Source organism: Rattus norvegicus, chromosome 16, assembly GCF_021556685.1.
Source record: "Rattus norvegicus strain SHRSP/BbbUtx chromosome 16, alternate assembly SHRSP_T2T, whole genome shotgun sequence".
Lineage (NCBI taxonomy): Eukaryota > Metazoa > Chordata > Mammalia > Rodentia > Muridae > Rattus > Rattus norvegicus.
In genome coordinates this window covers 3,779,128-3,851,216 of record NC_141549.1, presented here as the reverse complement: position 1 = coordinate 3,851,216, position 72,089 = coordinate 3,779,128, and the positions used below count along the sequence as shown (strand labels likewise).

Below are 72,089 nucleotides of genomic sequence, written 5' to 3'. Positions count from 1 at the left end.
TTTGGCTATGGGTCTCTGCGTCTGTTTCCATCAGCTGCTGGGTAAAGCCTCACTGAGAACAACTGGGCTAAGCACTGATCTATGACGTAGCAGAATAGCATTAGTAATTATAGGAATCATTTTCTTGACATTTTTTTTTGCCAGTTGTGTTTGGTTTTATCCTAGGTCTCTGGTCTATCCAGCCTCTGGATGCTGTCCCTCCAGGCAGTGTCCGGGGTAGGCTCCCTCTTGGGCGTGGGTCTTAGCCGGCCAGTCCTTAGTTGTCCAATCCCACAACTTCTGTACCACCTTTACACCAGCATTTTACAGCAGCAGGACAAATTAGAAACCTAAGGTTTTGTGGCTGGCTTGGTGTCCCAATCCCTCCACGGGAAGTCTTGCATGGTTACAGGAGATGGTGGGTTCAGGCTCTATACTCCCCTTTGCTAAGAGTCTTCTTAGCTAGGGTTACCTTTATAGGTTCCTGAGAGTTTCTATTGCACTAGGTTTCTGCCTGGTCCTAGATCTTTTCCCCCACCTCCGATCCCGGTTGTCCCAATGTTTCAGAAATAAAGATTTTGAATCAACATTTATTCATATGAAATGAACAAATTGCAAGAATGTACATGAAAGACTACCCCAAAGAACTATCATGAACATAATGTAGTATTGGTAAGTGGTAAATGGAGGCTGAATGACAGTCTAATGCAACACACTTGAAAGTCTAACAGCAAGCCTAGAAACATTAATGAATAACTCCCTCTAAGAAAAATATTCATCAACTGGGTGACAATAACCTCTGGTGTATATAATATATTAAGAACGTATAAGTCAATTTAACAAGCACCTATCAATCAGATATATTTAATGGCTAAAATATCGACCATATATTTTGTGAACTGATGAATAAGCAGGAAACAGTGATGCTACATCCCATGAGTGAAAGTAAGTACAACTCAAATTCAATAAAAGATTTTTAAAAGTTAAAAATCTACCAAGTCAGTTGTGGTGGTTGCCTATGTGGTGGGTAGAAAGACAGAGGCAGGAGGATCACAAGTTCAATGCCAGCCTTGGCTACACCACCTTAACCAGTCTTTACCAGCCGGAAAACTCTATAAGGTACAGTTACCACACTGGATCATCAGTGGCACAAATGCTATGGGATTAAACAACCATGTTCTAATTGGACTTAAGACCAGCTTCACAAGACAGAATTTAAGCCTGGGAGCACTAACAGGTCAAAACCCTATGCCTATGTAAATCACAGGCCCTAAGAGAGAGTCTATAATTCAATTATCATTATTATCCTGAAATAAATACAGCATTAAACAGTGTCAATTTAAATAAACTCCTAATAACTCATGCCCATAGATTAACACATGCCCAAACCCTCATCAGGGAAGCTTCTTTTTGCAGTAGGGGATAATAAACATGGAGGTCCACAACTGATCAACATGCAGAGACTAAGAGACTGGCAGAGTGATCAGCTACACACACACACACACACACACACACACACACACACACAGAGGCACGCATGCACTCAAGCATGCACACACAAATACGCATACTCCCAAGAGATAGGGATCATCATAGAAGAAAGCTGAGAAGAATTCTAAGGGCCAGAGGCAGTGGATAACTTAACAAAGCATGTATGTGTATATATATATATATATAATCTCCACCAAAACACGGCATTGAAGAAAATAGAGATGCTTAGTCAAAATCATGGCATTAAATCCCAGTGAGATCCTGCTGGGACTCTAACCTCATATTCTCCTCTTTCCTGGTGAAATAAAGAAGAAACATCAAAGAGGTCTTTAAGCATTGTCATCAAGCCTAGACTGCTTCTTAATGTACAATAAACCAGGACTGCAGAGGAAGGAATTTGCTTTCCCACAATACTGTGGGACACGATGGGACACCTTAGTATCCTTGGCATCCATGTTTTGACCTGCTGGCCCTCCATTACTGCAGATATGTGATGCTTCCCCAGCAATGAAAGCTACCAGTGTGCCCTAACATAGAAATTGCTTCTGACCTGTGCAACGAAATCGTCAGAATCCTTTACCATCAAGTCCTCTACCATTTATTGGCTCATAAGCTCTGTGTCTCCTTTGATGATGCTCTCTTAATGTGTTCTTTACCAGCTATGGGGTTCTTGCTGCTAATCTTCAGTCATGTTAAATACGCTCCTGCCTTAGGACCTTTACATTTGATATTCCTTCTGCCTGAGACTCCCCGCATTAGGTATCCGTGGCTAATCCTTTCCCTTCTTCCAGATCTCCTCTCAAAATTCATCTCAATAATCAACCATTTAATACTCTTTAAAGAAGATTGCTGCCCCTCCCCAACCCAGGCCAACATCTGTGGCTATTCCTGTTTGCTGGCTTGGTACTAACCACAGTGTATTACTCTTTGTCATGTCCTCTCCTTACCTTGAGAACACTAGCCTACTTCTTTATAGCAGTGAGGAAGATAGACAACTGGACATGAAACTCAAGAGACAGTTTAGCCAAGAACTTGGAAATGTACTACCCCCTTCTAGCTTTGGAGTGAGAACTGAGCCTGTGGTTACAATTCCCTTAGTAACAAAGCCCCGTTCATGCTCACTGGCTGGACAAGCCAGAACGATAGGTAAGCTGCTAAGACAAGATTTCTGGTTATCTGTCAAACTACACCACTCACTCCAATTCCTCCCTTCGAGTTCTGGAGGCTTTTCTGATTTAGTGAGGGTGGGGGTGCACTCTTTGCTTTCCTCTCTCTCTCCTCTCTCTTCTCCCCCCTCTCTGAGTAGAGGAGTACAACTGTCCATTCAGCAAATATCCATCCATTGCTATTTATGTACCAGACAACACACCATGTGCCAGGAACAGAAGAAGTCAGTTTTTGCCCAAGTGAAGCTCAGTCGGGAACAACAGGAAGGGAAGAGCCAGCCAGCTCAGCATCCTGGTCCAGCCTCAGTCAGAGCCCTGACATACAGCATCCTGCCGGATCCTGACAGGTGTTGGGTTGCTGCCAGGAGTGCACAGGCAGCTCACTGTGCAGATCTGCAATGGTATGCTCTTTATGACTAATCCACAGAGACTTGACACTGTAGCTCTCGTGTCACTTTTACCCCACTCCATGGCTTAAAGTAAGGAAGCAAGGTCCAGAAAGAAATGAAGCATGATCTTGGAATGCCCAAAAGTGGTTGTGCCAGGCACAAGTTCCTCTAGGTGTAGGTCAGGGAAAGGATGGGTACCTCTACTAAGATCTTCTTTGCTTTAGCTTACCTCTGGCTGAAATCAGGCCCCAGTGAGTTTACCCTTGGTGCCAGGTACTCTGGTTAAGTTAGCCGAGTAGACATTACTACTGGAATTTAAGCCCATTTTTCACTAAAGATGGCACTGAAGCCAAACATGTTACCAAGCTTCTATAGGTGATCTGAGTTGGAATTTGAATTCAAACTGAGATTTGTCTGAGTTCAAAATCTTCATATAAAATCTGGAATCCTTCTAACAGCACTCAGCTTTTCCAGTGGGGTTCAAAGACTTCAGAATCATTTCTCCTCTTAAGAGGAGAAATTTAAGGCATCGATGAACCTGAGCGATACTAGCTAGCTGAGAAAACTGACTAAAATAAAGTGGGGTAGAATAACCCAGGACCCAACTTAACTCACAGTGAGTGATAATGTTTGGTAAATCATTGCATTCATATTCATTCATCACTATTCTCTAACTCTGTTTCTGTCTGTTTCTCCATCTCTATCCTTCTCTGTTCCTCTGTGTGTGTGTCTCTCACTGTCTCTTTCTCTGTCTCTGTCTCTCAGTCTTTCTGTCTCTCTGTCTCTCCTCTCTTTCTGTGTCTTTGTCTCTCTGTCTCTCTCAGTCTTTCTGTCTCTCTGTGTGTGTGTCTCTGTCTCTCTCTATCTCTCTCTCTCTTACATATGCATTGTTTCTTACCTTAAACCAACTACCATTCATTCCTGCTAATGATTCTATATGTTACCTGGGAAGCTCAGATGATGTTTTCAGCCTGGGTTTAGCAGGTGACATCTATCTGAGTTTGTCAACACATCTGCAGTCCATTGGCAGGTCATCTAGGGACTGAGTGGTCCAAGGTGACCTTAGTCATACATCTGAGTTAGGCTAGGGTTCAACCCTAGGGACTATCAGAAAGTAAACCTGTACCTATTTATCTGGCAGCAATGATGTCATGAAAGAAAAGGGGAGCACAGGATTCAAGTATACTATATGCATGTATGAAATTGTCATGAAATCCATTCTTTTATACTATTAAGATATTCTAAGAACATACGCTGAGATGAGAGAAAAGACATAAGTGAGAGCTCTGCAGTCCAGCTAAAAAATAGCATTCCATTGATTTTATTCCTGTAGCAGATTTGAGTCACAGTCCAGCTCAGATTCAAGGAGCAGACAGAGAGACAGCCCGAGTGGATGGAGCCAAGAAATCACATCACACCAGGCACATCGCCTCTCTCCTAACAGAACCTACACGCACCCCTCCCCCGTGCTTCCTGAATGCACAGGTCTCCATACCCAAGTTCACCATGACAACCTGTTGGCTGTCCACAATTCCCCCTTTAACTTATACTTCTAGGGACAGTTCATTGGGGTTGGTTTTGGTTTTTTGTTTTTTTTTTTTGTTTTTTTGTTTTTTTATCTTTAAATATGGACCGACCTTCACTACCCTTTCCTAGCAGGGTTCCTCCTGTTGCCCTTTCACTTGGAATTAGTCATTACATATGATATGAGACTCAACCATTATGGATAAGTAAGGCCTGGCTCTCTGAAACAGGCAACACCACAAGGCGTCCCCAAGTGAAATGGTTTTATTGGGAGAACTCTATAGAAGTTCAAACGAGCTAAACCTATGGCTTCTGCCTCACCCAGGCAAGGTCTACCCTTTACCTCCTTTCTGCTGGGAGCCCATGTGCCCACTTCTCCTGCAGACTCCCTATGTCCTCCTCACCCCACCCGAATGTGGCGTGTGTTCCTAATTTGTACTTGCTGTGCCTGCTGGCTGGAGCCAACATTCTACCCTCTCTTTTCCATCCACTGAGATCCATTGTCCCCTAACAACTTGCATTCTCAGATTTTCACACATGCAATCACTCAACAAATATTTGCTGGCCCATCAGGCCCCAGGGATGCATCAGAACTGGAGCTACACCCAGACACTATGCAGGGAGCTGTCACTCTTATGCAAACTCCCCAGCTCCCACATCCCCAGGTCTGCTTGTTCATGAAGGCACATGTGTATGTGACTGTGCATTCGGCACACACCGTGTATGTATGTGCATAGAAACATTTGCATACCTCACACACACATCCTTTTGCAGCACTGACTACATGGGGTTCTAATGGTTTGTTCCTGGGGTTTTTTTTCTTTCCCACGAAGTTCAAAGTTCTTCACACCTCCTTATTCCATTATTATGATTATATCGCTCAGAACTCTCCTGACATTGAAATTCAAATAAACATTGGCTGAAATGACAAATGAGCATGGCCTGGATGGAAAAGGGCTCTTGGACTGTATTTAGCTCATCCATTTCCTTCGTTGTGCAAATGAGAAGTTTACAGCGAGGAAGATAAAAACTACGTCTCATGACTTCTACATTTACAACGATGTACTGGCCCAATCTCAGGGTCAATGTGAGGGTGTGTTCCACATTCTAAATGCAGTTCCTAGCTTTAAGAAACTTTAATTGGCATTTTAGAGAAACTTGACATTTGGAGAGCTGAAAAGGTGGTTCAGCCAGTAAAGACACATGTCACCAAGACTGAAGAACTGAGTTTGATCCCTGAGAACCACATGTTAAGCGGAAACAATTTTCCTCTGACATAATAGTCACACAATCATATTCTCTCTCTCTCTCTCTCTCTCTCTCTCTCTCTCTCTCTCTCTCTCTCCCTCTCTCTCTCTCTCTCTCTCTCTCTCTCTTTCACACACAGATACACACACACACACACACACACACACGTGCCAGGAATATAATAAAAATAAAAACAAGCAACAGAAACCTTTCAAATTAACAAAATGCATTACATCGAAAGGGACCAAGAAACTAGACTATTGAACCAAACAGACCTGACATAAAATCCCAGCACTGTCTGTCCTTGAACAAGTCATTTCTCCCTACCTCTGAGTTTCATCTTCTGTACTTGCACAGTGGAGCCACCCTGGAGATGTATTGGCAAGCTAGAGAAAGAAGACAGCAAGGCAGACATAGGACTTGACACTCAGCACAAAGCACAGACGCGTCAAGCTGTTCCTTAGCTGTTTGTTGAGATCAGAGCCAGTGGGTGCACTGGTGTTTCAAATCTAACCATAATTATATTCAGGAGATCCCCACAGCTGTTATTAGTGACAGAAAACTAGAGGTGAAACTTAGTATCTTCTGGTTAGGGATTTGGAGTGCAGCCTTACTTTTTACCACAGGATTTACCTGTAAGCATGAAAGCATTAGTGGGTGCTAAGCACAAGAAAAGAGACACATTCCAGAGTATGACGGTAAGCCCCACGTCTCTGAGTGACACCAAGGCCATTACTTATACGCAGAGCCTGCTTCTAATGGCCAGAAGATGCTCCTATCCCAAAGCCGGGGGAGTCTACTCAGAAGTCTAGTTTGTTCCAGCATAAAAAAGGAAACATGAAGGTTAGGAGACCATGGGCAAGAATGACTTTAAATAAGACTTTATGGCAACTGCAAGAACCCCTTTTATCTTTTATATCTTCATTTTTATTGTCTGGACTTTTATGAGCTGTGTGCTTGAATTTAACCCAAATCCTGGGTGCCACACTCCGAATCATATGGAACATGTGTTCCTCTGACTCAGGGCATAAGATCCTGTATACTAAACTCTTCCTCCCACCACAAAGACAACACACTTAGCCTGGTCGAGGGTAAAGAAAGAAAAGTTGCCACATCCAGGTCCTATTCTGAGGACCACATACTATGGGGACAAAAGGCAGGCCAGACTCACCAGAAGACCCTTTGACACCATTCTTACTGCCCAAGTTTCTTGTGTTTTCTGGAATAATCTTTAATGCTGGTAAGCACACAGCCTTGGCCTTACCAATATTTCTGTGTGATAAGGTGAGATTCTTTTTCTTGGTTGCCATTACCTTTAATAACCCCTTGTCTGCAGACAGGGGCTCCTCAGCATGTCTGGTATAGACCATCATGCGCCCTGGTGTAGACTGTGATGTAGGCTTCTTATTCTCTTACCTACATGATATGATTTCACAGCATCTCAAAAATCAAGCATATGCCTTTTCAACCTGTTCTCAAGCTTGAAATAAATTCTTCTTTCATAATTCATATTTTCAAAGGACTTGTATGTGGTGGTTATGGTGGTGAGAATAAAACCTGAAGTTTCACATAAGCTAGGCAACCTCTCTACTGCTAAGTTACATCTTCAACTCCAAAGAATATTCTAACAAAGACATTTTTGAACTAATAGGAAGTCAAAGAAGGTGTTGAAACAAAAACAGGGACCCCAAGAATTCTCCTCTTTTTGTGTTTAATTGAGTGACACTTGCTGGGCAAAAGCAGTGACATTCATATTCATATCCTCTCTCTCTTTGTGTGTGTGTGTGTGTGTGTGTGTGTGCATGTGTGTGATATGCATGTATGTGTATGTAGGTGTATATGGTGTACTTGTGTATATGTATATGCATGTATGTATATCCATATGTGTATGTGTGTGCATGTATTGTGTGGTATATGTGTAGTATATGGGTATATGTGTGCATATGTATGTATGCATATATGCATGTGTATGTATGTATATGTATGTGTATATATATGTTTATGTGTGTGCATGTGTAGGTGTATATGTGTATATAAGTGTGTATGCAGGTGTTATGTGTATGTATGTATAGGTGTATATATATGTATGTATATGATGTGTATGTACTGTGTATGTGTGGTTGTATGGTATGTATGTATATATATTTGCATTCATGTAAGAGGTAGAGGAGAACACCTAGAGTTATCTCCATCACCCTTTGTCTTGTCATTTGAGTCAAGTTCTATCACTAAGCCTGGATCTCACCACTTCTGCTGAATGAGTTGGCCAATGAGCTCTAAAAATACTCTAGTCTCTGCCAACTCCCCAGTGCTGGGGTTACAGGCATACAGGGCAGGCTTTTATGTGGGTCCTGGAGATTTGAGCTCAGTTCCTCTTGCTTTCATGTAGCAAGCACTCTTCCTCACTGAGCTGTCTCCATGGTATTCTCTTCTTAAAGGAGTTGGCTCGGGTTGTTCTGCTGTTGTTGTTGTTCTTGTTGTTGCTTTTTTGTGTTTGTCTGTTTATTTGCTTATCTTAGTTAGCCAAATGTTAACTAAAAGCCATTGACTGTGTTTTAGCCTATGTATTTCAGGGCTGTGCTGTCAAAAGCAAAACCCAAAAGCAGTCGTCGGTGTGTAACATGAGAAGCAAGAGGATAGAGAACCTGGGTGATGTCATTGAGAGCAATGGAGGAACATGCAGGATGAACTGAAAGAAATGGTTGGAGATTATCCTGGAAAGGTATGTGAAAGAAAAAGCATGAAAGGAAACAATCTCAATGTCATGCTAAAAACAATAATAATAAAGCAATCCTCCAAACACTGAACAGTACACATAAGCTGCTCAAGCCACCTGGACCCTATGGCCCCAGTTCATCTAACCTTTCAGCGGGTCCTTGCCCATCTCATGCCAAAGACCCATGCCCCGCTGTCACCTGTTGTTCCCAAGCTGCCTGCCTCATTGCCCTGTACAGCTTTGGGTTTTCCAGTTCTCAGGGACGTGAGTTATGTCACCCCCATCCCAATAGTAGAGGTTTTATCTTCTGCTTCTAGTGACTAACAACCTGGCTCTCCTGAGAACCTGTGGGTCTCAATGGGATCCTTGGCTCTAACCCCTCCCACTGGGGAGCTGGTAGAATCACCTGTCATTTGTAAAGGAGGAGGCTGGAAGGGGGATTGTGGAGATCCAGCTGTTTCCCTGCCGCCAGCTGTGTCTTTGTGCGTAAGAAGGAGCTAGGGGCAGTTTTAAGAGGATCCACAGAATCTAAAATTGTAGAAATGTGTATATGTGTGTGTGTGTGTGTGTGTGTGTGTGTGCGCGCGCGCGTGCGTCCTCGCTCATACGTGAAACCATTAAACTCTGTATGTTTTAACCTAGGACAGAATGGAATAATAAGGAAAAAAAAACAGAATAAGGAGACACCAGAATTTTTAAAGACAAACTTTCAAATTTGGGGAGGCTCCCAGAGGTCTACAGAAAACATCTTTGAGCACCCTGGACTTTCCTGACAGCTGACTTAGCCCAGGCAGTAGCTCTTGGGAACAATGGCTGTCCCCTTGGTGACAAGCAGCAGGCTTGCCTCTCCTTCCGTACTACCCTCTTAGGTTATTCCAGAGATGAAATAAAACACACAGACACCCCGCTTTTGGGGGAAGCAGTTGTGCTATGCAGACTAATGACATGTAAACAGCCAAGGAAGTGGGAGTTGGGAAGGATGGGCCTTACTACTTGTAAAATGAATTCCACAAGATAAAAACAGCTGTGTTGATAGGAATGACTTGGAATCAAGCCCTAGGTGAGGAGGTAGTGCCTGGAGACAAGGGGTTATTAGAGGTGACAGCACCAGGGGGGAATATCCCACCTTATCACACAAAAATAATGTCTTTTAAAATACCAAATTAACAACTTGCTTCACAGCTGTTTCACTTACTTAGTAAACAACAGTCCAAAAGCCCACCATGTACCACACAAGCACAATGTGGTCGGCAAGTTGGCCAGGACCACAGGCAGAAGAGAAGCAAAGAACCCAGAGGGAAGCTTCTGATCAGTAGCAGAGACTGCAGCCAGTCCTAGCGTTTCCAGGTATGGGAGGGAGCCATGGCCTGCAATCCTAGCTCTTAGAGGGCAAGGCACAAAGACCAAGATGTCAATGTGAGCGGACACTATCAGACTCTGTCGGAAAACCCAAAATCAGAAAATTTCTCTGCCTTAACCTGTCTTTCCTTTTAGAATGTAAATATTCTCTTTAAATAACACTTTTATTATTGATGACTTGGAAAGCATATGGATTGTAGAAGTAAAAACTGAGGTATATCTAATCAGACTAGTCAAATACAACTACTAGCAACTTTTTGATATTTATCACAGCTGTTAAATGTTTCTTGATTTCGTTTCCTCCTTTCCTTCCTTTGGTAAATACTTGCAACCCACTGGGTACTGGTGGTACATGCCTTTAACCCTAGCACTTGGGAGGAAGAAGCAGTCAGTTCAAGGCCAAATTGATCTACAGAGCAAGTTCCAGGACAGCCAGGGCTACACAGAGAAATATTGTCTCAAAAACCCCAGTAAGCTTCCAGTTTGCATCTTTGTCCTGGAGCTAACCCTGTGCCACAGCTCTCCATACCCAGATCCCACCTAGAAAGAGATGGTCTCCCTGGAGTGCTGACACACCTAAGAACACAGGAGAGACCACCACTACTGCTCCAATACCTGTCCCAAGTGGGACCCAGCTGGAGCCCACAGGACACAGTAACTGTGGAGCAGCTCAGGACAGGATCCTTCCAGTTTCCATCTGCACCCTTGACCTGACCCTGAACCACAGCTCTCGATACCCAAATCCCACCCAGAGGGAGAGAGCTGGTCTCCCAGAAATGCTGACTTACCTAAGAACACAGGCTCACAGGCTCACAGGCTCACAGGCTCACAGGCTCACAGGCTCACAGGCTCACAGGCTCACAGGCTCACAGGCTCACAGGCTCACAGGCTCACAGGTTCACAGGAGAAGCAAGCTATATTCAGAGACAGCAAGACCGGCTAACACCACAGATAACCAGATGACAAAAGGCAAGTACAAGAACATAAGCAACAGAAACCAAGGCTACTTGGCGTCAACAGAACCCAGATCTTCCACTACAGCAATTCCTGGATACCCCAACACAATGGAAAAGCAAGATTCTGATTTAAAATCACATCTCATGGTGATGATAGAGGACTTTAAGAAGGACATAAATAGCCCTGCATGCAGCAGCTCTCTGCTCCCAAACCCCATGGGAGAGAGACCTCACCGCCTGGTCAGGTGGGCACTCTTGAGGCTGCAGAGCGGAAGAGACCACCAACACTGCCCACCCCTGCTCACATCCCTGGCCCAAGAGGAAACTGTATACGGCCTCTGGGTTCCCATAGAGGAGGGCCCAGGAGCAGCAGGTCCACTGCATCTGAGACACCGCCAGAACCTGAAGGGACCTACCGGATAAACAGTTCTCTGCACCCAAATGCCATGGGAGGGAGAGCTAATCCTTCAGAGAGGCAGACACGCCTGGGAAACCAGAAGAGACTGCACTCTGCCCACATCTCTGACGCCAGAGGAAAACACCAAACGCCATCTGGAAACCTGGTGCACGGAAGCTCCCGGAAAGGGCGGCGCAGATCTTCCTGGTAGCTGCCTCCTCGGAGAGCTCATAAGCAACAACCCACGAGCAAACTTGAGCCTCGGGACCACAGGTAAGACCAACTTTTCTGCAGCAAGGGACCTACCTGGTGAACTCAAGACACAGGCCCACAGGAACAGCTGAAGACCTGTAGATAGGAAAAACTACACACCCGAAAGCAGAACACTCTGTCCCCATAACTGGCTGAAAGAAAACAGGAAAACAGGTCTACATCACTCCTGACACACAGGCTTATAGGACAGTCTAGCCACTGTCAGAAATAGCAGAACAAAGTAACACTAGAGATAATCTGATGGCGAGAGGCAAGCACAGGAACCCAAGCAACAGAAACCAAGACTACATGGCATCATCGGAGCCGAATTCTCCCACCAAAGCAAACACGGAATATCCAAACACACCAGAAAAGCAAGATCTAGTTTCAAAATCATATTTGATCATGATGCTGGAGGACTTCAATAAAGATGTGAAGAACTCCCTTAGAGAAACACAGGAAAACATTAATAAACAAGTAGAAGCCTACAGAGAGGAATCACAAAAATCCCTGAAAGAATTCCAGGAAAACACAATCAACCAGTTGAAGGAATTAAAAAAGGGAATAGAAGCAATCAAGAAAGAACACATGGAAACAACCCTGGATATAGAAAACCAAAAGAAGAGACAAGGAGCTGTAGATACGAGCTTCACCAACAGAATACAAGAGATGGAAGAGAGAATCTCAGGAGCAGAAGATTCCATAGAAATCATTGACTCAACTGTCAAAGATAATGTAAAGCGGAAAAAGTTACTGTTCCAAAACATACAGGAAATCCAGGACTCAATAAGAAGATCAAACCTAAGGATAATAGGTATAGAAGAGAGTGAAGACTCCCAGCTCAAACGACCAGTAAATATCTTCAACAAAATCATAGAAGAAAACTTCCCTAACCTAAAAAAAGAGATACCCATAGGCATACAAGAAGCCTACAGAACTCCAATAGATTGGACCAGAAAAGAAACACCTACCGTCACATAATAGTCAAAGCACCAAACGCACAAAATAAAGAGAATATTAAAAGCAGTAAGGGAAAAAGGTCAAGTAACATATAAAGGCAGACCTATCAGAATCACACCAGACTTTTCGCCAGAAACTATGAAAGCCAGAAGATCCTGGACAGATGTCATACAGACCCTAAGAGAACACAAATGCTAGCCCAGGTTACTGTATCCTGCAAAACTCTCAATTAACATAGATGGAGAAACCAAGATATTCCATAACAAAACCAAATTTACACAATATCTTTCTACAAATCCAGCACTACAAAGGATAATAAATGGTAAAGCCCAACATAAGGAGGCAAGCTATACCCTAGAAGAAGCAAGAAACTAATTGTCTTGGCAACAAAACAAAGAGAAGAAAAGCACACAAACATAACCTCATATCCAAATATGAATATAACATGAAGCAATAATCACTATTCCTTAATATCTCTCAACATCAATGGCCGCAACTCCCCAATAAAAAGACATAGATTAACAAACTGGGTACGCCTTGGCAGGGAAGGGAGAGGCAAAGATTAAAACAGAGACTGAAGGAACACCCATTCAGAGCCTGCCCCACATGCTGCCCATACATATACAGCCATCCAATTAGACAAGATGGATGAAGCAAAGAAGTGCAGACCGACAGGAGCCAGATGTAGATCGCTCCTGAGAGACACAGCCAGAATACAGCAAATACAGAGGCGAATGCCAGCAGCAAACCACTGAACTGAGAATAGGACCCCCATTGAAGGAATCAGAGAAAGAACTGGAAGAGCTTGAAGGGGCTCGAGACCCCATATGTACAACAATGTCAAGCAACCAGAGCTTCCAGGGACTAAGCCACTACCTAAAGACTATAAATGGACTGACCCTGGACTCTGTCCTCATAGGTAGCAATGAATATCCTAGTAAGAGCACCAGTGGAAGGGGAAGCCCTGGGTCCTGCTAAGACTGAACCCCCAGTGAACTAGACTATGGGGGGGAGGGTGGCAATGGGGGGAGGGTTCGGAGGGGAACACCCATAAGGAAGGGGAGGGGGGAGGGGGATGTTTGCCCGGAAACCGGGAAAGGGAATAACACTCGAAATGTATATAAGAAATACTCAAGTTACTCAAGTTAATAAAAAAAAAAAAATGGGTATGCAACGAGGACCCTGCATTCTGCTGCCTACAGGAAACACACCTCAGAGACAAAGACAGACACTACCTCAGAGTGAAAGGCTGGAAAACAATTTTCCAAGCAAATGGTCGGAAGAAGCAAGCTGGAGTAGCCATTCTAATATCAAATAAAATCAATTTTCAACTAAAAGTCATCAAAAAAGATAAGGAAGGACACTTCATATTCATCAAAGGAAAAATCCACCAAGATGAACTCTCAATCCGAAATATCTATGCCCCAAATACAAGGGCACCTACATACGTAAAAGAAACTTTACTAAAGCTCAAAACACACATTGCACCTCACACAATAATAGTAGGAGATTTCAACACCCCACTCTCATCAAAGGACAGATCATGGAAACAGAAATTAAACAGAGACGTAGACAGACTAAGAGAAGTCATGAGCCAAATGGATTTAACAGATATTTATAGAACATTCTATCCTAAAGCAAAAGGATATACCTTCTTCTCAGCTCCTCATGGTACTTTCTCCAACATTGACCATAAAATTGGTCAAAAAACGGGCCTCAACAGGTACAAAAAGATAGAAATAATCCCATGTGTGCTATCAGACCACCACGGCCTAAAACTGATCTTCAATAACAATAAGGGAAGAATGCCCACATATACGTGGAAATTGAACAATGCTCTACTCAATGATAACCTGGTCAAGGAAGAAATAAAGAAAGAAATTAAAGACTTTTTAGAATTTAATGAAAATGAACGTACAATATACCCAAACGTATGGGACACAATGAAAGCTGTGCTAAGAGGAAAACTCATAGCGCTGAGTGCCTGCAGAAAGAAACAGGAAAGAGCATATGTCAGCAGCTTGACAGCACACCTAAAAGCTCTAGAACAAAAAGAAGCAAATACACCCAGGAGGAGTAGAAGGCAGGAAATAATCAAACTCAGAGCTGAAATCAACCAAGTAGAAACAAAAAGGACCATAGAAAGAATCAACAGAACCAAAAGTTGGTTCTTTGAGAAAATCAACAAGATAGATAAACCCTTAGCCAGACTAACGAGAGGACACAGAGAGTGCGTCCAAATTAACAAAATCAGAAATGAAAAGGGAGACATAACTACAGATTCAGAGGAAATTCAAAAAATCATCAGATCTTACTATAAAAGCCTATATTCAACAAAACTTGAAAATCTGCAGGAAATGGACAATTTCCTAGTCAGATACCAGGTACCGAAGTTAAATCAGCAACAGATAAACCAGTTAAACAACCCCATAACTCCTAAGGAAATAGAAGCAGTCATTAAAGGTCTCCCAACCAAAAAGAGCCCAGGTCCAGACGGGTTTAGTGCAGAATTCTATCAGACCTTCATAGAAGACCTCATACCAATATTATCCAAACTATTCCACAAAATTGAAACAGATGGAGCACTACCGAATTCCTTCTATGAAGCCACAATTACTCTTATACCTAAACCACACAAAGACCCAACAAAGAAAGAGAACTTCAGACCAATTTCCCTTATGAATATCGACGCAAAAATACTCAATAAAATTCTGGCAAACCGAATCCAAGAGCACATCAAAACAACCATCCACCATGATCAAGTAGGCTTCATCCCAGGCATGAAGGGATGGTTTAATATACGGAAAACCATCAACGTGATCCATCATATAAACAAACTGAAAGAACAGAACCACATGATCATTTCATTAGATGCTGAGAAAGCATTTGACAAAATTCAACACCCCTTCATGATAAAAGTCCTGGAAAGAATAGGAATTCAAGGCCCATACCTAAACATAGTAAAAGCCATAAACAGCAAACCAGTTGCTAACATTAAACTAAATGGAGAGAAACTTGAAGCAATCCCACTAAAATCAGGGACTAGACAAGGCTGCCCACTCTCTCCCTACTTATTCAATATAGTTCTTGAAGTTCTAGCCAGAGCAATCAGACAACATAAGGAGATCAAGGGGATACAGATCGGAAAAGAAGAAGTCAAAATATCACTATTTGCAGATGATATGATAGTATATTTAAGTGATCCCAAAAGTTCCACCAGAGAACTACTAAAGCTGATAAACAACTTCAGCAAAGTGGCTGGGTATAAAATTAACTCAAATAAATCAGTAGCCTTCCTCTACACAAAACAGAAACAAGCCGAGAAAGAAATTAGGGAAACGACACCCTTCATAATAGACCCAAATAATATAAAGTACCTCGGTGTGACTTTAACCAAGCAAGTAAAAGATCTGTACAATAAGAACTTCAAGACTCTGAAGAAAGAAATTGAAGAAGACCTCAGAAGATGGAAAGATCTCCCATGCTCATGGATTGGCAGGATTAATATAGTAAAAATGGCCATTTTACCAAAAGCAATCTACAGATTCAATGCAATCCCCATCAAAATACCAATCCAATTCTTCAAAGAGTTAGACAGAACAATTTGCAAATTCATCTGGAATAACAAAAAACCCAGGATAGCTAAAACTATCCTCAACAATAAAAGGACTTCAGGGAGAATCACTATCCCTGAACTCAAGCAGTATTACAGAGCAATAGTGATAAAAACTGTATGGTACTGGTACAGAAACAGACAGATAGACCAATGGAACAGAATTGAAGACCCAGAAATGAACCCACACACCTATGGGCACTTGATTTTTGACAAAGGAGCCAAAACCATCCAATGGAAAAAAGCATTTTCAGCAAATGGTGCTGGTTCAACTGGAGGTCAACATGTAGAAGAATGCAGATCGATCCATGCTTATCACCCTGTACAAAACTTAAGTCCAAGTGGATCAAGGACCTCCACATCAAACCAGATACACTCAAACTAACAGAAGAAAACTAGGGCAGCATCTTGAACACATGGGCACTGGAAAAAATTTCCTGAACAAAACACCAATGGCTTATGCTCTAAGATCAAGAATCGACAAATGGGATCTCATGAGACTGCAAAACTTCTGTAAGGCAAAGGACACTGTGGTTAGGACAAAACGGCAACCAACAGATTGGGAAAAGATCTTTACCAATCCTACAACAGATAGAGGCCTTATATCCAAAATATACAAAGAACTCAAGAAGTTAGACCTCAGGGAGACAAATAACCCTATTAAAAAATGGGGTTCAGAGCTAAACAAAGAACTCACAGCTGAGGAATGCCAAATGGCTGAGAAACACCTAAAGAAATGTTCAACATCTTTAGTCATAAGGGAAATGCAAATCAAAACAACCCTGAGATTTCACCTCACACTAGTGAGAATGGCTAAGATCAAAAACTCAGGTGACAGCAGATGCTGGCGAGGATGCAGAGAAAGAGGAACACTCCTCCATTGTTGGTGGGATTGCAGACTGGTACAACCATTCTGGAAATCAGTCTGGAGGTTCCTCAGAAAATTAGACATTGAACTGCCTGAGGATCCAGCTATACCTCTCTTGGGCATATACCCAAAAGATGCCCCAACATATAAAAAAAGACACGTGCTCCACTATGTTCATCGCAGCCTTATTTATAATAGCCAGAAGCTGGAAAGAATCCAGATCCCCTTCAACAGAGGAATGGATACAGAAAATGTGGTACATCTACACAATGGAATATTACTCAGCTATCAAAAACAATGACTTTATGAAATTCGTAGGCAAATGGTTGGGACTGGAAAATATCATCCTGAGTGAGGTAACCCAATCACAGAAAAACACACATGGTATGCACTCATTGATAAGTGGCTATTAGCCCAAATGCTTGAATCACCCTAGATACCTAGAACAAATGAAACTCAAGACGGACGATCAAAATGTGAATGCTTCACTCCTTCTTTAAAAGGGAACAAGAATACCCTTGGCAGGGAATAGAGAGGCAAAGATTAAAACAGACACAGAAGGAACACCCATTCAGAGCCTGCCCCACATGTGGCCCATACATATACAGCCATCCAATTAGACAAGATGGATGAAGCAAAGAAGTGCAGGCCGACAGGAGCCAGATGTAGATCGCTCCTGAGAGACACAGCCAGAATACAGCAAATACAGAGGCGAATGCCAGCAGCAAACCACTGAACTGAGAATAGGACCCCCATTGAAGGAATCAGAGAAAGAACTGGAAGAGCTTGAAGGGGCTCGAGACCCCATATGAACAACAATGCCAAGCAACCAGAGCTTCCAGGGACTAAACCACTACCTAAAGACTATACATGGACTGACCCTGGACTCTGTCCTCATAGGTAGCAATGAATATCCTAGTAAGAGCACCAGTGGAAGGGGAAGCCCTGGGTCCTGCTAAGACTGAACCCCCAGTGAACTAGATTGTTGGGGGGAGGGCGGCAATGGGGGGAGGATGGGGAGGGGAACACCCATAACGGAGGGGAGGGGGAGCAATTAGGGGGATGTTTGCCCGGAAACCGGGAAAGGGAATAACACTTGAAATGTAAATAAGAAATACTCAAGTTAATTAAAAATAAATAAATAAATAAATAAATAAATAATAAAAAAGAAGGACATAAATAACTCCCTTAAAGAAATACAGGACAACACAGGTAAACAGGTAGAAGCCCTTAAAGAGGAAACACATAAACGCCTTAAAGAAATACAGGAAAACACAACCAAACTGGTGAAAGAATTGAACAAAGCCATTCAGGATCTAGAAATGGAAATAGAAACAATAAAGAAATTACAAAGGGTGCCAACCCTAGAGATAGAAAACATAGGAAAGAGATCAGGAGTCATAATACAAGCATCACCAACAGAATACAAGGGATAGATGAGAGAGTCTCAGGCATAAACGATACCATAGAAGACATTGACACAACAGTCAAAGAAAATACAAAAAGCAAAAAGCTCCTAACTCAAAACATTCAAGAAATCCAGGACACAATGAAAAGACCAAACCTAAGAATAATAGGTATAAAAGAGAGTAAAGATTTCCAACTCAAAGACCAGCAAACATCTTCAACAAAATTATAGAAGAAAATTTCCCCAACCTAAAGGAAGAGATGCCCATAAATGTACAAGAAGCCTAGAGAGCAACTAAAAGCCAGAAGCTCTAAAAGCCAGAAAATCTTAGACAAATGTCATACAGGCCCTAAGAGAACAAAAATGCCAGTCCAGGCTGCTATACCCAGCAAAACTCTCAATTACCATAGAGGGAGAAACCAAGATATTTCTTGGCAAAACCAAATTTAAACATTATCTTTCCATCAATCAAGCCCTACAAAGGATAATAGATGGAAAACTCCAACACAAGGAAGGAAACTACCCCCCCCCACCCAAAAAAAGCAAGAAACGAATCTCACAACGAAATCAAAAGAAGAGAACCACACCAGCATAATTCCACCTCTAACGACAAAAATAACAGGAATAAAGAGAGACACTACCTCAAAGGAAAAGGCTAAAATGAGTTTTTCCAGGTAAATGGTCCCAAAAAAGAAGCTGGAGTAACAATTCTAGTATCCAATAAAATAAACTTTCAATAAAAAAAAAAACTATCAAAAAAGATAGGGAAGGATACTGCATACTCATCAATGGAAAAATCCACCAAGAGGAACTCTAAACATCTATGCCCCCAAATGCAAGGGCACCCACATTTGTAAAAGAAACATTACTAAAGCTCTAAGCACACATTGAACCCCACACAATAATCGTAGGAGACTTTAACACCCCACTCTCACCAATGGACAGACTTATGGAAACAGAAACTAAACAGAGACACAGAGAAACTAACACAAGTTATAAACCAAATGGACTTAACAGATATATACAGAATATTTCACCCTAAAACAAAAGAATATACCTTCTCAGTACCTCATGGTACCTTCTCCAAAATTCACCATATTAGCGGTCACAAATCAAGTTTCAACAGATATAAGAAGATTAAAACAGTTCCGTGCATCCTATCAGATCACACGGACTAAGGCTGGTCTTCAACAACAACAAAAACAACAGAAAACCCACATACCCGTGGAAGCTGAACAAATATCTACTCAATGATAACTTGGTCAGGAATAAAATGAAGAAAGAAATTAAAGACTTTTTAGAATTTAACAAAAATGAAGGCACAACATACCCAAATTTATGGGACACAATGAAAGCAGTGCTGAGAGGAAAACTCATAGCCCTGAGTGCTTCCATAAAGAAATTGGAAAGATCATACACTAACAGCTTAAGAGCACTTCTGAAAGTTCTAGAACATAAAGAAGCAAATACACCCAAGAGAAGAAGAAGGCAGGAAATAATCAAACTCAGGGCTGAAATCAACCAAATAGAAACAAAAAGAACTATACAAAGAATCAACCAAACCAAGAGGTGGTACTTTGAGAAAATCAACAAGGTAGATAAACCCTTTGCCAGACTGACCAGAGGGCACAGAAACAGTACTCAAATTAACAAAATAAGAAATGAAAATGGAGATGTTAGAGAAACTGAAGAAATTCAAAAAATTATCAGATCCTACTACAAAAGCCTACACTCAACGAAACTTGAAAATCTGGATGAAATGAATGATATTCTAGACAGATACCAAGTACCAAAGTTAAGTCAGGATTAGATAAACCATCTAAACAGTCTCATAATCCCTAAGGAAATAGAAGCAATCATTAAAGTCTCTCAATCAAAAACATCCTCAGGACCAGATGGTTTTAGTACAGAATTCTTTCGGACCTTCAAAGAAGACTTAATACCAATACTTTTCAAACTATTGCATAAAATATAAACAGAAGGAACACTACCCAATACATTCTATGAAGCCACAGTTACACTGATACCTAAACCACACAAAGACCCAACAAAGAGAACTTCAGACCATTTTCCCTCGTGAATATTGAAGCAAAAATACTCTATAAAATTCTTGCAAACTGAATCTAAGAGCACATCAAAAGGATCATTCACCATGATCAAGTAGGCTTCACCCCAGGGATGCAGGGACGTTTCAATGTATGGAAATCCATCAATATAATCTATTATATAAACAAACTCGAAGAAAAAAAACTACATGATCATCTCATTAGATGCTGAAAAAAACCTTTGACAAAATGCAACATCCCTTCATGGTAAAAGTATTACCATGAGAGATCAGGAATTCAAGATCCATATCTACATATAATAAAAGCAATATACAGCAAGCCAATCGCCAACATCAAACTGAATGGAGAGAAACTTGAAGCAATCCCACTAAAATCAGAGAGAAGGCAAGGCTCTCCACTCTTCCCCTATTCATTCAATATAGTACTTGAAGTTCTAGCCAGAGCAATAAGGCAACGAAAGGAGGTCAAAGAGTTACAAATTGGAAAGGAAAAAGTCAAAATATCACTATTTGCAGATGATATGACCATAAGTATACATAAGTGACCCAAAAATATCCACAAAAGAACTCCTAAACCTGATGAACTACTTCAGCAAAGTGGCTGGATACCAAGTTGACTCACACAAATCAGTAGCCTTCCTCTACTAAAAGGATAAACACACGGAGAAAGAAATTAGGAAAATGACAGCCTTCACAATAGTCACAAATAATATGAAATATCTTGGTGTGACTCTAACCAAGCAAGTGAAAGATCTGTATGACAAGAACTTTAAGTCTCTGAAGAAAGAAATTGAAGAAGACCTCAGAAGATGGAAAGACCTCCCATGCTCATGGATTGGCAGGATTAACATTGTAAAAATCACTATCTTACCAAAAGCAATCAACAGATTCAGTGCAATCTCCATAAAAATTCCAACTCAATTTCTCACAGAGATAGAAAGAGTGATTCTCAAATTTATCTGGAATAATAAAAAACCCAGGATAGCAAAAATCATTCTCAACAATAAAAGAACTTCTGGGGTAAATCATCATGCCTGACCTTGAGCTATACTACAGAGCAACAGTAATTAAAAAAAACTGCATGGTGTTGGTACAGAGACAGGCAGGGAGATCAATGGAATAGAATTGAAGACCCAGAAATTAACCCACACACCTTTGGTCACTGGGTCTTTGACAAAGGTGCCAAAAATCATCCAGTGGGGGAAAAAAGACAGCATTTTCAACAAATTGTGCTGGTTCAACTGGCAGTCAACAGGTAGAAGAATGCAAATCGACCCATTCTTATCTCTTTGCACAAAGCTCAAGTCGAAGTGGATCAAGGACCTCCATAAAACAACACATACAATAAATCTAATAGAAGAGAAAGTGGGGAAGAGCCTCAAACACGAGGGCACTGGGAAACATTCCCTGAACAGAACACTAATGGCTTATGCTCTAAGATCAAGAATTGGCAAATGGGACCTCATGAAATTGAAAAGCTTCTGTAAGGCAAAGAACACTGTCATTAGGGTAAAAAACAGCAACCCACAGATTGGAAAACGATCTTTACCAACTACATCCGATAGAGGGCTAACATCCAAACTATACAAAGAACTCAAGAAGTTAAATTCCAGAGAACCAAATAACCCTATTTAAAATTGGAGTTCAGAGCTAAACAGAGAATTTTCAACTGAGGAGTATCAAATAGCCGAGAAGCACCTAAAGAAATGTTCAACATCCTTCATCATCAGGGAAATGCAAATCAAAACAACCCTGAGATTCCACCTCACACCATTCAGAATGGCTAAGATCAAAAACTCAGGTGTCAGCAGAGGCTGGCAAGGATGTGGAGAAAGAGGAACACTCCTCCATTGCTGGTGGGATTGCAAGCTGCTACAACCAGGGTAAGAGAATGTTAGGGCACTGAGGCAGTAGTGGATGAGCAGGTGGGGGAGTACCCTCATAGAGGCAGGGAAGGGGATAGAGGATGGGGGTTTGTGAAGGGGAAACTGGGAAGGGGGTTAACATTTGAAATGTCAATAAATAAAATAACCAATAAAAAAGAAAAAAGAAAACAACCAATAATAATAATAATAAATTACTAATATATACAACCCTGTAGCACATGATTTTAAATAGTCATTTCTTCTGATCATAAAAGTATCATATTTATTTTATGTTTGCTTTAGAAAAGGTTTGAAATGCACTCAGGTATAAAGTAAACATCACCTACCACTTTCCAATAGTGGGTCAATACCACATATATTTTGAAATAAATTCTACCAGATCACTTAAAACTATAAATACACTGCTTCAGTAATAGGGGTTATGGTAATTACTGTTGAAAGAATCAAGAAAATAGTGTGCAGTGGGAAAAGTTTGCTATTATTTATTAGTGGGTGTGGGGGTCTGGGGTCTGGGTTGGATGTGTACGTATGACCATGGAAGCCAGAAGAGGGCATTGGATTCCCTGGAACGGCAGTTACGTTTCAAAACTGTCTAACATGAGTGCTGGGAACTCAGCTCCCATCTTTCCAAAAATCAAGTGCCCTTGACTTCTGAGTCATCTTTCCAACCCCACGTTGTCATGGTTTTGAACCTGCCACATTCAATTACGAAATTCCTAAAAACTCTTCTCGGTGACAGTTCTTCTACAGGTATGGTTTCTGTTTATAGAGCATACATTAGAGGATATTAAATGATTTCATCCTCTGAATGGACCGTCAAGGTTTATGAATGGGAGGTGTTATTTCTAATTTATCATCTTTTTGTTTAACATTTTTTCATTGGGGGGGTCCACCCTGTGTTAGGAACCATTGAGGTTCTGAAAGAAAGACCTCTAGTTACTGTTTTTCTCTACAGCACTTTGGTTATTTCCCAAGAGTACAAATGCTGGAGCTGGGGAAATGGTTCACTACTTACCGGCTTGCTGTTCAAGGCTGAGGTCTGGAGTTTAGACCCCTAGCACCCACGTCAATGTCAGGTGCTCCAAAGGCAGAGAGGGGATCCACAGAGCAAGCTAGTTACCCAGGCTATCCATACTGATGATCTCTTAAGACATCTACATCCAGAAACACGAGCCTCTTAGCACTGCTGCCCAGAGAGTTCTGCAGCAGGTAGGTGCACTACCTTCAAGTCACTTCCAGTAGCTTCCTTCCTGTACGACACATGTAATCCTATCTCGCCCCGTCTCTGAGTCCCTCAACTCATGATGCTTTGCTTCAAAAATGAACCAGTGAGTTACCTGTACTACTTAGGCCAACAAGAAATGGAGATCGATCTTGAGACAGTTTCCTATGCAAGAGTATGTGCTGAGTGGGCGGCTGTACAGCTGTGGACCTAGCGCTATCAAACAAAGTAACTTCATTGTAGCTTTATAGGGAAAGGGAGAGAGAGATGAATAGGGAGGGGGAAGGGAGGGAGGGAAGGAGGAAGGGAAGGAGGGAGGGAGGGAGAGGAAGCAAGGGTACAATATGAATGCCTGCCTTAATGATTAAGGAAGGAAGCAACCATGGAAGAGTCCTGACAGCAGCCTCTGTCTTCCACTCCCGTGCACATAAACCACACAAACATAAAAACCATGTAAAATGTTGCACTAAAGGGGCAGATGGAGTTCATTTATACTCTGAAAAACGTAGTATAAAAATGACCTCATCTATCACAAATAGTGAGTTTCTAGCAACTTATGAGTTTGGGAGATGGGTAATCATTTGTAGGAAAGATAAGTAAAAATGAAGACCTACGAGATATGCCTATCAAAACTCTCAGAAGTTGAGAAAACACTTAGAAAAATCAGTTATAGAAGGGAAACCCAGCTGTGTACCCAACCCCAGAACTACGATGTTTTAATCTTGGGTGTGATTCCTGTCATGGAGAAGCTCTGGCAATGTTCTACAGCCTTTCCATGTCTCTGTTTCTTTATCAAAAGTGGACATAATGATCAAATCTCTCTCAAAGAGCAACAGTACAGGACCTGAAATAGAAAACACATGGCACAGTTAGAATGGCCACGAGGGATTTGTCCATGCTCCCGTGAGTATATGGACAACACAAAATGAAGTTGGTTTGATTTTGGTTGGTTTTTGTTTTTATTTTTGTTTGTTTGTGTGGTGGGGGTGGGGTCATAGGGGAGGACAGCAGACATGGGAAGAATGGGAGACAAGCATGATGTGAGATTTCCAAATAATAAAAAATTTTAAAAATATCACTCAGCATTCTTTTTTTTTAATCTTTATTAACTTGAGTATTTCTTATTTACATTTCGATTGTTATTCCCTTTCCCAGTTTCCAGGCCAACATCCCCCCTCCCCCTCCCCTTCTATATTGGTGTTCCCCTCCCCATCCTCCCCCCATTACCGTCCTCCCCCCAACAATCATGTTCACTGGGGGTTCAGTCTTGGCAGGACCAAGGGCTTCCCCTTCCACTGGTGCTCTTACTAGGCTATTCATTGCTACCTATGAGGTTGGAGCTCAGGGTCAGTCCATGTATAGTCTCTGGGTAGTGGCTTAGTCCCTGGAAGCTCTGGTTGCTTGGCATTGTTGTTCATATGGGGTCTTAAGCCCCTTCAAGCTCTTCCAGTTCTTTCTCTGATTCCTTCAATGGGGGTCCCATTCTCAGTTCAGTGGTTTGCTGCTGGCATTCACCTGTGTATTTGCTGTATTCTGGTTATGTCTCTCAGGAGAGATCTACATCTGGTTCCTGTCGGCCTGCACTTCTTTGCTTCATCCATCTTGTCTAATTGGGTGGCTGTATATGTATGGGCCACATGTGGGGCAGGCTCTGAATAGGTGTTCCTTCTGTCTCTGTTTTAATCTTTGCCTCCCTATTCCCTGCCAAGGGTATTCTTGTTCCCCTTTTAAAGAAGGAGTGAAGCATTCGCATTTTGGTCATCCTTCAGTTTCATGTGTTCTGTGCATCTAGGGTAATTCAGGCATTTGGGCTAATAGCCACTTATCAATGATCACTCAGCATTCTTAAGCACCTGGTAGGCCATTTTTAAAATAAAGTCTAATTCTGTGTCCCTGTACACAATCAATTCATACAAAGAGCAAAATAAATCTAAATATCTAACTTCAAAAGTAAGTTCAATATTTTTCATCTAGAAAACCATTAGAATGGACGATTGGCAAGCTATGAAGCTTGAGTTGTTTTCTGTTGTTTGGGGACTTTGATGCTGGGACAGAACTCAGGGTCTTGCAAATGCTAAGTGAGTGCTCTGCTCCTGAAATCCACCCGACTCCTTCAGGTTTGGGTTATCCATCTTTCAGGGTTTACTCTACGTAGCCCAGCCTTCACGTAGCTTTTAGCAGTTCAAGTCCTTCATGGCCTGGAGACCATGTCCTGTTCTCTACCTCCTCATTGTGTGACCCCACAATGCACAGGACACAGTGGGAGAACTGCTCTGTGTGGGGTGCTTTTCTGAAGAAATTATCAAAATTCAATTATCTGAAGCTCTGGGCGCCATTCACTTGAAGGAAAATGCCGAAATCCAGTCAGAATTGGACTTCTGAGTCACAGGACACAACCCACAGAAGGCGGATTTCAGCCGTGACTGCTGACGTCCCTTCATTGGTGATTAATGACATGGGCAACACAAGCCAGCGGGTCCTGACATTAAGAGAGAAAGCTATTTTAAACACCCCCAACCTAATTAAATATTTCTTCTCAGAGCACTTGCAACCTAAAAATAGTTTTGATCTGTCCACTGGGGGCCACATCAAGTTAACATGGAGTTTAATTAGATTGCTTCAAGCAAGAATGTTATTCTCCCAGTTTTTGACAGGAGTGCTAACTCTAGACCTCAGGTCCAGCTTATCTGTGCATAATGTCAGCTCAAGTGGAAGACTGTTTGCTCACTTGGGATTTTTTTTTAATTAATTATTTTAATTCTAACTGCAGATAAGACAGAGAAAAGCATTTGCAATTGACTTCATATGTATAGTTAATCTAAGGTCTTAAGACTCTGTAACTGGTGATGAACATATTTAATTATTTAAAACCAAAAACGTTTGGTATGCTTCCACCCAAACACAGCATGGAAACCAGTGTTATGTTCCAGGTGCCTCTGCCCCCGTGGACTACAAACAGCAAACACATCACACAATGTCCTTCCTGAAGGCTTCACTTTTGACTATCAATGTCAATTTTGTCCACCAACTGGTAAACAGTCCATTAAACTGGTAGTGTGACACCCTGGACTCTTGGTGTTTAAGCAGCATGCTACAGATGAATGTAGGAAGTGTCTCCAGAGAGCCCGCTACTAAGAGCATCCTGGCATTGATTCCTGTATCTCAGCTATTCGTTTATCCATTCATCTCTTCATAAAGCCAGGCAGGCAAGGCATGGCTCAGTCAGCGAGGGTCCTCATCCTAATGGTACAACCAGAGACTCTAAACACAGTTCTCAAACAGAACTGTAGACTCTAGAGCAGTGTTTTTCAACCTTGCTAATGCTGTGATCCTTAAAGACAGTTCCTCGTGGAGTGGTGACCTGAAACCATTAAAATTATTTTTGTTGTACATCACAACTTCAAGTTTGCTTCTGTCATGAATCGTAATATAAATATCTGATCTGCAGGATCTCTGATATGTGATCCCCAATGGGGTCCAAACCCATAGGTGGAAAACTATTGTTCTAGATCTACACAGCTTCTCTGGCCTTCTCACATTTGAGCACACACTTCACTATTATTTGCTTTTTATCTTTGCCAGTTTGACAGAACATGGTTATCTCAGGACGTTTCACTTGTGGGTTATTTTACTACTAATGAGATTGAACATTTTTTCCAAATATTTGCTGACTAAATGCATTTATTTCTTAAAGAATCTGCCTAGATCTACTAGTATCCATCCACCCACACATATACACACATGCATGTACAAACATACGTAGACACACACCACAGATCCTTGACACTTACTTAGTAAGAAGGTTCCCAACCTTCTTAACACTGAGACCCTTTGATACACATCTTTATGTTTTCATGACTGCACAACCATAAAATTACTTTCATTGTTACTTCATAACTGTGATCTTGCCACTATTATGAATTATAATGTTAATATTTTTTAAGATAAAGGTTTGCCAAAGTGGTCCACAACCCACCGGTTATGAACCACTTCACATGGTTTTCAGTTGGGATTACCTGCCCTTGGTGATCAGAACATTCTATGTGTTCTGTGACTTTCTGGGAAATAATTCTGAAAAGTTATGGTTATTGGTAATTTTCCTATTGTGAGGGATGTCTGAAACGAAATTTTAATTATTACAAATCAGCTCTGTCTTTGTATCGCTGTCTCAGTTATATACTGGAGATATTACTAAATTGTGTCTTTTAAATGTTCATCAATCTTTTTTTTTTTCAAGCCTGACTCATCATGGATTCTGAAATGAGATGAAACATGGGTTCTATTTATATTTTTCCTCGAATTCAATACATTGCTTGAGTTTTCCCTAAATCCAAAGGGTTTCACTGATGTCCAGAGAGACAGCCAACCCGAAAGGAGCCTCCCTCAGCAGTCCGCAAAATCCAGTGATGGCCAGTGGAATGACCACAAGGCAATAAACAGGCTCCATCATAAATTATGAAGCAGAGAGCCAAATAGTTTCCCTCTGAGAATATTTTTAAGAAAAGCATTTTGTCCCAAATCTCTTGTGGAGGGACAAATGCCATCAAAGAAGCAGAGAGCTATTTTCTGAGGACCACAGTAAGAAGTGCTCTGGGTTAAACCAGATATAATAAATGATGCAAATCCAGGGTAGGAATAAAAGGTTGATCTTCATTGACGAAAGATCAGGGAACAATTTTCCTTGTGAAAGCATTTAAATGTCAGTAAATTCAGCTGGCAGCTCCCTGAACTTGCACAAAACATCGGTGACCTTGTCCAGGTTGAAGAAGACTCCTAGGGGTTGTGGCTCGGTCTTTGCTTAGAAGTCTCTGGGCCTAGAAAACAAAGCCCATGGACAAATAAGATTTGGGGAGTCAGAATGCTAGCTGGAGGTCTAGGGACTATTCTTGACCAGTCTTTAGCTGTCCTATCCCTATTTGTGTCTTCCCTTTGTTTCTTGTTCCTATACTTATTTCTGGTTCTCCAAAACAAGATGGCCTCATATATTCTCGATGCTCCATCATTTATATAGCTGTTATCCTTTCCTTCACACCTCAGATATGTAAAGGGCTTTTTCCTCTCCACCAAGAACTCTCACACAATTGGGATACGTTGATGGACTGTGCGTCCCCGGGGCTTACATTCTAGACAGAGGTGATAAGCTACAGCTTGCAGTCCACATTGGTCCCGCTGTGTCTGTCTCTGAGGCTGATAGCCACGAGCGGCTTCTACAATTTAAGGACTTTTAAAGTCAGACGATATTTGTGAGATGTGAAATTCTATGCCTCGGGGTTTACAAATAAAGTTTTACTGAAACGCAGTCCTGTCCACTCGTGTACGTAGTGCTTACTTGTCTGCTTCCACATCGAGGTAGCAGAGGTGAGCAGAGTGATAGAGACTGGATTTGTTCTGAAAGCACTGAAGAGCTGTGCCATTCTAATAGGCACCAGAGTGCAGAGGTGAATGAGCCAGAGAGGGGGTAGCGGACAATAGGGATCACATGACTGGGATGAAAAGATAAGAGAGTATGGATGATAGAAGACACGGGAGGCATCTCCTGAAATATGAAGGCTGAACTGAGACCCACAAAAGAGCCTCTTGGGAAAATGTTGCCAGCAATGATCTCTAGGACTATGACTCTAAAGAGGAAGCCAAAGAAACCACTGCATGCTTGGGAAGGATGGAAAAATGAGGCGATGCGTGTCCAGCAAGACCCAGTCAGTCACCTGATGTGTTGGTAACAGGTTCTATTGGAGTAAGGTGGCGCCTGGGACAGCTACCTAGTCCAGTGGCCCAAAATGTAACAAAACAAAGGGGAACCAGAATCCCATGGATAGGATGATGAGAAAGTGTCAAAGGTAGAGGCCGGCTTTCCAATCTAAATGGGGCCACTAATGCCTTGGGAGTTACTTTGCTTGGAAGAGGGGAAAGAACAATTTGTCTTTCAGATGTCCAAGGAAAGATAACAAAGAGAAGCATTAGATTTAAGGGTCAGGAACTCTACAGAAAGTCAATGGAAACCTGATGACCCTACCCTCTGAGGCCAAGTACTTAAGAGGACTCACTCTGATGGCCCCAGTGGTCTTCTCATGAGGCCTTCTGTGAGACAGCAGCAGCTAGACATCCATTGTTCCCTGACCAGCACTCCCCCCTATCCCCTAGCCTGACACACAATCATCTGGCCCTTTGACAAACACTTATTAGCATCCTTTTAGTTCCATTATTTCAAGTCACACAAGTCAGTCAGTGCCTATTGTCTCCAGGCATGGCAGCATGGCATAGACAAGGTTCCTGGGGATAAGATGAGTTTTCATGACAGGAGGTCACCATACCTCATTATGAAGTGCCTGTGAAATATGTTTTCTGTCCAACTTGAAGAAACCTTATGCCTGTGGAAGCCAGTCTATGCTCTCATCAGAAGTTCTCAACTTGCCATTGGCCAGAGGCCAGGGAGATGTGAGTGCTCTACCAATTTCTGTGAGTGGTTTGACTTTTGGGGGTCACCAGAAGACTAGTACAAAGGTCTCTCCTGAGCAACACTGGCACTGAATCCCTATCTTCCTGCAAGCTCCATCTTGAAAGACAATAGCACAAATGATCCAATTTGTACATCTCTCTACTCTTTCAAGCTTCAAGGACACTAGCCCATCTCCTACCAAAATCAATTGTCAGCCATCATTCCATGTCCTATGTAGAAACAAAGACATGAACCCCTCACCTTTCCATGAGAAGCAGTCATAGTAGAGCCTCCGTAGGGCCATTGCAAACAGGAGATTCTACACACTAGAGAACAACAAACACACCACAAATATCACACCCCAGCAAGTACCTCCAGTGTGGCAGACCCGACTCACCCAACTCTGGGCAGTCAATGTTTCTATCATCTCCTGGGGTTAGAAGATCTTATTAGGCTGCCTTTTGAAGGACAAATTACAGTAAGCCTTCCCCAGCTGTTACCTGATAAAACTGTATCAAGACCTGTATAGCTCTGGCTCTAGATGTCTGAACTTCTGCTTTCCCAGTTCTCCTCTCTGAGAATATAGAGGGAGTAACACAGAGGCCTTGGGAAGACATACCTAGAAAGGAAGGGGTTTTGTTTGTTTGTTTTTGTTTTTACTGGGTAGGAAAGATTCTCTCTCAAGGGAATAAGGTACACACATGCACATATACTACACACACACACACACACACACACACACACACACACAAACTCTTTATGTTAACACAGTGCTGTGGTATTATTCTTGCTATTTTATTTATCTTATATGAATGAAAACATAGAAGTAGAGAGGGGCAGAGTAATTTATCCAGTGTTGTACAATCAACTAGTAGATGAAGTGGGATCTGAGAAGCGACAAAAATTTCTGTTCTTACACAGAACAGTCCAGCTTCTCCATGGTGGTCCAAAATGGTGACAAAGCTTGCTCAGTGCATTCAGAATTCTGGCTGAGGTTCTGACTATGTCTTACCAATAAACTACACAGCACTTAGCACTCAGGCTTGTTGGTCTAACCTGTACACACCATACTCAATGGTACCAAAGGTCATGAGGGCTTCTCTCCAGGCCTCTAAAACCTACTACCCACTAGCCTGGCACACACACAACATTGCTAGTGTCTGGAAGGAGCTCCTGTACTAACCCTTAAGACCAAGCTTAAAAGGCCAGGATGTACCTGCTTAGCCTGTGCAAAAACACCATAAGAAACAAACATCAACAACAAAAACAATTCAGCTTCAACAGCCTATTGGCCTTCCAAATCTGGATTCTGGAATCTTCTCTCAGCTATTCGAGGATACTAGGTCCTCCTCACCACCAGGCTTTTGCCCCTTCTTTCATCCTCTCTATAGATTTTTGAGCCCCTCTTGCTATTCTGCCTTCTGTCCTGAAGCATGAGTCTTACTTTCATGTTCCAGGCTTGCATATATCTATGTGAGGCAGGTAAACACAGGAAATATTTTATCTTGGATCCTTCATATCTTATTCATACACATGCGTGTGCATGTGTGTGTGCGTGCATACAAGCACACACACACACACACACACACACACACACACACACACACCTTTGTAATAATGCACTTGGCAGCATAGCTTCTTTACCTGCACATGCAATACATGTACATGCCGTCCCCTCCCCCGTCTGAAAACTGTGCTAGCAAACCTCAAAGTCTCTTCAATCTACCAACTGCATCAGGGTACGTGTGCTCCCATCTTTGAACAATGGCGTGAGTTTCCCTGCCCCTGATAACAATTATATTTGGACAGTTACTATCTAGGTGTATTCCAATGTATCTGGGTATAAAGAATAGAAAGGCCAATTCAGCCTGAACCAGTTTTGAGTGCATATGCAGTAAGTCAAAATCGTGTCCCCTAGTAACCTTTTTAGGGAGTCCCCTATTTGTTGTTCTATGTCTCTGCATATACTGAGCTTGCATAGGATAAAAATCAGATGCCTCATGGGAAGAGATATGCACAGCATAGAAATTATTATATAGCTTAAATGGGTCAGAGTAGAGAACCACGCAAACACTTCCATAGAAACTAGTCCTTCCTTCCCTTGGTCCCATAAGTGGAGACCCCAAGCTACAGCTCCTTAGAGCCCTCCCTCTGGTAACCCACTGTCAACTCCACAGCTGGGCCTCTTTTTAAATCTGCACTATCCGTTTGCTTCACATAACTTTGTCTTGTTTCTTTTGCAAACCTTTGTGAGCCCTTGTTTTCAACTCTTTGCCTAAAAGGCTAAGAACCAGGAAACACACTACCCAGACCCCAACCACCAGTTACAAAGGGAAGGTAACGTGTGCCTTTCCTTTGAAGTAGAATTTCCCCAAGTCTAATCCCTGAACCTCAGAGAGCCCTGTTCCCAAGACTTACAGAATCTTAGAGACCAGAAGTACAATTACATTGCTGAACATTAAGAAAATGCAGGTCAGGTTACAGTGGGTGCTCAGTGGGTGTTCATAGGCGCCGAGGAGATGGCTTAGCAGGTAAAGTACTTACTGTAAAATCATGAGGACCTGAGTTCCAGCATCCACAGGAAAGTCAAGGGCAATAGCCAGCCTTTATAAGCTCAGATCCCAGTGTCTTTCACAGCTCTTTCCCAAGGATGAACCTCAGGGTTACCCCTGGTAAGGCAGGGTTTATAGGAAATGCACACTGGTATTTGGAGTTATCCTTGGGGCTTTGACTCATTCATTCATGAATATTTACTCTTTTTAATTTAATTTTTAATTGTGCATATGAGGTGTGTATGTGTGCACCTCTGTATATGGGTTCATGCACTGCTGTGTGTACACATGGATGCCAGAAGTTGTTACTAAGTATCTTTTACTGCGGTTCATCATTATTTTTGGAGACAAAAATCTCTCACTTAATTGGAGATTGAAGGTCTGACTCCAAGGACTAATGTGTACTAAAACATGTGACTTCCCAAGGAGCCCATCATCCCTCCTTTTCCCAGGTGTATCTTGGACACATCAGAAAGGGGGCTTGGAAAACAACTTTGGATGTGGACAGTGAAGTTCAACACCTGTAGAAAAGAACATGGCACTCGGAAGCGTCCTTGGTATAGGCTGGGAGCTGAAACTGCCTCTTCAGACAAGTGCCAGGCTGCTCCTCTTTGCCTTGCTTCCTTGAGACCTTTGAGTCAACCCTTTAGCTTCAGTAAGAAGGCCTCCTCCCCACCTCCCTTCCCATGCCAACCTCTTCCCAGTGCCTGTCCTGACCCAAACCACACACTCAGCCCAGGCTTGCTCTGTGAACACCAATGGTAAAGGTTACATCAGCAACCGCACCCCATGCTATTCCTAATGACTGAGTCCTCAGTTGCAAGCCAGGAGCTCTACCCAGTCTCTCCCCCATGTCCCCTAAGTAAACCCTCAAACTGGAATGCTGATGTTCCCACATCAAAGACAAGGAAATCAAAAATGGATCCCAGACTTCTCCGTGGTCATAGAGCTGAAACTCAAACCCAGGACAATATGGTTTGCCTTCCTAAGCCCCTAGCCCACCAGTATCCAAGAACACCAACCACCCCTAGACATCCACATGCTTTCTCCCAAGTCTACTGCATCTAGAAGCTTGAAATTGGGATGAAGAGATAGACTCCAGACACAGTACCTGCTTACCCGGGGTTTGCAGGGGGGGGGTTGTTTGTTTGTTTGTTTTATTCTTTTTTTTTTTTCGGAGCTGGGGACTGAACCCAGGGCCTTGAGCTTGCTAGGCAAGTGCTCTACCACTGAGCTAAATCCCCAACCCTGGGTTTGTGTTTTAAATTCAGTCTCCTAGGCCTGCAGCCATAGCTCCAAATCTAACTTTCAAACGAAATACCCAGCACCACCTTCACCAGTTAACACTATGTAAGCAACCACAGCCACCCCTGGAGAACTGAGGTGCTTCAGAGGGAACTGCATGGATATGGGAATTTGTTGTGTTTTTTAAAAACCCCCTCCACTAGGGATATCTCCTCTGAGAAGACCAGGGTTACTATTCAGTTTTGATCTAAACAGCAGTAACCAGCCCATGAGCTCAGCAAAGCAATGGGGAGAAAAGTTAATGGAGTCCCCAACCTGTCTCAGTCCAAGGAAGTTACAGTTCTCTATCCAAGCCCACCCTGTAGTGGGTTACAGGTAGAGAAGAACTGGAAATGGGGAAAGGTGTCACAGAGGTCAACTTGACAATGCCTGTAGGCACAGGCCACATCGTCCAAACCACAGCCAGGAACCACCCAGAACTCTGGGAGCATCACTCATCAGAACTGAGACGAGCTTTGTGACATCCAACCGATCAGGTGGGGGGGGGGGTTTTAAATATGTTAATAATTATTTTCATATTAAAGAATGGAAACATTTTAGTCACATTAGGCTAAATAATGTTTTTAGGTTAATTTGCTTTGCTTGCTTATTGGAGGCTACAAGGAAAACCTTGGAGTGCATAGATGGCTGGTGGTGTACTCGTACTTGTACTTGTACTTGTAAGGTAAGAGCACCGTCCTGGAAGAAGGGCAGAGTCAGCATTAGAGCCAGACAGACGATAGATACAGTCACACCTGGACGTCCCTTCCTCCACCCCAAACCCAGCTGCACAGTCACTATACTGCCTTTATCCTCCCAGAAGCCTGCCCCTCCCTCCACCTAGAGCTTACCAAGGCTCCCCAGGTCAGGTCCCATCAAGCCCAAGACCAGGCCTCTTTCCCTTCCTGGCCACCCTGGTTGATTCACAGCACTGTCTTGACCTTAACAAGTGACCCCTGGGAACTGTTTCCTTCGCCTTTCATGCCTTCCGCCTTCCTGGCGTGCCAAAGCCCCAGGGAGAGAACTCCAGCTTCTGCCCCCACTCCTCGTGGTCTTTCCCTTCAGAAGTCTGTGTGTAATTGTTCTTTGCCCTCCTCTTTAATGAGCTACTGGCTCCTGGGTACAGGGTACATGGGCCCAGACTTGCTCCTGTCTGAAGCTGGTTACTGCCCAGCCACACCCACCTCGCCCTAGCACTAATGCTCAACAGATGTGAGGCCAGAGTCTAGCCTCATACCCAGAGCTGCACACCTGCCAGTCTCTGACCGTGGCAGCAAGTTCTCCTGGGAGCTCACTGCTGGTGGCGTCTTCTCCTGTTTGGTGGTACATGCTCTGCCTCCTTGTACTCTCCTGCCAATCCAAACTTCCTTTCCATCTATCCTCTGTGACCAGACTCTACCAGATGCCTTAATAGAGATACAGGAAACCCCTGCTCTGGGGGTACTTGATGCGCACAAGAGTGTTAGAGTCACACAGCAGTCTTAGGGAGCCTCAAGATAGAGAAAGAAACTAGAGGCAGCACAGACTGAGGAGCTTGCTCTGGCTCTGAACCTACAGGGCTTACTTGTCTAGATGCTTCTGGACCATAGCATGCCCCAAGAGCACACACGGTCAGGTAAAATTTTGAACCCCAGTGCTGCTTCCACTCTCTGTGACTTCGTGCTGAAATTAATATTCATCAAAATATCTCAATACATTGCTTATGTATTAAGTTAAAATGTTAATTCACTTATGTGTAAAGATCAACTCGGTGTAATTGACTTATCTATCACCTTAAACGCTATCATTTCTCGACAGTGACTACATCAAATCCAGGCTCTAGTTTGAGATATGTAAGACTGTTAGCATAGTCACGCTGCTGTGCCTGAAACACTAAAACATATTCCTCCTATCCAGCTGAAACACAGCATCTGTTGTCTGGCCAAAAAACCTCCCCATTCTCTACTCTGCTTAGACTCTGGCAACCTCCATTCTCCTGATTTTTCAATAAATAAATAAACAAACAAACTTTTTTTTCACACGAACGAGGGCATGCAGTTTATCTCACAGCTCATCACTTATTTCATTCACCATGATCTCCCTCCGGCCTCTCATTATAAAAGACGCGAGTCCTTGCTTTATCGCACTAAGTCCTAGAGAGTATTCTACTGTGCGTGTTTGTCTCCCCTGTTTCTCTTACCCAGCGACTGTGGGTGCATATGTAGGCTGACTCCATGTCCTGATGCTTGCAGACAGTGCTGCACTCTGCATAGATGCTCAAGTCTCCTCGATATTCTGACTTCATTTTAAGCTTCTAGGTGTCTCTATGCCTCTCGGCTAATTCATTTGCAAATACTAATTGTTCTTTGAATTGTGAGAATTTGGGGAACTGAGGGAGTACAGGCAGACGCCATGGCGTGGGCACCCAATCGAAGGTCGATGGTAAGTCCTCTGCTTCACTGTGGACTCTGCAGAGTGTGGGAGGAGGGTCTGGGCCATTCTCTGTCTCCCTGTCTAAGTCTCTAGTGATGGTCTGTGAGGCCACTAAGTGTGCAACAGCGGGACAGATTCAGACGAATGGAGGTTTTATGAGTTGATGCCAGTGTCCCTCCAAATTGATGGGTTAACACACTAACCCACCCACCGTTGGAAACAGAAACATTAGAAAGTTTGTATTCCACAACTTAATCAACAAATTAGGAAGCGCTCACCAGAAACAAACCCTGATGGCACGCAGCTTCCTGCTTCTTGAACTGGGAGAAAGTACTTCCTCAGTTCAAGGTGCTCATTCCGTGGTCTTTTGTCAAGGAAGCCAGAGCTCAGAAAGGGTGGAGGGCTGCTGCTCAGGGATCCTTAGACCCCTCACAGGGATCCCCTGCTGCCTCAGGCAGGGCAGCAGCCTTCTGTTAGGAGCCTGAGGCTCAATCGTCCTGAATACTGACCATGTGTGATTCTCTACATGACGTCATCATACCACGTGGAGTCTAGATCATGGTTTACCAAACTACCACTTTGCTGTCGGCGTTCTGGACTACAAGACAAGGGACGCCAACATTAACAGAGCCACAGAAACTAGGCGCTAAGACGTAGAAGTCAGAGGCAGAGCACGTGCCTAGTAGGCACAAGGCTCTCCATTTGCTCCATGCACTGCCAAAAATAACAAAAACAAGGACAGTGTGTACAAATAGACACCTGAGACCAAGGGCAGCCGTGTTCTCTTGCTTGCCTGCCACTGTTGACGGCTGGGCTGCAGAAATCGCCATCTTTGAGAGGCCGTCACAGCTCGGTTCCTGCTGCATTTGCTAGGCTGTGGCCAGTCCTTCCCCTCCAATGTCATATCAGAGCTGTTTTTCCTTGTCATTAAAATTCTTTGTGAACCACAGTTTAAGGGCAGAATAATATTTTACCATTGGGTTATGCCATGATTTATTTAACTGTTTCCCTATTGTTAGACATGTAGGCAGTTTCTGGCATCACACAGCCATAAATAACCCTGTCATAAACATGCTGCTACATAAATTTTTATGTACCCACCTATCCCTGATTGTTTTCTTATGAGGGATTCGGAGCCGTAAGAAGGCTGAGGTAACTGCATGAGTGCTTTTATGGCTCGTGCCCCACACTGAATGGCAGCTGAATAAGAAGACCCACCTTCCCGTGTGCCTACCAGCATTGGGCATTATCTCATTTTAATCTGGCGATGTGTCATGGCGTGTCTTTGTGCCTTACCTAGGCGATGTAATGATGAGTCACAGACACTTAGGTTTTGGGGGTTTATGTGCATTGGTGCCTTCATGTATGTGTATGTGAGGTTATCAGATCTTGGAGTTACAGACGGTCGTAAGCTGCCATGTGAGTGCTGGGATTTGAACCTGAGCCCTCTGGAAGAGCAGTCAATACTCTTAACCCCTAAGATAGTTCCAGCCCTGGCACTTACGTTTTGAGAAACTGGATTTAGGGGTGAAAAAAAAAAGCCATAGAAGAATGTTCTGTTAATTTCCACAGTGGCCAGGATTCAAAATTTAGTTTTCAAGAACTCTTGTGCTTGTTATTCTGTTTAGCTGTGACAGTGACTTGTAGCTGGCAAAACAGCTGGAACAGAGCTCTAAACTGCGTAGCTTCATAGAACAGATAGATCCTCCTACATGGACAAATGCCACTCCTCTAGGGGCAAGCCCAGCTAGGGGCAGGTCCAAGCAGCAAGTTCTTCCCAGGATGCTCCATAGCCTTCTTAAATCCTGTAAAGCGGTGGTACTCCTTATAGGCAAGCAAACTGAGGCTGGCAGAGGGTTTGCAATTGACCCTAAACAATTCCATTTGGGGTTACAGCCAGCTCAGACACTATGACCCTTGTGAAAGGCAACTGATGGCAGACAGTAGGCAATGCTGGCTTAATTTCAAGTGCTTGCTGCAATGGGGATGGAGTCCAGGCTAACCATGTACTCTACCACAGAGCTGTTGCCCATTTCAAAGTGATTCTGTCACACAGGACAAAGTAACGCCATACAATGTGTTTATTTTTCTAGGTCCTTTTCAAGGTCCCCCACAGCATGGGAAGGGATCTTGCGCAGCCCTTATCTAATAGGAACTCGTGAATAATCTTGTACATTGGTATGCACCAAATTTCTTAAAATATACATAAAAATTAAATATTAAAACTTTCCAATAAAGGATAAGTAAAAGGAGCATCACCCACATAACTCTAATTTAATAACTTTATATCTTAGGACTTAAGTGATTTATGGACTTCCCAGTTATTCCATCACACAAATAGGATTACTCTCAATATATCAAGACATATTAAACCAGGGGACCAAGAAAACTAATGAATGAATTCTCTAACATTATTTGGTTGCCACATAGCACTAGACTGGAAGGATTTAAAGATACATACAGTACACCGATTTCTATTCAGACAATATAAATCTTTTGTCTTTTAAAATTGCCTGCAGAGGATACAGAAGACAGATGCCCAGGACAGACTGTGCAGAAAGGGTTGTTGGCAACAACTTCAGACAGGCTAAAGAGTAGAGGACGAGTAAGACAATGCTATCAGCTTTGGTTGCCTTTTTTGTTATGTTTTGTTTTGTTTACCATCCAGACGGCTGTATGAAGAGAAAACTTAAAGCACTAACTTCACCCTCACACTGAGGTAATCCTCATCATCAGTCCAAAGAACTCCAGTATTGAAAACCAAACACTTAAAACCTGAAGACACAAAGCTATTGAATGACAGGAGCACAGGACATGACACTCTAGCGGCAGCTCTGAGGTGCACACAGTAGATAGGAAGACAGACTGTGTTAAGTCGCCCTTCGGGAGAAAGATCTCAAGTGAACCAGCATGTAGCAGCTTCCTGCACCTTTGCATCATTCGGAAAACTCACCGTAGAAAGGGGACACTTCTTTTCCCACCAAGGGGGAAGCTTATACATTGACTCAAGACACCTCATGCAGTTAGGAGCCCTGCCTGCCCTTTGCTGCAATTGTGAAACACTGTCTATCACACACTCCGTGGCCATTATTATCTTGAAATCAGACCATCTGTGCTTACCTAAAACCGAGCACCGCAAGGCTGGGGCCAATAACCATTCCCTAGTAGGAGGGAGAAGGGTCATTAGATCCTCACCTGAGACTATAACAACTTGCTCATTTCAGCAGCACATAATTCTGCTTAGGTGTAGACTAGCAGGTGTGCCCAATCAGCAGCTCAGGGAACCGTGTATCCTAGAACATCTACGAATGTGGTTCAACTTCATGTCACCGTGGCCAAAGGTTAGAGACCCCTGTCAGCTAGAGTATTTAGCAGGTGGTGGAAGGTTAGATGATAGGAGTTACTACCTATGGGTATGGGAAATGCCATCACCCATGATCTCTAGGGTGGCAGTCTTTGGTGATGCAACTGTCTGGGTAGGTCATCCATGTTCTTCTAAATCATCTTCCATGGTCCCATAGGTCAGTCCAATAAACTCATCGGTTCACCAAATTGGAGCTGTATTGATTCATATTGTTGCTCTGTCCTTGTTGCCTAGTCTTGGGAGAGTAGACATTCACGTGTGTCTCTGCAGAAAAAAAGCCACTTAACACTTGGTACCTAAACAGAGAGAGGGCATAACCAAAGATGAGTTTTGGAAAAGCAGTCACATTGTCATACTGCCCCTGGTACGGTAGCAAGGCATGTGATGGAAGCTAAGCTATATGGAGTGGACATGGGTACAGTCTCAATATAGCTATCCCTTCCTGGGTGATGTGGACTACTGTCTTGATACAGAAGCTGCTGCATCGCCTCTACTATGGGTCGAAAGACATTCACTTGAAGCTGTTGCACGGGAGGCTGAAGTGTTCCTGGTGGGAACCCCATGGGGGTCATCTTCGTCCATGTTGTATAGAATGTCACATCTCCTTGATACATGTGGTTCCCCAGCACAATGTGGCAACATTTTGAGATCCCAAGGATGGCTGAAGACCAGAAAACATCTCGCAATCCCTGGAAGCAGCCCAAGAGCAATGGGTTCCTTGGGAGCTGAGGAAGAAGCAGTCCTGCCCCTGCCACGGGTGAGAAGACTGCTGCTGAAGCTTAGCTGTCTTCCCAGAAGATTGCCCACATAAGAAAGCAATTACGAGAGGAAAAAAAGACCTGCCGGTACCATCCTCCATATTAGCCCATGATTTGCTAAGTAAATCGGATAAAGGAGACGGTCAGGTTCTTGTCTGCTCGGGTGTGACAGAGAAAGGGGGCTCCAAAGAAACTCTGCTAAATAGGCCTCTCTAGGATCCAAAACTTTTGGGTCTATAGGAATCAGTGGGGAATGGGTAAGAACGATAGTGAGGGAGCTAAGCAGTAGCCAGCCTCTGTATGGTGCCCAGTGCCCGGGGCCAGCTAGAACTCTTTGCAGGAGAGTTAAGAAGGAAGAGAGTTCAGCAGAGACCCAAGACTGGTATGGGCTTCTGTGGCTTTGCCAAGACCCCTAGTGGGTCATGATCTTTATGAGGTGGGAAAGGCTCTGGTGGATCTGAGTGACTTAGACCAGCATGTAAATCAGGTTTGTAAAGTACTAAAGCAATCAAGAGTGAATGAGAAAAAGAAAAAGCAGATGAGGGGGGCTGTCCAGGTCACTGGAAAGCAAATGTGACAAGATTGGTGTGGAGCCAGGCTTCCTAGGGGAAACCGGACTGACAGGGAGCCAAGTGCTGTATTTGTGAGGTTCTGGAAGGCTTTAAAGCCTGAACAGTTCACCAAAGAAGTGCAGGTGATCCCTGCTGCCAGCTGCTGTGAAGGAAGCAGATCTCATGGGTAGGCACTGGGCCAACTGCTTCCCTAACAGGGAGGCCAAGGCTGCCTGCAGGCATAACCATTCGGAGTGACCAGAGTCTCCCTATTCTGCTATGGACTTATTGGTTTATTTCTAATACGCTTGGGTAGATTCAGGGTCCAGGCCGTACTTGGGTCCCAGTGGCCTGCAGAGATATAAGAAGAGGCATTAGTAGTAGATGTGTAGATGAGGGGTGCAGGAATAAAGGGGACTGGCCTTGTCCCAGAGGAGGTGGAGTTCACATCCTCCCCATGACAAGTCACACAGCACATGCCAATCATTACTTCACATATCCTATTCACTTTTATAGTTTAAAAAGACTTTAATTGTGCATAAGTAATTCTCAGTCATCAGATCAATGATATTAAACAGTTCTATTTTTTTGTTTTGTCCTGTTTTGTTTTTGCCACTTAGAGATAAGAACTAGGAACACTGTGTACTGATTTTTCTTCATAAATACAGGAGGGGGAATTTACCTGCTCATTACCATTATAAAGCATGAGATCAAGGTTGAATGCAAAAAGAAGATGAAGACCCTTGAGTACCACCAAGTCAGATGCCTGATGCTACCCTTATTTATCCCATAGTTACAGGATTAACTATAAAGGCTTCATTTAGACACCACACAACCAACAGCACAGTACTGAGTAAAGGAAATGCCTTCAAATGTTTCCTTGGAAAAGAAACGAACTTGGGAGCAAAAGGCCTTCCTGGTCTCTAGACATCACCAGATAAAGCAAAAAGCAAGGGAGATGGATTTGTAAATCACCCTTTCCTTCACTCAGTCTCAAAGGTATAGGTTAAGTTTTTAAGCACATCACCATATAATTCTCTACAGGCACACTGTGGTTCACCTCCTTCTCTCCACCAGCCCTGGAACTCCTGATGATTCCCCACTAACTACCCTTGCTACAAACATGGCAACTTTAGACACTCTAAGTGGAATTGTATCCAGTATTTGGCTTTCTACCCCTGGCTTTTTTCACTTAGCGTAATTCCCTCTAGACTCATTTACATCCCCTCCCACAGCAAAATGGTCTTCTGCCTCAAGTTTGTCGAATATTCAGTTCGTCTGTCCTTAACCCCTCCTCCGTGGTCTGTCCATCCACTGCACACTGACTCTGCTTCTTTGTCTTCAGTTTTCAGTAGTCTTGACAACGATATAAATACAAATTAAAGATGAAAGGTATTTCTTCAGGGACCTGTTCAGGGTAGTATAGGGATGGACATGTGATAGGCTAGGTAAAGGAACTTAGCCCTTAGGAACCACGCCAGAGCCGCCATGTTCCACCCACCACCCCAACCGATGACTGGTGATTTGACGACAGGCACACACGTGAGCCAATCAAGTCCTCTCACTAGGAACGTGTGTGTATTCGAAAAGAGTCGAATTATCATCTTGAGATGAGAGCAGCTATGATCACCCACAAGCAACCCTCCCAAGACCTGAGCCTGTTTATATCCTCTAGTAGAGGAGGGGAGGTTGCTGGGTTCCCCCAAGGAGCCTGAGAAAATATGGCCTCCCTGGGAACCATTGTCTGCACACAATTCTGAATAACCAAAGGAGGATCCCAGATCTGCACTTCGCTGATGCCTCGTGTTAACTTAGAATCCATGGCGAAAGTGATTCCATGAATGCCTTGCGCGGGACTCCTCCCTGGAGCCTCGCGGACTCTTCCTCGGGTTCAGAATCCTCACTTTGTAACTGCGGCCCCCAGCCCCCACACCTTACCCACAGCCTGCAGCCTGTAGCAACAGCTAACAGATCCATAACTGAGGCAATCAGAGCTTCGCTGCTGCAGAGTCCGGGGCTCTGTCTTAATACCTAGGCTGCCTCCCAGCCCCTTTAAGATTCTTCTCTTTTTTCAATGTTACAAAGGAATCTAGATGTAGTGGAACTTGAAGCCAGCCTTTCTTCTGTAACAAAAGCCTGTCTCAAAAAGGAAAGGAAAGGAAAGGAAGACAGGGGAGTGGCAGACGGGCACAGTGTCATAGTCTAACTTCTGAGCAAATGGCTCTCATGCACGTGTCTGAAGTCAGTACTGGTCAGTAGGCTTCCTGTGCTGGTGGACGATGATGAAAGCCTGGCTCCCTTCAGAATGTTTACTGGGCATCTCATATGTGCAGGTGCACATCTATACCTGCACTCTGGATCCTCCTACACTGATTCCGCCATTTGGTTTCCTGGCTATACCGAGCCCCTGATATGTGGCTTGACGCACTCAAAAGAATGAAATGCTTTAAGCCATCCCAACCGAGCTAGTTCTCCACAGCTGCTGGTGGCTCTTGTTGATGCCTAATTAATTGCGCAGAGTAGGAAACACCGGCTTAGTTTTAGTAAACCAGGAAATTGATACTCAGAGACGGAAAATGGCACGCCTGAGGTCACGGAATGAGGCAGGGCAGGAATCCAAACGCAAACTGATTCTGTGACACGCCGTAGCTACTACACACTTACACACATGGGCGTGAAACTTTGATAGGGGATAAAAATAAAGCGGGGCTGTCCCATCTCTCAGGCCATCAGCTCTGTTTTAGTTACAAAGCCAAAACAGAAAGCAAAGCCAGAGGCAGGACCCACACTATCAATTCCGCCTACCCATGTGGACTGCTGGCCAGGAGGCTTGGCGAGCAACTCAGGCAGTCCTGGCTCAACACAAGCCTGTGGTCAAGCGTGTTTTATTGCATGCCGAAACTCAAAGATCGCTCAGCCTCCAAGACCAGAAGTGATTGCAGGGCAACGAGGGAAGGGAGGCTAGAGACTGCCCCTCCTGACTCTGAGGGTGGACACCCTGTCTGGCCTTCTGCCTTCACAGAACCACGCCGCACCCCACTTCAGGGAGGCCCCATTGCCTGGGAAATGTCTCCAGTGCCTAGACTCCCACGCCCAGGGGAGCCTCCATCTCTAACAGTCAGGGCCAGCCATTCAAATCATATTACACCGTAAGTGGTTCTACAAATTGTCAGCCCTAATGAAATTTAGCAAGAAGCAGAGGAAAAGGTGCAAACAGTTTAGAACTGGTTTCTTGGGTTTCGAGCCCCAAATGCAAGTAGTTGAAGCTTCTTGTGGAAAAAAAAAGAAAAAAAAAAAAGCTGGGAGTGTGCATTTCCTGTTGTCATTGGGGCACCCTCTTAGGGTTCTTTCTTTCCCAGTGCCCCACCCTAAGTGGTACCGAGTCGGTATCCCTCCCCACAAGAGAAAGTTTGAGTGATTTGTTTACCCAGCAAAGGTTTTGCTTGGTAGAAGCCCTGAGGAAATGTGTGCGGAGGGGAAGAAGAAAGGTGGAGAGCTCGGATTATCGACTTCAGGAAAGGCCCCGAATGGGAAAATTTACCTCTCCACCAGGAAACCAGCCTGCTAAACGGGACCTGCGTTCTCTGCACTGCAAACAATTCAGAGATGGAAACCGGCAAGCCAACTGCTTCATCCTGCTCTACCCATCGCTCAGTAACATCCCCAGATGTGCTCTCCATGCCCCATGGGTCATATGCAGTCCCTGCTTGCAGATTAAGACAGACTAAAACTACACTTGCAGTTTATTGAGTGAGTACCATGTCCAGGCCAGTGGCCTGCACAAACCCCTTCCTAGCAGAATCCCCGGGAACCTATGCACAATGGACAGGACTTGCCCCTTTCATAGACAAAACCCAGGAAGATGAAGAAAAGGGCCAATGTTCTGTGGGTGTTTTTGAAACTCAGAATTTCATGATGGATGCAGGGGTGTTGGGAGAGCACCTGGAAGGGCAAAGTGAGGGCAAGACAAATGGACAGATGGGCAGAAGGACAAGCGCCAACTGATGTAGTCTAGGTTCATTAGCCCATGTTCTGTTGCTCACCTCAGAATATGATCAGTTTACTGGGACATGCCTTGCTGAGGGAGAAGTCAAACACTTTTGACTCTTTCCAAACCACTATGCACATGTTGAAGAATGAGGGCCCAGAGAAGGCACAAATTTTGCCCAAAGTCACACAGCAAAATGGCAGACCTGGGTGAGCCAGAATGCAGACCAAATGGTTTGGGTCCAGGGTCACGATGCACCTTGGTTTGTGGGCAGAAGAGAATCCCCAGCCTGATGCTCATGGCACCCTCCAATGGAGGAGGAGGGAATAGCCAAGTATCCTCTACTGGACCAGAGTCTGTAAAATATCAGGTTGTGAGAGTGTCTGGACTTCCAGTATTCTACCAGGACCCTGGCATCCTGGGCATAGTGAATGGGAGCTACTGTGGTCCCGGAGCCTGTGTGGTGGCCATTGGGCTTACAGGTGAGGAGGCTGAAGCCAGGAGAGAGCCAAGAGTCTGTGCAAGGAACATGGTGGCTGCCTGCAGTACCTCTCTGGGATGCCAGGGTCCTGCCCCTCTTAGTGTTCAGTTCCTGCTAACCTGGTCTCCTGTTTCTCAGCCTCCACCCAGCCCTGTGGAGCCTCTGAGTCTGTGCCCTGCCCAGTGGCCATGGTCTCTCCTGAAACAAGGGGAAACATGGAGGCATGCCCGTGGACCCACTGAGTCATCTGAATGGAGCACCCTGAGTCTGTGGAACCTGGATGTTCTAGAGTAGCTGAACCCTGGTGCTGAGAAGGGGCTGTTTTTGTAGACGCCTGTGATGGCCACAGCAAGAGTGCTTGCCAGGTTGGTCATGCTGGCAGGATTCAGAGTCCTCATCTCCTCTCTAACTCAGTCACAGTCTCATATATTACCAACAATAATGTTGACGCTCAGAGAGGTTCTGTAGGTGGCCAAAGGATGCACAGCTAATGAGAAAAGCTTAGAGCCAGGGTTGTTTTTGTTTTTGTTTTTGTTTTTGTTTTTGTTTTCGGGGAGATGGTGATTGTTATTCTTTTCTTTATATCTGAAAGCTTTGTCCTTCCCTCTGTGCCATGCTTGTGGTGAGTGTGTGGGAGTAAGTCTTTGATCTCAGCTGTCCTCGACCTGCTAATGCAATGAGAACAATAGAGTCTAGGTCTCAGAGAGCCCAGCGTACTTCACTGGAGATAGAAGATCACAGAGAAAAACACATTCTGTTCATTACATTCCTTCCGTGTTTCTAGCGAGGGCACTTCCTACAGACAGTCATAGCCATTCTGAAGGACCCACAGCAGAGCAGTGAAAGCTCCCCCTCTTCACCCAGATGAACTTGGATGGAATCTTCCTCAAGTCTGTCCATGTCTCTCCTACCTGGAGTAAGCAGACACTCTTTCAGTCTGTCCAGGAAAAGTCACTAGAGGCCCATGTCCCCTGAAGATGGGCTACCAAGATGTTACAGGAACTCACCTGGTCTGCATTTTCTTCTGGCTAGGGACCCACATCAAGTCTGGGGACACAGCAATGGACTTGGGAAATATTAGAAGAGGCAATGCCTCCGATGAATAGAATTATTAATTGCAAATCTCAGAATCTTGCAGTGGACGTTTATAAGGAAACCATGCAGAGAATGCCTGATGGTTATGTGACCTTCCTCCACAGCGTGAGTCAGGGATCCAGGCCACTCTGCCTGAGGCACCACCAACTGCTGGTGTTCAGGGTCAGTGACAGAAAGATGCAGAGAATTCACAGTGGCTTTTCAAAACCTCAGGCTCCAATCTCCCGATCTCTCACCCTGAAGTATATAACACTCCCAATCCCCCCATTGGACAGAACAAGTCCTCTGGTCATATACTCTGACAAATCAGTGTCCCATTAGGTGTCCACCTTCCCAACACCACCACACTACCGCAGAAGAGAGGCGATGGTCAATGAATGGACACTTGGGTCAGACTTAATTCATCAAATTATCCATTCTACGAGGATATCTACAGGGCAGAGTCACAGTACTAACTTGGGTGGTCCTCGAGGGTCTTAAACAGAATGAAAAAAGAACCCATTAGTGCCAGACAAGAATAAATGTTATCAGGCACAGGAGTACATAACTATGATCCCAGAATCCTACCTTGAGAGGTGGAGGCAAGAGGATTGCAAGTTTGGGGCTAGCCCAGGCTACATAGGGAATGACAGCCTATTGAGTCAGAGACAAGAAAGGAGAGAGAGAGAGGGGGGGGGGGGGAGAGGAGAGGAGAGGAGAGGAGAGGAGAGGAGAGGAGAGGAGAGGAGAGGAGAGGAGTCAAAACTTACCGTCCAATAGCACTTTAAAATTTTCAATTTCTAATTTGAAGAAATGAGTCCATGCAGGTGCCTCCCATTTTGCCCAGGTAACACAGGTTTCCTTGGAGCAGAAGAGAAACATCCCAGCAAAGGGAACTCAGCAGCAGGCCTCTTTAATGCCTGCACTCAGGGTACTCCCCTGCCCTGTCCTACATTAATGACATTGTGAGGCCTCCAAAAAGCAAGGGGTCTTCCCTGGCCAGGAGTGCTTCCTGCTTGGGGTCTCCACGGTCCCTCAGCTCACACACCAGAGCACTGATGGGTTTTGTCATGTGCGTGAGGGGTGGACTGGCTAGAACAATACCACTGGTGGTTTACTGTCTTCGATTTTCAGCTAATTCCCCCTTTTATGGTAGGTGGTGAGGTAGCCTTGGGGGTTAGATATTAACTCTAATTGGGTGGTTGCTTTTGTCCCTTGTTCTATATGATGACCCAGATTATGAAGACTCTAAGATAACACTGGCGTGAGTGGCAGAGCCAAACTTGGGGAGGGAGAGCCTCTTTGAACAGCCATGGTACAAGCATTTATTGAGATCCCATGATAAGTGTTTGCACGGGAAATCTTGCTTTTCCTTAATTCTCACTTGCTTTCACCGTCGGGTGCCCCCAATCCCCGACCCGTGACATCTAGCAGCATCTGGAGACAACAATGTGTTAGTCATATGTGGGAGAGCGCTGCTGCCTTCTAGCAGAAACCTGTCTGGAGTGGCACCAAATGTCCTACGATGTCCAAGAGAAACCCTCCTAAGAGAAACCAAAAATGTCACCGTGCTGAGGCAAAGAGCCCCTGAGGAGGGGGCAGAGGGGGTTGTGGGAAGGGGAGTACACCGTTCAAAACAAAACAAACAAAAAGCAAAGGGTCATGGATGAGACAGACTGGTCACAGGAATGAAAGCTGCTTGGACCTGCTATACGAGTGCCCAGCCCCCATCCTTCCTGGCTTTCAAGCCAGAAACCCAAATTTTAGTGTGAAACTGTCTCTTTTAAGTCCACCTCCAATTTGCATACTTCAAAAATCCTATGCAGGTTAAACAAAACAAATCAGGAGGCACTGAAATCAGGATAGAGTTAGGAGCCACGGCTGCAGTCTAGCAAGGAGAAAGGCCACTCCCCAGAAGGGGCAAGTATTAACATTACATCTCAGAAGAACCCTCAGGCTTAGACAGTCCCTATCCCTACCTACTCCCCTCCCAGGCAACATTTGTTGTGCTAGGAGTCTGTAATAGAATCCTGCTTGTGTGGGTTTTCCTGCACGACAACTCTAGGAGCTAAGTAAACTTGTGCTCTCCCATTTTAAATTCAGGGGGGTTCGGTGTCACAGAGCCTTTCCTCAGCTTCTCCAGGCGGCAAATCAAACTTCAGTGTTAGAATCTGAGCCCCACCTGTCAGCCCCATACCTGTTCTTGGTGAGGAAGTCAGCTTGCTGGATCCCTGGTGTCTGTCTACATCTACAAGGGCTTGTCCCATTCTTGCACCCACACACAGGCAGCAGTACACCTCTGTACTGCTGTACAGAGGTCCCCCAAGCACTCAGAATCTCAGCCCCACATTTTCCCATTGGGAGTGAGGTTCTTCTCCAGGCCACTGTCTAATACTTCAGTCACTGGGAGGTGGCCTGGGACATGGAGTAGGTGGAGGCCAGGGGTATTGGTAAAGCAGCACAGGGTAGATTTACTCTGGGGAGTCACCCAGCCTGAAATTCCAGTGGTCCTGGGATGGAAGAACCCCACGTTAAGAAGCTCGTGACAGCCTCCGTGTCATTAGGTAAGCAACCGGCAGAACTTCCAGTTGATTCTGTCTGATCTTCCTGTCAAACACGCTACTTCTCTCTCTTTCGCTCTCCGGCTCACTTTTTTTTCCCCCTGACCCTGGAGTTTTATGGTAATCCCTTCGCTCCCCTCTAAATGTCTACAGGGGAGAATTACTTAGCGTAAAACTTACATTTCAGCCACAGCGAAGCAAAGAAGAAAAGTCACAGTTAATTGGAGGGCAATGAAAGACCAGCATTAATCTACAAAAGACATCCTTGAGGTTCGAACATTATCTCTTCAAAATGATTTCTCATGACAGAAATGTTAGTGCCTTTTTTTTTTTTAAATCTGGAAGTCCTATTCCATTTTCTGAGCGCACCTTAGATTCAGATGAATTTGGCCCCTCTCTGCTAAATACACACACAGGAGCATGCTGGATTCCATAAAATGATTTTAATAGAAAAGTACAAGATACGAACAAAAATAAATAATCTTAATCTCCTTTCTAGCTCAGCAAAATGAAAACTGTATAAAAATTGGCCTAAGATGTCTCTCCTTTCTTTGCACACACTATGCAACCTTCTAGATTGGCTCACATTGAACCTTTAATTACATCTGCTTTATGAAGTTTGATAACAAGGTATTTCCCTAACGTAAAACATCATCCAATCACAGATTTAAGTGTAAATTCCACATTAACAGGCAACTTAGAAGATCCCTTTTATAAGTTTAAATTCTTAGGTCTCTAAATGTTTCTGCTGCAATAAAAAATAAAATCATCTTAAACCTTCATGACATGGCATCTTGTTCACCGCTCCACCGAGAGAGGGAAGATTAGAAAATGCTCTTTAAGACAATAAATATTTTTAAAGTATGCTTTACAGTAACAGTGCAGTGCCTTAGAGCTGTGCCTCCATGCCTGTGTGCATTAAACATGTACCAGAAGTTACAAGCAACTTTGCCATCCCCACTCTCTACCTATATTTCAGACTGAACAGTTGTTGCAAGTGCCTTTCACTGGTGACCACGTTAATACTACTTAATACTAGTTAATACTAGTTAATACTAGTGATCAAGTTAATACAGCTCTTGTCCACATGTTGTGTCATCCTGCTCTTGGGCTCGATCTGAAGGTTCCAGTGGCTTGAATAAGGTTGCAGAAAAAGACACGTTGGAACTGGCTGTTGGGGAAATCCTTGGAGGCTGGGGTGGGAGAGTGGGGGCAGGCAGCTGTTGACCTAGGAAGTGGCAGCCCGGGAAGGTCAAGAGCACAAAGAAACAGGACTGGAGCAGGATAGCCTTGCCCTGGAGGCCAACACTGACCGTTTTGGATGTGGTTCTGCATGCCACTGCCTGTGTATAAATACTTCATTGATGTTCCTGTACTGGGAAGGTCTTGAATGCTCTCCAGGATGGGAAGAAAAAAGATGCTGACATTGCTACACCGAGTATATGTTTTAGCAATAAAGAACACTGGTCAATATACAACTGAAGAAAAACGGAAACAGATGTGTGTCCCGGAGCCACAAGAGTTTGAATTTGCCCAGAAATGCTATTTTAAACACTCTATATGTTGGTCTACCCTATTTGTGTGTGAGTGTGTGTGTGTGTGTGTGTGTGTGTGTGTGTGTGTGTGTGTAATAATGCATTCTTGGTTTCCTTTAAAGGTTTCAATATGTTACAAGGTTATCCAGAAAGAAAAGGGGGGAAGTGGGGAGCGTGCAGGCAAAGGGCCAGCTAATGTATCAATCTACAGTCCTGGCCAGATTCTGGTCTACATTTCCAGAAAGCAGGGCACACAAGGAATCTTTAGTTCCTGTCCTCTGCCGACCCTTGCTTTCTTCCCATAAAGACTGCCTTCAAATTAGATGCGGAGATGCTCCACAAGACTCCTGGTCAACCCGAATAGAGAGGCACAACAGTAGTAGTGGCAAACCAAGGATACATACAGACATGTGTGCACACATGCATCTCACACACATGTCTATGCATGTATATGTATAAGCTGAAGAGCTGCTCATGGATGAGAGCATGAGCCTTTTCGGTTCATCTCTGGGATGCTACAATAGAAACACACTCTAAAACAATTAAGTCGCATGCATAATGTCAAAAGAATGTGAGTAATCCTGTGGCCAGCTTTTCGCCATCTGCTTGACTTACTGCTTTCTCTCGCTCTGAAGGAACATCTATAGGAGAAGAGAATTCCACTTTTGTTCCAACACATATAGAGCTCTATTGAGGTTTCCTAACAGTCCGGTTTGGGTAAGAAAGAAAAAAAAATCCGCTCTTCTGTTTTTCGAACACATAGCTGCCCTAGCTGTCTCTTGTGGCTTCAACTAAAACTATTTCTCTACATGAATTGCTGAAGGACAACTGAAACCTCTTACCCATATACAAGGAACATTTTATTTTATATTCTATCTTCCATGGGCGGAAGCCTTTCGATTTTTTTTTTAAACCAGTGAAATATACAAATCACACAAGACAGAAATATGTACATTAAAAGTACAGAATAAAGGCCATAGGGGATATACAAAATATCTGAATGACGCGTAGAATATCTTACATTAAATAGATTTTTTTAAAGCTAGGATTGTTAAACTCCACTCTGCTCATAAACATGAATCAGTAAAAAAATGAACATAATCTGATTTAACAAATAAGAGAGAGAGAAAGAGAGAGAGAGAGAGAGAGAGAGAGAGAGAGAGAGAGAATGAACTTCATGGCTTTTGTAGAATAAAAACCAAAAAGTGACATTTTAAACTAAATTAGTGCTTTTTTTTTATTTCAAGATCTTTTGCTTGCAATTTACTGTAGCTGAGGGGGAATTAATATTTTGGGGCAATAAGTTAAGAGCCACAGGACTGAGGTGACCAGAAGGCTACCAAGCCCATGAACGGATACATACATCTTTTCAAACCTTGGAAAAAAAGAGTATCAGGCCTTGAAAACAACACAGCAGATGTCATTTTTGAAACAGAGGTGCCCTTATTTTAAAACACTGTTTAGACTAGCTATCTATGTGGTGAACTGGTTTGCGTGGGGAACCCAGATCCATCCTGTCAGACAGGACAGTCACATGTCCTCCCTGGGAAAGGAGTTGAGCAAATAGAGAGCAGGCTGGTACTCCTGGGTTCTGGGAGCCTTTCAAAGTCTAGGGCTGTGACAAACCACAGTGTCCTCCCCACGAAGAACACCAAAGAGAGGGTGGAGAACTGGCTGGCAGTGGGCAGGAAGTAGAAAGTCCACTTTCTAACCAACATACATTCAGGACGTGAGCCCTGAGCGCTTCTTCAAAGTCTTAGCTTGCTTCCTGGTATTCATGGTAGAGTCACAGACAGGCCAATATCAAGACTCAAAAGCTTTAGAAAAAGAGAAATCCCAACTGGACTGCAATGGAGCACAACACTCCAGGCAGAAAGCTAGCCCAGAGCAAACTGTAAATCTAAATCCCAGATTGCACTGAGATATAATTATATCTATATTTATATATGTATATTTATATATATGTTATATACAAAAAAACTGAGATATCAGGCACCATTAAACCATATCCCCCCCATTATAAATGCAACTGTTCAAGTACACTAGGAACAGTTTTAGGGTACACCTGCAGGATAATAGGAAAAACACAAAAGGAAAGTCTAAACACAGGAGTATAACAACCAAACAGCCGGAAGCACTTCTGTGGACTCCTTGGGCCAAGTGATATCGGCAAAACACATCAAGTCACCGTCCCTCCAAAGAAAAGCCATAGAGAACAATCCCTAAGTAGCTGGTTTTGAGCATTGCTCCTCCTATACAATTTCTGCCCTGCTGGCAATGAGCATCCACCAGAGTGGCCATTTGGAAGTATGGCCAGCAGAGTCCAGAGAGGGCTTTGGGTCATGTAAGAAGATGGCTGCCACCAACTCCTCACAGAGGCGGTCTGCCCTTCAACTACCTGGGATTTTCTTGCTGCCTGTGTAGGGGGTTTGCAAATGGGACTCCTGGGTACGTTTTCATTTTTAAGAAAATAAGACGGCTTTCAAAACAAGATTATTATTTTTTTAGCCAAAATCCCTTCATGGACATAAAGTCTGGTATTCAGAATCAGTCGGCCATAAGGTTATGGCCTCAGTGTAGAAAATTTCAAGCTTTCTAATTTCTGGGGACTTCCCTCCCCCAGCCCACCAGCTCCCCAAATTTCAAGGACTGTTAGAAAAAGGCACATCCATAAACAGAGTATCTGTAGATGGGCTATAGCAACATACCTGACATGCCTGCTTATGAGGATGTGAAAGTCTAGCTTGTACCTTCTAAAAGATCGTTCTAAAAATAGAAAAAAACACAGAGTGTCTCGTATTCTGTATTTTGGCATATATGTATATTTAATATATCTATATTTAAGGTGATTTGTCTTATACCAGAGCACCTGCAATTCATTTGGTCACTGGGACTGAGTCACTCATGGGTCTGTACCACCTCTTTCACCAGGATACCACCCATCTCATAGGACTCTGTTTGAGAAGAAAATAGTTCTTATGCCTTCTAGATGTGAACCCCAACTGCACAGCTAAGTTCGAATACGTGTTATTTCCCCTTTATCCTGTAGCATCAGAAGAAAGAAGTTTCGTACTAACTTTGCAAAGATCCTCAAAATAAATATTTTTCTTAGTTTCCCCCACTATTGCCAAACATTAATTATAATATTAATAATAAACCACAGAGTTCTTAGATGGTAACAGAAGGAAGGAAAAAAAAAAAACATGGTTCCAGCTGCAATTCTTGGGGGAGAAATAAAAAGAACCAGAAGCACTGTACTTTCTATAAATATGTGGGTCCTGGGAGTGGGACTGGATGATGGGCGGGCACACCACTATTTGCACACGAACTGATCCACAATCTCCGTGCACTTTTTACACTTGACATAGCAGCACCAGTGAAACTTGCAATGGCAGCGTTCGGTCTGCACCGTCTTAAACTGGTCATAGCCACGCCCACAGCACATGAGCTCGCAGCCGTCCATCCCCTCTGAGGTCTTGTTGCACAGGCGTCCCTGCGTGCCCAGTGAGCCAGTGCTCTCGTTGCGCACACAGTAGTCCGGACTTGGGTCGATGTAGACCAGGTCCTGCGTGGTTGGGGAGTTGAAGCGGCTGTTGACCTGTACCAGCTTGCCCCGGCTGTTCAACCTCATGGCCGCTGCGCTGTCATACTTCTCCTTGAGGGCATCGCCCACCTTGCGGAAGTCCGCCAGCTGCAGCCAGCATGTCTTGAGGCTACAGGAGCCAGACACTCCATGGCACTTACAGGCTACATCTGCCAGGTTGTATACTGTCTGTAGGAGGAAAAGGGGAAGGTTACTGTACTGATCCCCAGAGGAGCTGAGATGCTGGCATGAGCCTAGTGAACACTTTGTAGAGGCAGCCATGTCCCTAGGCTGAATCAAGGGCTTTGTTATTTATTTCTTCATTCCTCACCACTAGAAATATTGCATTGCCTTCTTTGAAACTCTGAAACTCCTTAGTTTTTTTTACTATTCTATCCACATCTATCACATTCAAATGGGAATAGGAAAAAAAATAAAACACCCCTGTGGCCTCCAGTTTGGTGGGAGGGAAATGTTATCAGTACAATGAGAACTGCATTTCTTGCCTCTCCTATCTGAATGCACACCCACATCCAAGCCTCCGAGGGATGTGCTATTATCCTTCTCTTCACAGAGAAGGGAATGGAGACCTAAAGGGATGAGCTCCTGCTCAACCACTGGCCAGTGGGGAGTGCCAGGATTTGAACCCAGACGGTAGGACACCAAGCCCATGTTCAGTGGGCTAAGTCAGGAAGGAGTCTATCCCCAGTGGGATCTTGGTTTCGATGTTCACCCATTCTACTGTATTACTGTGTTATTTCTGCTGTCGGGACTGTCGGGACCGTCAGGACCTGCTCTGACACCTGTGACCTCATCCAATCATGGCAGCAGCTTTGTGACATGTACAGAAACAGATAACACAGTGGCATAGCAAAGAGGCTCACACAGGTCACACAACCAGGTCTGGATATCAGTTATGCCCACTGCTACGCCCTCTTCAGTCCTTACTCTGTCCTGTCCTACCCTAGGTCTCAAGGACCACTTCAAAGCCATGGACATAGGATGTCTGACTCTGCCCTTGAACTTAGGTAACTGGATGCCCCTTTCTAAACCTGTTTGGCACCTTCAGATGGCATCAACTTCCTACAAAGTTAGGAGGATAAAACTGAAGGAACCAAGGAAGCACTTGGTACTCCAAATCCATTCAGTAAACCTGGTCTTTCTCCAGGGTGATGGGGCCATGGCCCTGGGTTTTTGCCGAGTCACCTCAGGCCTCCCAGGAGGAGCACTCAGAGGTCTGGCCTCACAGCACTGTGCCCAGCAGTCTGGGAGGTGGTGGTGGTCTATTTATAATCCTGACTGCCCACAGTTCCTCATGCCAGCAAGCTTCCAGAGTCATCATGGTATAGTAGTGCTGGCCAGGGCCTGTCCAGAACCCAGAGCTGCTTCTGCCCAAACAATTACCTCCCTCCTCTAAGGAATTATAAGGACTTTCTTTTAATGGGGCCCCACAGTACTTGCCATAAAGACTTTCAGACTGAGGAAGGTTTTGCAAATATATTTAACCTTTGCTCCCCCTTTTTAAGGAAAACCAAAAGCTAATGCCCTAAAAAGTGTTAATATGATCTCTTGTACATAGTGTTCAATTTTGTAAGGTACCCAACCCCCACTTTAGAGAAGAGGTGGTTTCTGTGCCTCTTACTGAATAAGATCCTTCCTTTGGCCCATCATTCCCATGATAGAACAAAACCAGACGTGGCACATTACAAAATCAAGGGCAACAAAAATAGCAAAGTCACTTTTCAACTTCTCTGAGGGTCCCTCTGGACACTGGGAAAGGCTTGACCCTCTCCTAACAATAGACAAGACGTTCAGGATTTCTCTATAGGAAAGAAGAGATAAGGAAGTTCCAGACACGGCTGGGAACATTTCTGGTCGGATGTGCCAGTTGGATCCTACACAGAAGGGAAGATGTCAGGAGAGTGGGATCCTGAAAGTGTGCCCTTAGGGGTTTTCAGAGAATGGAGCTGGACCCCCTCCCCTGCAATTCCATGAGGGCTTACGACTGTGACAACCTAGAGAGAGGAGCAGTCCCTAAGGTGCAGAGCCTGAGCCAGGTACATGCTGTACTTTCTCTGAGGCAACTACCTGTCCCCTCAGGGAAGCATAAACAAAATCTCATTGATACCCTCAGATGTTTGACAGTCACTCTGAGAGGAAGTTAGATGGAATTATCTCCATGATCTGTGGCTTCCCTAGGTCCTAGTATTCTGCAGTGTTTAATAATTAGCATAGCATTTATCAAGCACCGACTGCTGGCTGACTGTAAGCTAAAATCTGAGATTGAACCAAAGGAAGCATTGTTGTCAGTCAGATTCCTTATGGTGTGGCACTAATATCTGACCTCACTCAGTCTTCACAATGACTACAACTACCACAACCACTGCGGCGAGGTGTGCTAATGTGGACACCCAGGATCTGATTTTAAGTTAGCATCCCCAGTGGCCACTCCCTGGCGTTTCAGCCCTGAGCACTGATGCATCCGTTTAAAATAAGTTAACTGAGGCTTGTAACAGATCCACTGCTTTTCTCACATAGCCTACGCAGCGGGTAAGTGGTCGGCCTCAGTTTCCCCATCTGTGAGACGAGGGTGTGGGGTCAGAGGCTCCTTCCAGTCCTCTATGGTCTACTCTGTGATTATCTTCCTTTTTCCTCACCCCAAAATACAGAAGAGTGAAATCTCTGACCAGAAAGTTCCTGGCACCTACCTTGAGTTCTGTGAAAAGCTAATGACCCTGGTTTTCAATGCTGCCAAAGTTAAGAAACATTGTCACCCCCTCATTTTAAAGCGGCCATAAAGTGCCATGTGTTTAACCGCATGGGGAAAAAAGGGTCTTTTAAAATATCTTGGAGTAGCTTTTCATATCCCCCACCAGGGGAAGGCAAAAGGGGGGAACCAGGAGGCTCAGGAAGGCTGGGGGACAGACTGTCAGTTTCTCTTCTCTCCAGAGCCACCCTGGATTGGCCTGCTGGTCAGACTTAAGAAATGCCAAACTGCTAAAATGTCTGTCCTTTCCCTAAAAAGGGCCCTTTGGAAAAACTCTCAGCCCATCAGGTCTGCTGCATAATGCCAGGAGACAGGCAGGGAAAAAGAAAGTGTCCAAGCTAGAATGCGGCCTTGCTCCATGCTGTTTCCAAACTGAAACCCAGCCTCAAATGGTGACCACTACGACCCATTGGTGGGGACCAGCTAAAAAGATTCACAACACACTTCTCAGAAAGCAGCTGGATCTCCAGAGTCCATTTATGGATCATTCAATCCCCTGGGGGTTGGGAAAAGGAGGGGGGGGCTTTCCAGAATGTGCACCTTAAGGAAAAACAAAACTTTAATCCCAGCACTCATTGAGGAGGCAGAGGCAGGTGAATCTCTGAGTCCAAGGCCAGCCAGGTCTGCAGAGTGAGTTCCAGGATAGCCAGGACTACACAGAGAAACCCTGACTTGAAAAACCAGGAAAGAGGGGACTGGAGAGATGGCTCAGTGGTTAAGAGCACTGACTGCTCTTCCAGAGGTCCTGAGTTCAATTCCCAGCAACCACATGGTGTCTCGCAACCATCTGAAATGGGATCTGACATACATAAAATAAATAAATCATTTTAAAAGAGAAAAAGAAAAACCAGGAAAGAGAGAAAGAGAGGAGGGAGGGAGGGAGGGAGGGAGGGAGGGAGGGAGGGAGGGAGAGAGAGAGAGAGAGAGAGAGAGAGAGAGAGAGAAAGGAGGGAAGGAAAGGGGAGCAAGGAGAAAGAAAAGAAGGGAAGGAAGAGGGAGAAGAGAAAAGGGAAAGAAAAGAAAAAAGAACAGAGATGAGAAGAAAAGGCCTGAGGTGAGCAAAGCAGACCTAGGCATTGAAAGATGGGAGGATCCCAAGCATACGCAGAAACCCCAAGGTATGAGTATCCCAAGAGACCTGAACTGAGCTACTGTGACAAGAGGGACCCGGCCCAGCTCCTGTGTGTGTGGAGGGAGGGTGGGATGGGGGTGGGGATAAATGCTAGTGGGGGTTGGTAGTGTCAGGGGGATCATGGCACTCACCCTGCGACCTGCTTCATTGTTGTGCAAGTTCATGAGGATGCGTGCGCTCTCATAGGAGCCCTTGGCGTGGATTCGTTCCCTTTCTCGTGCGTCCACGAATTCCTTGGCGAAGCGGTAGCCATAGTCGATGTTGTCCCCGCAACCGCCCCACAGCCAGTCCCGAGGTAAGTCCTTGGGGCGCGCTGCGCGGCTGCAACCACAGGTAGACAGCTCGCCTTCCCGACACGCTCGGCTCATGGCATTTACCACTCCAGCAGCGCTCACCGCGTACGTGAAGGCTGTCTCTCGGCTGCCTGCGGTTAAGGATGAGGAGTCACTAGATTGCCTGCCCCACACAGAAGCACAGATCTTGCTGGGAAGAAGGGAGAGATGGCGGGCGGCCACTAAGGCCCCTAACACACTGGCCTGGGCAGGCTGGAGAAAGTTGAGCCCCGACATAACACCAATCCTTGAAGAAGTAGGGGTCCCCAGACTTTGTGGTGCTGGGGAAACCGCTCTTCAAAACAAAGGAGGAAACAGTTCTCAGGCCCACTGAGGGCAGGAAAAAAAAAAAAAAAACTAGACAGCAACCCCTGGGGAAGCCCTAACACAGAAAATCCTGGATTATTTGGTAAAGGAGAGAGCACCCCCAACATGCCTCAGTGGCTACTGAAGTGAACAGGCAGAGACAAACCTAAGGCTGACAGCCCATACTGAGCCCCACTCCAAATGTTCACCCAGGCCCCAGCCCACCTTGAGGCCAGCTCAGGAGGATGGATCCAGTCACACACAACAGCAACCAATAACAAAGGAGACAAGGATACCTACATCTGCTGGAATGTTTTTAGAGCCTAGGCAAGACCCCAACACTGCTGGCTTGATTTTTCATTAACCACCCCTTCCCCCTTCAGTTTGAAGATATTCAAAATATCTTATTTCCAAAATTGCATATGAAAGAAGTCATTGAAGGAAAGCTCAGAACTGGGCTAGACTCTTTTTTACCCTTGTTCTAATGTTGACATTATTTTCATGTTGAACAGAACAGAATTTGCTAGGCTTAGAAGCCTGGGTGCATCTCAGGTCCCCATCCTCACAGCCAGGCAACTGCCTGATGCCCTCTCTCTGTAGCTGTAATCTCTTCCCTGCTATGGGACTCCATGAGCTCTCCACTCTTCACCACTCTGCCCACTTCTAAACCTGCCCTGAAATGCTCTCATTCGAGAAGGAGCAGTTAAGCTTTTTTGTCGTTGTTTGGTTGGTTTTTTTTTTTTTTTTTTTTTTTTTTTTTTGCTTGGTTTGGTTTGGTTTGATTTGGTTTATCAAGACATGGCTTCTCTGTGTAGCCCTGGCTGTCCTGGATCTCACTCTGTAGACCACACTGGCCTTGAACTCAAAGATCTGCCTGCTGGGATTAAAGGTGTGTGCGGCCTCCATCACCACCCCCCAGCTACGTGAGAATAATCCAGAAAGCAGTTCCTGGTTCATCTTGGTTCCACGTCTGCACCACTGGACTCTCCTACTCATGGCTTTTGCCCGCCTGAAGCAGTGAGAAGACTACAGAGAGGGGAACAGACTCAAGGTGTGTCGGGGACACGTAAAGATCATCTCCCTGTAAAGCACTCTTGGGAGCCCTAGCCACAGGCACCAGTCTGAGCTCTACTTACATACAGAGAAGTTTCTAAAGTAATTTGGTAAACAGCTGCACTGTGAAAGAGAAAGGGTTAACATCCTGCCAGTCGGCTTGCTTGTAGAAGAAAGACTGGTGCTCCTCACTTTCAAAATCAACTGTAACATAAGGATATTGAAATGGATGCCCATGAAATAAAGGTCCCTTCTGATGCTAAAACCCCCTGTACCAGACTGGGTTTCTCAGACGGTCAGAAAGCCTGCAAGCAATCTTTATGAAGCAGAAGCAGAACAAAGACAGCAGATCTCAGCCAAACTCAGCCAGCCCCTAAGAGATGGTCCTGCTCACTCTCCTGCCTGCCCTCTCCAGGAATAGTTCTGTCACACAGCTCCTGGGGCCATTTGTGAAGTACTGAGGCTTCAAGTCATACAGACTTCCCTCCTGCATTTAACAAATGGGTAACTGGAGGAGCGCACTAGTGGTTGGCAGGAAGATCCAACCAGAAAGTTCCAGTGGGGCTTTCCATCTGTCTAGCTCACATTAGGGCACGGCAGAGCACATACGTTGGGGGAGTGGGAATAAGAAGTTGAGCAGACAGATTGTCGGAGTTATTTGAAGATTAACACTGATAATACAGAGAGTGTTGTGACCTGAGCAGGGGAGGGCTGTGGAATAAAACTCTTATGGGTAGAGGAAGAGGAGATAAAATGGTCCTCTGAGGACAGAGGGGATGAGACACTGCCCTTTGAGGCTTTTATATAAAACACAAATCACACACAGCTTTTCCCCCCATAGGTCTAGCTCAATCATTTCGATCTTCATCCAGAATACAAAACCTGGTAGGAGTCTGTAAGCTAATTGTTGACTATGGAGAAACAGCAGTTTGAAGAGCGCTGCTTGGCTAGGGGGCGGCCTGTGTGTCTCCCCATGGCTGCTCATTTGGTTACTTTCCCTCTGCATGAAATCGAGGCTGACTTGGCTCCCCACGTCCCTTAAAAATGGTGCCTTCCTGAAATCTTTTCACAGTATAGAAACAAAGGCAGAAGAGAAACAAAGGCTGGTCGGAGAGGGGAAGAACGCGGTGAAAAATGAGAATGCCTCCAAAATGAAGCTGGGGCCTTCAGGAGGTGACTGTGCCTCCAGGGCAACTGGCACCTTGGAAAAATGATCCTGGAAAGGAAGGGGTCAGAGGTGGCAGCAGCAGCTTCCCAGACACTGGCCACTCACCGGGGTCAGAGTCTCACAGACAAGTGTTACTCTCTACGTCTCTGAGATCCTGGGAGTTTTGGAGTAACTTGGGCACACCTTGGGCACCAAAGGTCCCAAAGCTCATTGGCTTCAAGCAAAGGCTGAGCTAGGAAAAATTCAGTCTCTGTTCCTTCTCACCCAGAAAACTCATTAAAATTTCCCCACTCTCCTTCCCTTCTTTCCAAGATTGGGGGGTGGGGTGCTCAGGTGGGAGTCAAACCTAAGGTGCCAGGTGGCTGTGCGCTCTAGGACAACCAGGTACTTGGAAACCTCTGGCCAGTGAGGATGCACCCTGTGCTTCCTGGAGCATCAGATGACCCACCCACAGCACCGGTCACTCTCACCTCACCAGGCTTTGAGAGGGTGGAACTTACACAAGCCCCACCATCCATTCCCTACCAGAGAGTACCACACAGCCAAGGACCAAAGAGGGGACTTAAAAGAGACAATGAAACGTGGGCATTTGGAGTTGGAGCTCTGCTCAGGCCTGGGGGACACAAGCATGTTGAATCTTGGACCACATCTAAATTGAATCTTTCAGCAGTACTTAGATTCACTCAGCTTATCTGGTACACTCTTGCCTAGAACGGCCTTATGTCAAGGATGAGGAGGGCGAGGAGGGTGTTCAAGTGAGTTCACGGTTAAAGCCCTTGTGACTGCCACCTTCCTGTGGCTTTTTCTAACTTCTGTCCCTGTGAGAATATGGTGGTTTTAAAGGCAACAGAGGTGCTTATAAAGGGAACACCCAACAACACTTGCTGTTTAGATAGAATTTACAAGGAGGTTTTAACTTCTCTCTTGAAGCTTCAGAAAGCAAAAGTAAGTCCCTACCATCTCCCCATTTGGTGACCTTAAAACAGTCTATATCTCAGGACCATTGCTGGCAACCTAGGCTTTGCTACTCCAGTCTGACCCCAGGATATACATTAGCACATTTTAATCATTGACAGAAAGGACAAAGCCCCGTGAACCTTGCAGGCTGGGGCTGCAGGCTGTTCCCCCACTGGATTAGTGGAATGGTTTCCAATCCTGCGTTATTTTAGTTTATGAAGTCCCTTGGCTCAAGCATCCACTGACAACTCTTTTTTGTTCTCAATGAATGCACTTTTTTAGGGTTTTCTTTCAAAAGTATTTTATCCATCTGTGATGGATATTAAGCCAACTCTTTCTCTCCAGTCAGTATAAACAGTTAATTGCCTTGATAAATTGCTTCTTAGTTTTGGAGTCACTGCAGTGATATTAATTATAAGGGCTTGTTTGCATAAAACTAAAGAGACCTAAAATATTCACACTAGAAAACACACATGGCCCATCTGTCAAGTAGGATCCTAGACTACTACAGAAAACCACAGGCAAACTGAGTTTTCCTTTTTTTTTTTTCTTTTGGTCCAATTTAAATGCTATCTCCCCCTGAATGGAACAATAAACTCAACAACATATTTGAAAATTAAAACTCAAGCTGTATGCAAAAACACTTAAAATTGTTACTTCAGAGTTTCTAGGTTGAAAGCCTAAGCGTGTATTTTTTTTTTTTGCCCGTTGTCAAAAATCACACACACACACAAATTGTATCACTTCTTATTAAAATTCTTTCTGGAACTAAAAATAAAGCTTTTAACTTTATATATCTCTGTAGCCTCAGGAAATGTCTATATTAGGAAAATTAAAACCTTACTGCCGGCATTGCCAGCATTCTGAAAGATGACAGCTTGGGCCATTTGGATTGTGGCTGAAGAAACTTATAAGCACCGGAAGGGTTCTTAGATTTAAAAGGCTTTGAATGGCTCAGCTTTGCCCCATCTATGTTGGATCAATCAAAGCAAGTACTCTGCTTGTACCCTAAATAAAATGCATTTTACAAAAAGGAACTGTCACAGGGAATGATGGGATCTGAGGTGTCCCCCTCCTGATCTGGTTCAAGGAGTTAGAAACTACAAACAGAAGTGAGGATCAGAATTAGTACCATTCTGGGAAATGACACAGTTCCCCAAGCCATCACCCAGGCTGTAAAGAGGACAGTTCATCAAGCAGTCAAGCAAACATAAACCCCCCCACCCCCACCCCCCGTGCAGACAAAGTTGATGGGCATCGCAAAAGCTGTCCTACCTATTTGCATCACCCTGCCAAAGACAGAAGTGTTGTCCACTGTGCTGCAGTTCCATCTCCGATGCCGGAACTGGTACTGGCACTCTTTGATGCCCGTCTTCGCGCCTTCTCCAATGTACTGCATGTGGTCCTGATACAAGTGGCAGAGTTTCTTCTGTCCTTGAGAAAGTCCCGCCAGTTGGCTGCAGAGAGGCTGTGCTCCTATGATGTATACTTCTGACATCTGAACAGGGTTATTCATACCTAGGGACCTGCAAAGGGGAGGGGGAGATGTTCATTCAAGATTTACGTGAACTCCAGAGGTAGCTCCCTCCTCCCCGAAAGCATGTCAGCCATACAAGGCTTGAAGCAAACAGATGCCTTTTCTCTCCTGTTTGTCCGCATGACAAAGTATGAGGAGGGCTTCATAGAACTCCTCTGTTTAAACTGCAGAAAACAGAGGTATTGTGCTGTCCCCACCCAGCCATCTGGCTCCCTCAGTCAGTGTTTTCATTGCCTTCTTCTGCAATCACCACATACCTGATCCAGTATTTCTGAGATTCACTGGGAAAGAGGGGAAAGTGGAGATTTTCAGAGACCAGACATAGCTTTAGAGAAAATGACTCCAGGCCTACACAGTAGATGGATCCTCCTCGGAAAACTCAGGAATATCAAAAGTAGGGAAAATTAGGTGGAAGATAGCAATACCTTCGAAGGCATGAAAGTACAGATGCTGATATCTATACAGACTGAAGAAAAGTCCCCATGTTTTCAGATGCATTAAAGGGGATTCTTCAGTGAATGTGAAGGATCCAAGCTAGGAAATTCAGTGACCAGAAGTCACATTTGACAGTCAGGAAAAAGAAAATGCTACTCCGTTACCAGGGAGAAACGATCTAGAATGCTGCCACCACACACAATCCCCTAGATGCACTGAAGTCCAGAGAGAAGCCCCCATTTAGGAACTTTTGCCTATTTCAAGTTCACCTCCTTTTGATCAAATTTCAAGTGCAAATACTCTCTATTTGGGGGTTAGATGTCTTCTAGGACTCTGTTGCTTCAGATACTGTGGGTTAATAATCTCAAGCGACAGAAAAATAAAAGGGAAATTCATCTTTATTTTACCTGGGGGGGGTGGTGGCAAGAGTAAACTGTATTGACAGACTTAGAATTATTAAAGAAGAGTATTTCCCTCTCAGTACACGTTGTTCCTGCAAGCCCAGGTCTCAACAAGGGCCTCATAGAAAGAAAGAGGCTGAGATTTATATATTCGGGTTTCCCTGTGGAACTGAGTGTATGATTTACAAAACGAGCGGGTTACAAGAGAATTCAAATTTTAAAAGCCCATAGAACATATACCCACCTATATTAAATGAGTGTACCCATGCTCGCTTTCCAGCTTCCAACGCTATACCACAGTGCAAAGGAAGAGTAGGCACACGGAACCAACTTACCACCAAGAATTAGCTTCTATTACAACCTGGGCGAAGGAGAAAAATGTGGCCAAAGCCATTAGGAAGAACTTGGAAGACATGGCACCTCCAGCGGTCCCCAAAGCCACTCCTGGGCTTAATATTCCAATGGGCTTCTGGAGAGGGAAGAAAGGAGCAGATGTTTATTGCCTTCAGATAATTTTCAAGCATACAAGTTTAAACGACGGAAACATCCGAGGTCTCTTAAGTTTACTGTTGATTGACTGCGCTTCTCCTCCGTGAGGTTTCTGATGGCGAGATATAGGCAGTTTCTTTTTTCCAAATTAATCCACCCACGCAACCTCACCAGGAAATCTTATTTCGCTAGGATCCTGCGCGCGGGGCACGCCAACGATTACAAACATGTCTCAGTGCTGTTGAGTCAAAGCCCGGGTACCAGGCTTCCTGCGACTTCCAGTCCCGCACCCCTACGTTCCTCCCTAGCTTCCCGCTGCGCTCGGTCTCTCCTAGAAAATTCACTCGGGAACCCGCCGCCACCCTCGTCCTCTCCCGGACCTGGGCCGGAGCAACAAGTGGAGCCAGAATTAATTCCATGGGCGAGAGGAGCGCGAAGGCGAGTGGAGCGCACTGCCGGAGGCTGCCGAGGAGGCGGGGTGGCCGGCGCGGGGGTGGGGGTGGGGGCAGGACGCGGGAGGGAAGGGCAGGGGGTGGGGGCGAGGCCCCAGGGACCAGCGCGGCGCGCGAGTGCCCAGTTGGGAAATGCAGCTCCGAATTAACATCGTATGTTTTATAATCAGTTTACGGGGCCGATTTTGGGAAAGCCACTTCCAGATGGGGAAGAGCAGCCTGGATTTCCTTTAGGATCTGCTTCAGCCAGTTTGGGGCGGGGAGTAGATGAAGTTGGGGGTAAGGGATAATGAATGGGAAGAAGGTCAGCTCTCCCACCCCAGGGAACCCGGAAAGCCTGCCCTCTCCTGCCAGCGGCCTCCTTTCTGTCTAAGAGGAGGTGTAGGTCTCGGTAGAAAGAAGTATCCGGCTTCAGTTCTTTTAGGAGAGGGTCTTTGCCCTACCCTTCCCTTCCCTTGGACCCCATTATTCTGACTTTTTACTCTCCCTCTGGCCCCCACGTCCAGCAGCGGCTGGGGGGCGGGGCGAAAACCACGGAGAGCCTGTTGTTTCTCTTGGTGTTGTCCCCATGTTTTCATCGCACCACTGCGGGCCTGTGTCTTGAAGTACACTGCCACCCTGCCTCCAGTCTAGCCCTCCTGGCCCAAGTCAGGCTCAGTTCATTCAGTTCCAAAAGGTTGCAAACAGGCCGAGGCGACAGATCCCCAAGCGGAGCCAGCTCCCAAGCATCAGCACTGCCCCTGGCATCCGGGGCGCAGGGAACCGGGCGAAGTTTCTTCCCTGAAGATATTCGGGAGTAGAGAGTTCCCAGTCTGCTCCCACTGGTGATTTTTCCACCTGCAGGCGGCGGCGGAGAGAGAAGAGTGTGGGTAGGAGGAGCAGGTTTCCAACGTTCCCCTTTACGGTCTCTGATAAGTATAACTCTGTGATGCCCGAAGCCCCGAGGGAGCCCCTTCTTTTGGAAAGGCAAGAAAGGTGAACCTCTTCCAGGCGAAGGCCTTGCGGAGACCAGCTCCGTGAAAGGAATGGAGGGGACCCTGTAGGCAGTAGAAACGCTAAGGGGCCCTGGAGCGAGCAGTAGCTTTCTTTTTCGAGCCACCCCTTTGGCTTGGACACCTCTGAGCTCCTGGTAGAGGAGCTCGTGTGCTTGCCAGTGCCAGCTAACCAGCGCTCTGAGCCTAGGCTCGGCCGTCCCCAAAGCACCGCAAAGCTGAGGACGCATCCCGGAGAGAATGGGAATCTGGAGTTTCCTCCAGTCTAAGAGAAAGAAGGTTCAGTCTCCTTCCCTACCCCCGCCTGAAGTGTCAAGTTTCCTCCAGGGGAGGGGTGGGCTTCAGGGTCTTTCTTTGCGCGCGGCCCAGACTGCAATGGCTAGAGTCCCCAGTGGAGGCTAAAACCATGCACTAGTGTGTGTGTGTGTGTGTGTGTGTGCGCGCGCGCGCGCGCGCACACACACACACACACACACATACACACCCTCGTGCACACTTACACACACGTATGCACAGACAAACACGTTGCGAAGGGCTCCAGCTCTCAAATCGCGGCGGGTCTCTAACTTTTGGAGCTTCACAGCGGGCGGGGCGCGCGGGGCGGGGCGCGGGTGGTGGAGAAATTGATAACAGATTCGGCGGATTACAGGGAATCTCTTTGTTAGAGCCGAAACCACACAAACCGAACCCTATCCCGGCCCGACGCTCCCGGGGCAAATCCACCAGTTCCCAGAACCCGGGCCAACAGTGAGTGGAGCCACCGGGTTTACTCAACTCGGGTCTCCTCGGTTACAAATTAGGGGTGTCCCAAGGAGATCGACCTGAGAGCCCCGGAGAGCAGCATCTGCCTTGGACCCCTTGCACTTGCCTGGAAACACCTCGGTTTTCTTTCCTCTCCAGTCTGTTGCAGTCCCACAAATCTGTGCGATTCAAGGAACTCACAGCGAACTCACTAACGAGCACCACCACTCTAGAGTGTAAAACACCCGACCGGGTGAGTTTAGGAGAGATCCAAAGCGAAGAAGACGGCGTGGAAGGAGAACTTTCGGGAGACTGCCGCAACAGGGTTAAAACAAAAGTTCTGGTCAAAATTATCCAGAGAATGAGCCAAATGTTTTCCAATAGAGGCTCGGGAAAGCAGACTGTGAAACTGGAGCATCTGTCCTTGCCGGACGGACAGTAGAGGGTGCAGGCTTTTAAGAGGTGCAGCACAGGGGTGGGTGAAGTGAAGGAAAAGCGTTGTTTGCGGGTCTTGAAGCCAAAGCAGCTGAATCTGGATGATGCGGCTTCCTCAGAAAGGAATCCCCAAAGCCTTCAGGGTGGACGAGATGAAAGGTGCCAGGGAATAGTGCTGCGCTAAGGCGCCAACCCGAGGAAGAAGAAAGTTGGTGGGAAAAGACATTTCCTTGGTTGAGATACCTACAGGTCACACGCAAAAGTGTTCAGCTGCCAAGTGCAAAAATAGGTCGTTCCTTAAGGCGAACACCAGACAGGCTAGGCACAGAGTCTCTTTTGAGGGTCAGGGGTTCCGGAGGTACCGGGAAATGCACCTACTTCACAGCAGTTCGGTCATTTCCCTCTGCTAGACTCTACATTTAGGGCCCATGTCTGGGAGTGGAAATGATCAGAGATGCCAACTAAGCGGAAGAAGAGAGTGACCCAGGCTCCCGGTGGCGAAAAGGAAGATGGGAAACTCCCAGATCTCAGTTCTTGAAGAGATGGAAATTGAACAATGTTCTCCAGTCTGCACTTTCTCTGAACCAAGAAGACCGATGGAGAAACTTGAGGGAGGGAAACTCGGTAGCTGGCACAAACTTGGTTCTCCGGCTTCAAGAACGGCAAAGAGAAGACCTTGAAGAAATGACCAGTAGGGTGTCTGCTTAAGGGGGGAGTAGGCAAAGGAAGCGTTGCTCCCCCTCTCTTCGGCCTGGGCCAAGCTGAGCTGTAACTGTCCCACTCCATGAATACGTGTAGCTAAGACACATGCAGAAGGCAGAAATAGCCAGTGAGGTAAGCTGGAGGTTGTCGGCTGCTGCAGTCAGGGCGAGAAACCTGAAAAGTTCCGGGAGTGACCCAGAATCGCCAGGAGGTCGAAGAATGGTAACAGTCCAGGAGATAAACTTCTCCTTTTCCTAAGCCTCAGGGATGCACGCCAGGGCTCTCCAGGGCCCACACACAATTACCTCACCTAACTCAGCACAGAGTCTAAAACTGTCTAAAACTGAGTTGTGTACCCCCGATGAGAATAAGAATTTAAAAATCAGTTCAGTCCCCAATCTTTACAGGGGATTTTTTTTACAGACGAAATTCATAAAGGAAGACGAAATCGCTGTTTTCGTTTTTGTGTTTAATAGATGAAGAAGGAGAGGCTGAGAGAGGGGAACGCCACGAGAATCCAGGACCACAGAAAGAATTGGTGAGACAATTAGGGGACACACCCGAGGCCTTCTACTGTGACACCCCCTCACCACTGACTTAGAAAGGGTCGAAATCCTTCGTCCAAATTGCCCAAGGCCTCTGGTGGGTTATACCAAAGGCCCTTTTCTATTCGAAGCTCAGGGCAACACAGATTGTCCCCCTGGCAGAGAAAGGTCTTGGTGGGAGAGTGGAGCAGAGTTGTCGCCAGGGGTGCAAGTAGGACTGAAACTCAGAGGGGCCTTACTTCCAGATGGCCAACAGGGGGCAGCCGGCACCGCGCGGCCGGTTAGAAGGGCCGTGTTAAAGCTCAGTTTTGCCGGCACGTAGCTTGCCCCTTGTGCACAGGAGCGCTCTGAAAGGGAAGACCTGAGTCTTAGGCTGGGCCTCCTTCCCAGGATCTCGGATCGAACCGCCAAGAAGACTAAAGCCGGCTTGGCAAAGACTGATCTCCAGCTCCCCAAGCCCCCAAAGCAGAGCAAGGGTCCCAACGCGTCCACCTATACCCTACTTTCCGCCATTCCCCAGTCGCTGAGTACTTACGACATTGTCTCCTCCACACACCCCCACCGCCCCCAGGAAAAAAAAAAGCCTCGTCTGATGGAAAATGTCTTGAAACCAAATCTGGCTAGGTGTGCTAATATCGTCAAGACAGCGGAGGCTGAGGAGGTGCGTCCTCATTGTCGGGCCCAAGTTATTTCCCCAGAGCGAATTGTCCATTTAAAGTACGACCACAGAGCTGTGACTCAGACAGGGCATGGAGGGTAAAACAGGGCCTTAGAAGCACTAGGGTTTAAACCCTTTGAAGAAAGAAGGTTGTTTGCTTTTAGGAAACAGCTTCGTTCCGATTTTCGTCTTACTCCCTACTAGAAAGCTGGAAACGAGAGATACGAAGTATAAGTGGAAATTGTTATCGAGACGTGGAGGGCAACCCGAAGAAAAGTTGCTTGGAAAATTGCTAGTTATATTCCAAGATGAAACGTTAACTTTTTTGTAAAAGTGAACTCTGGGTGACCCTCAGAGTGTGTGACTCGGCTTTAACATGCAACTGACAATTAAAACAAACACGAATTCACAAACTAACCCCCGCCCGCTCTCGCAACGCAGAGGCCCTTGAGTCTCTAAAGCACTAGGCTGACTCCGCTCAGGGGGTAGGATTAAAGCCACTAGGACCACTACTCCCCGCCCCCAATGCTGCAGTAAAGGGCCTGAGCTCACCCAGAGGCCGCTAATAAAGCTAATAACGCGACCCCGCTCCCCGCGCGGGGTGCGCTCTGGCCCCCCGCCAGGCACTCTTAAAGGCACAAGGGCCTGGAACGCTCGGGTTACTCGACCTGGAGAGCTGGGGACTGGGCCCTGATCGGAGGTTGGGGGTGGGGAGTGCATTGCTCCAGGGTAGGTGGCCCCTAGTTTCCCTAGTCTCGCCGTTTCTCCTAACCCAGTCCTCGTCCGGCCTCAGCTCTCCATCCACACAATCTCCGCGTGCCGGGGAAATGGGCGTTTGATATATACTTGATGAATCGAATCATTATCCTGTTGCCGAAATACACATAGTAAAACTACACTCCGGGTTCTCGAGGGTAAAAAGAAATGCCGTCGGTGACCTGAACTATCTTTCCTGCCTTCACTCTTCTCCATAGTTGAACAGGTTTGAATAGCCTGTGCGAAAAGTCTCCAAGGACGCAGAGTCAGTGTCCCCAGGGTAAGGGACAAAAAGATCGGAGTCCCTGCCAGCGACACCGGAGTGTAGCTTTCTCTAGGCAGTTGGAGAAACCGAGGGGATAAGGATAGATTGAAAGAGTTCAGTTAACTTTGAAAAGAAAAAAAAAGTAGGGAGCGTCGGTGCGCACAGAACACTTACCTTCATGGCGAGGGGGAGGGGGCGCGGAGAGGAAGTCGCCACCCCAGCGAAGGGGGCCGAGGAATCCAAGCGAAGCGTCGGGGTTAAGCCTGGGGGGACGATTCAAAGCAGGACTGCGGAGTCCTCCTGGGCGCGTCGGGTGGGCGCAGCGACCCGGAGCGGAAGCGAGCACTGGCACCCGGGCTCGGGCTGCGGGGCTGGTAGAGCGTGGAAATGTGCCCAAGAACCGAGAGGGCGCCGGCGCGCGCGGGCGAGCAGCAAGCGCAGGGCCGAGCGGGGACACAGTGTAGGAGCCGCGGGTCCGACGAGGGCGCGCAGGCGACTGTTCCGCGGCGAGGCGCTCCCTCTCTAACGTCCATCAGCGACGGCGGTAATTAGGGCTTTCCAACCCCAAATGTGGGCGTGATTGTGCAAAAGACTTTACAACAAATAATAAAAAAAATTCTTCACAAGAAGGTGAAAAAAAATGCCCAACTACTCAACGGTGGCCCGAGGCGGGGAAGGGGGGGCAATCCCTATGCCCAAGATGCCCCCAGTTCATTCACACCACGAATTCTGCAGACTTCTGGCGGCTCACGCCTCCTGATTGTCAGCTCCTCCTCTCCGGGTCTGTGACCGAAACGTCTGCATCCAGGGGCTGCTCCTGCAGCTGACTTAGCTAGTGGACGTCTGTGTACACACAGACACACATCCAAACACACACACACACACACACACACACACACACACACACGCAGAGAGAGACACGCGCGCACAGACACACACACACGCAGACACAGAGACACGCTCGCACACACAGACACACGCAGCAGCAGCAGCAGCAGCAGCAGCAGCAGCAGCAGCAGCAGCAGCAGCAGCAGCAGCAGCAGCAGCAGCAGCTATGGGGCTACAGAACAATCAGGCACGCATGGTTTTTTCTCTGGGAGATGCCGCTGAAATCGCCCAAGTCGCCATCAAAGCTGCAAGAGTCAGCGCCAAATTTTGTCGTTTCATTTTAGAGTCTGGCAAATACCAGGCGCAAAGAAAATGGGTTCAAGGCAGCCCTGAACTTTCTGCCACTTGGTGGCTTGAGCCGTTGATGGACAGCTAGCCCGTGGGGGAACGTTGGCTTCCCCCTTCTGGTCCCCTTCTTCCTTTCTTTCTTTCTTCCTTCGGGTTAACCTTCTTCTTTCCACCCCCTGCCTTTCCAGGGCGAACAGAGGGAGAAGACGGAGGGCGCGGAGCTCCGCGGTGGCGACTCAACTCCAGAGTTCCATGGCGGCCGAGGCTGCCCACCTCCTCGGTCGCGGCCGGGGTCCGAGGGGCGGTCGTGGGGCCCAGAGGAGGCCGCGGAAGGAGCTAGCGAAGCAACAGCCGCACAATCCGGACTCCGGACGGCGGAGGCGTTCCTCGGAGCCTGCAGCAACTTTCCACGCGCTGCGGTGCCCCACAGACTAACTGCCCCAGCGTGGGGACCGCGTGCCCCCCCCACCCCCCGGTCCTTCTGACCAGCTCCCTCACTTTCGCCCTCCCTCTCTCCAGACTCCTCTTTCCCTTGGTGTTCTCAGCGAAAAAAAAATATTTTTAAAGTTGCAGAACCAAACGCGGCTGGAGAGGCAAAGGGGGGTGGGGGGGGAGAAAAGTCAACTTTGCCTATGCGCATGCGTGGTGAGGCTGTCCTATGACAAACTTCGCAGAGTTTTAAAGCTGTACTACGGGGCCGGGGTGCCGGGAG

General features: G+C 45.4%; 1 protein-coding gene across 2 annotated transcripts; it reads right to left on the bottom strand.

Annotated features, from left to right (window-relative positions):
* Nucleotides 1-49,388: 49,388 nt before the first annotated feature.
* On the bottom strand, nt 49,389-70,614 carry Wnt5a (Wnt family member 5A). Of its 2 annotated transcripts, none has more exon segments than NM_022631.4 (5): nt 49,389-54,267; nt 58,109-58,401; nt 63,069-63,319; nt 64,502-64,635; nt 70,376-70,614. In NM_022631.4, coding segments are annotated over 5 exon segments (1,143 nt in total). In that variant the 5' UTR covers nt 70,382-70,614; the 3' UTR covers nt 49,389-53,808.
* Between the last annotated feature and the right edge of the window lie 1,475 nt (nt 70,615-72,089).

What these genes read in the sequence shown, in the direction of transcription:
- Wnt5a (XM_087589067.1), bottom strand. Translation starts at nt 65,074, where the DNA reads ATGGAATTAATTCTGGCTCCACTTGTTGCTCCGGCCCAG. An exon ending in CACTTGTTGCTCCGGCCCAG is followed by an intron (nt 64,636 to 65,035) that starts GTCCGGGAGAGG and finishes TTCCCTCTCCAG; the next exon opens with AAGCCCATTGGAATATTAAG. An exon ending in TGGCAGGGTGATGCAAATAG is followed by an intron (nt 58,402 to 63,068) that starts GTAGGACAGCTT and finishes CCTTAACCGCAG; the next exon opens with GCAGCCGAGAGACAGCCTTC.